This window comes from Erinaceus europaeus, chromosome 7 (assembly GCF_950295315.1).
Source record: "Erinaceus europaeus chromosome 7, mEriEur2.1, whole genome shotgun sequence".
Lineage (NCBI taxonomy): Eukaryota > Metazoa > Chordata > Mammalia > Eulipotyphla > Erinaceidae > Erinaceus > Erinaceus europaeus.
The window spans coordinates 123,758,663-123,830,751 of NC_080168.1; the positions used below are offsets into that span (position 1 = coordinate 123,758,663).

Sequence of the window (72,089 nt, forward strand, 5' to 3'; positions counted from 1 at the left end):
GGTTGTAAGGAAAACCAACATCATTTTCTTTCCAGTTTACTCCAGATGGATCTCGTCACAGCGATCCATTTTCAAAGCTCCTTGAGCTGGGTAGGGTGTGTTCAAAAAAACGTCTGTCTGCTCCATTGCTGATGAGAGCCCTACTTCTAGGCATGGCTTCTATCTATTGGAAACCAAGAACCATTGCAAGAGGCATTCAATGGCGTGTATTGCGAACTCATTTCTCTGTTATCACGGGCTTGTTATTATTATTCCCTGGACATATAAGCAATTAGTCTTTCCCTCTATTTCTAGCACACAGATGCTTTGGACTGTAAGTTGGAAGGAACTCAAGAGCGGAAAGTAAACCAACGTGCATTGAGCGCCTTGGGCGTGTTTTATCAAAGACAACCCTTCCCACATCCACCCCATCCCCATTTGGGACTAAGCAATAGACATGAGTCAAATTCCTAGGCCATGGCAGACTTATTATTTTTTTTATTGTTGTAGTTATTATTGTTGTTGTTATTGATGTCCTTTTTTTGTTGGATAGGACAGAGAGAAATAGAGAGAGGAAGGGAGACAGAGAGGGAGAGAGAAAGATAGACACCTGCAGACCTGCTTCACCGCCTGGCCTGTGAAGTGACTCTCCTACAGGTGGGGAGCCGGGGGCTTGAACCAGGATCCTTACACCGGTCCTTGTCCTTTGTGCCAAATACGCTTAACCCACTGAGCTATCACCCGACTCCCCACAGACTTATTTTTTTCAGGGGTTGATGTTCAATATCTAGTCAGTACTGTTGGTCTTGGTTAAAACTACACAGTCTGGACAAGATCTATATCACCTGTTACAATTTAAAATAGACGAGTCATACAGGTTGGATACTTTTACCAGAATTTTAAAAAGTTGTTTCCAGGGTTATCATTGTTGTTGCCACACCTATATGACAAACTGACTGCTCCTGGCAGCCATTTTTTCCCCCTTTCTCTTGTTGATGGAGACAGAGAGAAACTGAAAGGGAAAGAGATGATAGAGACAGAGAGAGACACCTGCAGCCCTGTTTTCACTACTAGTGAAGCTTCCCTGCTGCATGTCAAGACTGGGGGCTTGAACCCTGGTCCTTGTGAGCTATAATGCATGCACTGAACCTGCTACACCAGCACCTCGTCCTGAGCTTTCATATTCCTAAGAGAAACATTAATGTTGTTTTTGTTGTTATGAGTGCCATCACTGTTAATATTTTATAATCATTCTGGGGCTTCAACACTCCAGTCTGACTTTCTGATAGGAAGAAAGAATCAGCAACAGAGAGAGAGAAGGAGGGAGGGAGAGAGAAAGAGAGAGAGAGAGAGATTGGGAGATAAAGGGAGGAAGAGAATTAGGGAGAGAGAAGGAGAGAGAGGAAAGGAGAGAGAGAGAGAGATTGGGAGGGAGAGAATGAGGGAGAGAGAGAAAGAGAGAGAGAGGGAGGGAGAGAGAAAGAGAGACCGACCCCTGTACCAAAGCTTTCCCTAATTCTTTGCTGGGTAGGGGCTCTCTGGTTCACAGAGCAAAGAAGCAGGCTGCTAAGTAAGCTATTTTGCCGGCCCACAAGAAAAAATCTGATTTATTTATCACAGGTCATAATTTTATCAAGTAAGAGCATAGAAAGCAGAAATGATATGTAGTGAGGGTGGAAAAGACTGGACTTGGTAATGCTTTAGACCCCTGAAATCAATATAATGTTATAAACCAATGTAGCTTTAATTAAAAAATATATTGGAAGTTGAATAAAAAAAGATATAGAAAGGGTTAGTAAGTGGTATAATCTAAGCCATTGAAACAATAGAGGAACTGATTTTTTTAACATTTATTTATTTATTTTCCCTTTTGTTGCCCTTGTAGTTTTTTATTGTTGGTGTAGTCATTATTGTTGGTATTGATGTCATTGTTGTTAGATAGGCTAGAGAAAAATGGAGAGAGGAGGGGAAGACAGAGAAGGGGAGAGAAAGATAGACAACTACAGACCTGCTTCACCACTTGTGAAGTGACTCTCCTACAGGAGGGGAGCCAGGAGCTCAAACTGGGATCCTTAAGATGGTCCTTGTGCTTTGTGCCAAGTGTGCTTAACCCGCCGTGCTACCATCCGACTTTGAGGAACTAATTTTTATCTACACAACGAAGCAGCTCATCTCTTCCTAAAGATGTCAGCATGTCATTTTCTGTCTGGAGTGTCATTCTTTGTGTCACTCCATTGTCCTTAGAATTGTTGTTGTTGTTCTTCTTTTTTTTTTTTTAATGCTTATTTTCTGGATATAGAGAGCAAGAAATTGAGAGGAATGGAGATATGGAGAGGGTGAGAGACAGAGAGACACCTGCAGACCTGCTTCACCGCTCATGAAGCTTTCTCCCTGCAGGTGGAGACAGGGGGCTTGAACCTGGGTCCCTGTGCATTGTAACATGTGTGCTCAACCAGGGGTGCCACCAGCCAGCCCCAAATTCTTTCTTGACAAGTTTTACAGTTAAAGACATTTATATACATTTCCCATATTTGAGAGCTACTCTTTTCCCTGATCCATCTGTCTAGTCTTATTTCCAACTCTGATACCATCTGCCCAGCCAATACCTTTGGTCCACCATGCTGCATGTTAGCTATTGGGCTCAGGCCAAAATTGTTAAAAAAAAAAATTGTTCCCCTTGGAATAGATGTAAAGTAGACCTACTAGATTTTTCCAAAATGCATTCTGGGTTTTTAAGTCTCATCTGCAAAGCTTGCCTTTGTGTGAAATTAAGATGGCTAGTGTCTGCTTTCATGGTCTCAAATATTCAATTCATAAAGTGGAGACTGGATTTCTTTTCTGAAACTATTGTGATTATTAAAAGAGATAAATTGTTGGTTGGTTGTCACCAAGGCTTCACCAATCTAGGATGACTTTTTCAGTTATATAGACAGAGACAAAGAGGAAGAGAGAGAGAGAGAGAGAGAGAGAGAGAGAGAGAGAGAGAGAGAGAGAAGAGAGAGAGAGAGCAGAGAGAGGAGAAAGAGAGAACCACACTGAAGTATCCTTTAGTGCCGTGGACGTCAAGGCTTGAACCTGTGTTGTGTACATGGCAAAGTAGTATAGTATGGGAGTGAATTCTTTCACCAGCCTTTAATGAGAGTTTTGGGTAAAATGATAAATAGTTTTTAATAATCTATCCGGGTTGGTTGTATGAATTGGAGTCTTTATATTATAGTGTTTTTCCTTTTAAATATTTATTGTCATGGCAGAGGCTTTCTATGGTCCTTGGTGGAAGTTAAACAAGAAGTGGAGTGGAGGGGAGGAGGAGAAAGAAATGAGGAAAGAGAAGTCAGTACCTGAACTCATATTCAAGACAGATAATCAAACCTTAAGACTTTGTCCACCCTCTCCACTTGAAATGGAAAAGTGAGAGAGGGTGTCTTTATCTTGAGTTAACTATGCCCAGCCTCTCAGGGAGGGAGGTGTTGGTCTCATGCTGCTGGAATTTGAGTAATCAGTTCTTGGACTGATTACTGCAGACAGTGGATGGAATTGCTGGAGAAACAAAGAATGCATTTTCCTCGTCCGGTAGAAGAAATACGTGGACTTTGGCAGACCGACTGCCTGATACTTTAGCTCTGAAGAGAAAATTAGGTAGAGTTTGGGTGGAGTGGGGAACCCAGCAGTTCAGATATCTAGAGTGGTTATGAATGGGCCCCAAGTGTATCTCCAGTTGCTTTTTCAAGGTTTGAGTGAAATCTGAACCCATTCACTACTTAATTTTGGAGGAGGATAACGAGAGGGCTGGAGATAAGGGGAAATTCAGAATCACTGCCTAGTTTGAAACTGAGAAGATTTCAAAAAGCCGTATCTGCTGCTAAAGAGAGAGAGAGAGAGAGAGAGAGAGAGAGAGGAGAGAGAGAGAGAGAAGAGAAACAATTGCTCTAGAGTTACTTGCTGACATCTCTTAGGCTTACTATTATTGTTTTTTTCAATGGTATTTTCTGTTTAGATTAATAACCCACATAGGGATTGACCCATTTGTCCTCTCTCCCCTCCTGCCTTCCCCCTACCCCTTTATGCTTCCCCCACTCTGCTGCAGTAGACTGGTTGGTTCAAGTCTCACCCCGTGCTCTCTCTTTTTGTCTCTGAAATCCAACCTATGAGTGAGGTCATCTTTTATATGTTCTCCCATTTTTTTTTTTTTTTGGCCACCATGTGGAACCTGGCATATATACAGCTACACCGTGTCCTGTGGCCATTTTTTTTCTTCCTCCTAAATGTTACAAAGAGGAGCAGAGGGACACCTTTGTTCCACCACTGACAAAACATGTCCCTGTAGGTGTGGACCGTCCTTGTGGCTTCTCTCAGGGTACTCAGGTGGGGAAGGTTACAACAGATGAAGGGAGTGGTCCAGGGACACATAACAAAAGGAAGTAAGAAACTGTGCTCTTGGGGGCCAGGCCATGGCATACCTGGTTGAGCGCACATGTCACAGTGCACAAAGGCCCTTGTGTCCTTGTGCCCTACAGGGGGCAGCTTCATGAGTGTTGAAGCAGTGGTACAGGTGTCCCTTTCTCTTTCCCTTTTAGTTAGGTAATTAATAATAGGATATTGACAGAGATTAGGAAGGGGAGGGGACAAAAATGAGTGAGAGAGACAGTAAGACACCTGCAGTCCTGCTTCACAATTTGTGAAGTTTTCCATCTGCAGGTGGAGAGCAGGGGCTTGAACCTGCATCCTTGCACACTGTAATGTGTGTGCTTAACCAGGTGTGCCACCACCTGATGCCCTTCTCTCTTTCCTTTCCTCTCTATGTTCTCCTTCTTTCTTGATTTAACTCTTATCCGATACGTAATGAATAAGTAAGTAAAAATTTTTTTTAAAAGAAACTGTATTCTTGTAACTTGTCTTGCAAATCATTATTTCCCCAATAAAGTGACTTTTAAAAGGAAAGAATACTAACAATAATAATAAATGGAAAGCTGTGTGAGGCTTGGCTAAGGAGGAGGAGCCATTTCAGATGGCTCTCTTGCAAAAATAGGGGGAACAAATCACTTGACAACACAACAAAATACAACCTGGATTTCATCAGAAACTCACAAAATTTCTGACACCAAGTCGCAAATGCTATTATGATGCCATCTTGACTTCCCCAGACAGATGACCTCACCAGTATGTCCTGGAACCTCACCTTCCCAGACTCTGCCCGACTAAGGAAAGATACAAACAAGCTGGGAGTCAGGATCCGCCTGCCAACGCCCATGCCCAACAGAGAAGCCATTACAGAAGCCAGACCTCCCACCTTCTGCATCCCATCAAGAATTCTGGTCCATACTCCCAGAGAGGGTGATAAATGTTGAGGGAAGATGACTAGAGGGCTCTAAATTTGAATTCCATCAGGACCCAGGGAGAGAAAAAGAAAGAAAGGAAAAACATTCGAAAGTAGTAAGTATAGGTGTGACTTAGAAAGGAAGAGAATACAGGACCATAGGAAAAATGGGCAAATGTAGATACATAAGTGTTGGTATGCATGAGACCCCTTCTGTTTCATTTGGTTTAAATCCCCCCTGCTTAACACTATTCTATTTACATAACCACTTCATTCTATTTACATAACCACTGTTAACAAGTTCCACCCTCCCTCCAGGGCATTGTGGTTCAGTGATAGGATTCTCTCCTGCTCTGCCCCTTCTTTGTCACACTCTGATTTTCACCAGTCACTTTTCTCTCCACCCTCTCTATGTCACATCCTGTTTCCACCCTACTTGGCAAGTATATATAAAGACAGCATTGTGAGTTTTAGAGTACTTTACCTTGAGTTTAGCTTAGCTCGTCTTAGATTGTGCTGCGTCCTGCATGAATAAAGAGATACTGCCTACAGCTCAACTATGAGTCCCTGGTCATCTGTTACCCGCCCATGAAGCCAGCCCGGCGAAAACAACATAACCCATCGAAAACAACACATAAGGAGATACATAAATAGATGCATGTATATATATAGATACATACATATGGAGTTATAGAAATAATAGTCAAACTGAATCTGTGACCTTGGGAGAACCACTGAAGTTTACAATGGAGGCAATGTGAACACGGAACTCTGGTGGTTGGAACAGTGTTGAATTGTATCCCTGGTGGTCCGGGAAGTGGCGCAGTGATAAAGCTTTGGGCTCTCAAGCAGGAGGTCCCAAGTTCAATCCCTGGCAGCACAAGTGCCAGAGTGATGTCTGGTTCTTTCTCTCTCCTCCTATCTTTCTCATAAATAATAAAAATAAATTCACTTAAAAAAGAAATAATTGTATCCCTGTTATCTTGTAATATATATATATATTATATATATTATATATTGTAATATATAATATATTATAATATATATTCACTAATAAAAGTTATATAATATAATGGTTATGAAAAACTTTCTTGCCTGAAGCACTGAGGTCCCAGGTTCAATCATCCACACCACAATACAGCAGAGCTGAGCAGTGTTCTGGTCTCTCTCTCTCTCTCTACCATTGAAATGGAATCAATAAAATATTTTTTAAAAGAAAGAATAGGGTAAATAGGTTTTGTTTTGGGTTTTTAGTTTGTTTGCTTGAAGGGAAACAAACAGCTAGAAATAGCTGAGACAAGTATAACCTTGACAAGAGCTAAAATAGCCAGGAAAATGGTCTTTAGTGGGGCAGGAGGGATGGTTTTCAAGATTACAGTCTTTGAAAAACTCTCCTCCATGACTGTTGAAAATTCCTATCTGGAAAAGAATTTTATCAGGTGCATCACTTTCTGGAACTGTATTCATTTATTTGTATCCATGATAGTCTTTCTTTGAAAATCTTGGATGTCTGCTTACCAGGCAGGCTTTCTCACGGAATAGTCTGAATGATAATGTTTAAACCATGGTCAAAGTTTCAGTGAATGCCCTTCAGTTCCCTGTTATTTTAATTTGAAGAAATTCCTTTTTTCAAGCAGACTTGGTTAAAAACTTGGGTAACTTTTTTCACATTTTCAAGGCTAAGGCATTTAAATACTAATCTTTGTACATCCTAATTACCATGAAGTCATGGTTATTCTTGTTTCCATCTTAGACAAATAAACGTCATTATTTTCTTGGACTAATAGAAGCCTAGTGAACCCAGCATTAAGAAAATTGTGCTCACAGTTTAAGGTCATTAAACTTTGAAGTGAATTTTTGTAATAGAATTTTTCTGGGACAAGGCCAAGGAAATAAGGTGAAATTTGGAAAATATGAATCTAGCCAATCATGAAACAAAATGACATGTTTCCAGCAACAAAATATTCAGGCCTCATAAAAATCTTCCAGATTTCTGTCTATCTGCTTAGTGAAGATATTTAACCACAGAAATTAGCTTTTTTTTTTTTTTTTTTTAGGAATTACCCAGTGTAATCAGCAAAAGAAAGGAGATTTACCTCTTTGTTTCTCTCTCTTTCTGTCTCCTTCCTCTCCCCTCCACTCCTCTCCCCTCCCCTCCTCTCCCCTCCTCTCCCCTCCCCTCCCCTCCTCTCCCCTCCCCTCCCCTCCCCTCCCCTCCTCTCCCCTCCTCTCCTCTCTTCTCCTCTCCCCTCTTCTCCCTTCCTTTCCCCTCCCCTCCCCTCTCCTCCCCTCCCTTCTCCTCTTCTCTCCCTTCCCCTCCCCTCCCCTCCCCTCCCCTCTCCTCCCCTCCCCTCCCCTCCCCCTCCTCTCTTCCCTTCTCCTCCCCTCCCCTCCCCTCTCCTCCCCTCCCCTCCCCTCTCCTCCCCTCTCCTCCCCTCTCCTCTCCTCCCCCCCTCCTCTCTTCCCCTCTCCTCTCCTCTCCTCTCCTCTCCTCCCCTCTCCTCCCCTCCCCTCCCCTCCCCTCCCCTCCCCTCTCGTCCCCTCCCTTCTCCTCCCCTCCCCTCCCCTCTCCTCCCCTCCCCTCCCCTCTCCTCTCCTCTCCTCTCCTCTCCTCCCCTCCCCTCCCCTCTCCTCCCCCTCTCCTCTCCTCTCCTCTCCTCCCCTCTCCTCTCCTCTCCTCCCCTCCCCTCTCCTCTCCTCTCCTCCCCTCCCCTCTCCTCCCCTCCCCTCTCCTGTCTTCCCCTCTCCTCTCCTCCCCTCCCCTCTCCTCTCCTCCCCTCTCCCTCTCCCAGGGTTATCACTGAGGCTTGGTGCCTGCACTAGGAATCCACTGCTCCTGGAGGCAATTTTTTCCATTTTGTTGCCTTTATATTGTTGTTGTTATTGTTATTGTTGTCATTGCTGCTGTTGTTATTGGATAGGACAGAGAGAAATCAAAGGAGGGGAAGACGGAGAGGGGAGAGAAAGATAGATGTCTGCAGACCTGCTTAGTCACTTGTGAAGAGACCCTCCCACCCCCGGGATGCAGGTGGAGAGCTGGGGGCTCCAACAGGATCCTTGTGCGAGTCAGTCCTTGTGCTTGGAGCCATGTGCACTGAACACGCTGTGCTACTTACTACCTGGCCCCCAAGAAATGTTCTCTTTAGTGATCCCATCTCTCTACAGCAATCCTGAGGACCATGTGGATATAAGAGTAAGAACCTACATGACATTCAAAGTAGAATAGAAAACTGGACAATCTCTGTAGGTGTTTCTGTCTTTACTTTTTTCTTAAATGAATTAGAATGAATGCAAGGCTTAGCCCAGGCCCTATACCATCACTGCATTGTCTCCTTGCCTCCATCTTCCCTTCCTCCCCCTCTTCTTTCTCCTTTCCTTTCTTTCAGAGAGAGGGAGCAGGAGAGACAGAAAGAGGAGAGGCATCCCAGCATTGTTCCAACATCCATGATAATATTAATATCTATACTAGTTGGGATTTCAAAGAGCAAGCATATCTTCACCAGTTCAAAAGAACAAAACAAAACAACAGCCCAAGTTGCAGTAATCTCACAAGATCAAGAACAAGGGCCTTTATAAGGATTTATTCAACCATATCTCTTTCTGGACTTGGGGTGCTTTACCTCTCAAGGTCAGATTTTTCAGAGACAAAGAGGGAGACAAAGAGCAGAAAAGCACTGATGCTTTCTTCCCTCAGTGTAGTGGCGGTGGTGGTGGCCATGGGTGCTGTCTGGAATGTGGGCCAGAGGTGTGACAAAGCAGTTACACTCCCAGGCGAATTGTCTTACCAGTCTTTTATGTGATATTTTATCACTTCAGTCCTTGTTCAGTCATTTGAATAAAATCATTAATAAGCTCCCTAGATGATAATTACTTAACTAATATTTGTTTAGTTTACGCCAGGAAGAATTGGTATCAAAAACACTAATATCAAAAAAAAGTTTTATGTATTTGTTTATTGGATACAGACAGAAATTGTAAGGAGAGAGAGAGAGAGAGAGAGAGAGGGAAAGAGAGGGAGAGATACGTAGCCCTGCTTTACCACTCCTGAAGTTTTCCCTATAGGTGGGGCAGTGACTTGAACCTGGTCCTTGTGCATTGTGTACCATGTAGACTGGCCCCAGGAAAACTTTTTAACAACAACAAAATGACTGATAGGAACAAAGCTCATCTCTGCTTTGAAATAGCATTGCCATAGTAGCAGACAGTTTAAATGCCTCCATTTTAGTTTTGGCTTTGTGAGAATCCATGGTGGATAGTGACAAAGATTTATTGAACACAGAGGCGAGAGAGCTTCATGAAGTCTAAAGTGTCACCCACAGAGAAAGTGTCTCATTTATTATTCAATACATATGTTATGTATTGAAACCCTTCTATTAACATGAATTCTTCTGGGTATTAAACAGATAAAAAGGATCAGATTTCTTTGTTTTTGTGGAATTTGGTTTTAAATATGGGGATTTAAATAACATATCTATATAAACGTGTTACAGAATAAAATTTGAAGTTCTAAAAGTGGCAATAACAGAACTTAAAGTAGGGTGAGCTTGTTTGATGGGGTAAACAGTGATGGTTCCTCTAAGCAGATGAATTCCAGAGCAGAGCCAATGAGAAAGTAATATATGTGGGGCGAAAAGAGATAACATAATGGTTATGCATAAAGCCTTTCATGCCAGAGACTCTGAAGCCCCAAGTTCAATCCCCTGCACCATGATAAGCCAGAGCTGAGCAGTGCTCTGTTAAAAATTAACTTAAATGAAATTGAAATAATAATGTGCAGGCTTTCATTCTGAATCCCATGAGAGCACTACTGCATTAACCCAGAAGAGAGATGGTGGTGGTTTGGACTCACAGTGGCAAACTGTCAGATTTGTGATATATATTGCAGCTTTAGCCAAAATGTCTTTTTAAATTTATTTTAAATTACCTTATTTATTTATTGGATAGAGACAGCCAGAAATCGAGATAGAGAGAGAGAGAATGGGGAGATAGGAAGAGAGAGAGAAATGCCTGCAGCACTGCTTCACCATTCCCAAAGCTTTCCCCTTACAGGTTGGGATTGAGGGCTCAAATCCTGGTCCTTGTGCATTGTAACATGGACACGTAACCAGATGTGCCCCTACCCAGCCCCCTGCCAAAAATATCTTGATGGATTAGATGTCAGGAGCTAGAGTAATGTCCGTAGATCTAATATCCCAAGTTTTATTTTCATTTATTTATTTTTTTCCACCACTCCTGTCACCGAAAGTCCATGTCCCCATCCCTACCCCCATAGATAACCACCACAGTTTTCCCACAGTCTTGGAAACAGGTCGACATTATTTTTCCACATTTGTATATTCAATTGTCTATGATCCGCACAGGAGTGAAACCTTTCTGTAATTGTCCTTTACCTCCTGACTTACTTCACTGAACATCATCTTCCAACATGCCAAGTTTTAAAGGAGAAAATATTTTGGTAAAAATAGATTTATGGAGCGGGGTGGTGGCACACTTGGTTGACAGCTTATGTGCTTATGTTACAGTGCTCAAGGACCTAGGTTCGAGACCCTGGTCTCCACCTGCATTTGGGGGAAGCTTCATGAGTGGTGAAGCGGGGCTGCAGGTCTCTCTCTCTCTCTTTGTCTCTCTCTCTCTCTTTGTCTCTCTCTCATTTCTCCCCCCTCTCAATTTCTGGCTGTCTCTACCCAATACATAAGTATTTAAAGAAGTAGATTCATTTGAGAGTAGCAGATGATCCTTACAAATTCAACAAAAATGTTCTGTGTGTAGATAAAGCCAAAAGCAGACAACATATTTTTCAAGGAAAAAAAAAAGGGGGCTTAATACTGACCAAGATCTGACTCATTCTTCCCTACCACAGTCTGATTCCAGTAACTCTATTCAATAGTCACATCCTCAGAACTTAGGATGAAGTCCTGTGTTTTGTAAGGACTGGCAAGAACTAACTTACAGGCGCACATGTAGACACCCTGAGCCCCACCTAATGTCAAGGAAACTTTCTGAGTCAGAACATGCACTCTGACACCCAGATCTGGTCTCCAATGAAGGTTACGATGTGAAAATACTGTTGAATTTACATCCTAATTTCTTCCCCTGCTGAGTGGAGCCTGCGTATTTATGATCCGAGTTAAAAGAAAACAGAATGTGTTGTAGCACAGGATGAATAATAAAATGAAAATACAGACTCTTAGGACAAAGAAGTGTCTTCCCTAAAGGGTTTCCGCATCATTCAGTCAAAACTCTAACTTTTGGTAGGTTGTTTACTATTTACAAGCGAGAGAGAACAGAATATCACACAATTTTGGTAACGCTTATTGCTTATTTTTTTCCTTTTTTCTTTTGGTGCTAGAGATTGGACTGAAGCCACCATGCACGCAAAGCCAGTGTTCTGTCTCTGAGCTATGTCCCTGACTCCAGAAGTTTATCATTGATTCATTCATTCACTCAACTTTCCATTCCTTTTTTCCTTCCTTCCTTCCTTCCTTCCTTCCTTCCTTCCTTCCTTCCTTCCCTCCTTTCTTTCTTTCTTTTTTTGCCTCCAGGGTTATCACTGGGGCTTAGCGTGGGCACTACAAATCCACGGTTCCTGGTGGCCATTTTTTTTTTCCATTTTATTGGATAGGGCAGAGAGAAACTGAGGGGGGAGTGATAGAAAGGGAGAGAGAATGACAGACATCTGCAGACCTGTTTCACCCTTTTGGAGTGACTCTCCTACAGGTGGGGAGCCGGGGCTCAAACCAGGATCCTTGCACGAGTCCTTGCGTTTAGTACTATGGGCTCTTAACCAGATGTGTCACTGCCCTGCTCCTCATTCATTCCGTACTAAAACACTGCTCAGTTTTGGCTTGTCTTGGTGCTTGGGATTGAACTTGGGATTTTTGGTGCCTCGGGCATGAAATATTTTTTGCATATCCATGATGCTATCTCCCCAACTCTAAAGGTTTGCTTTTCTTTGAAAGCTGTAGCAGATGCTATCACTTGACATCATGTCCTAAAACATGCCTTTATCCGCTTGCTGCTTGAATTCCCTAGGAATCCACTTTGTGAGCAGAAGAATTGACTAGTCTTGTTTACTGCCAACCCCCTAACGCCTACACCATTCCTAAGATACAAGAAATGAATAAATATATTTTAATTAATGAAAAAGTTAAAGGTGGTAGCCCAACAGACAGAGTTGTTGATTCTAGCTCAAAGCACTGCTCAATCATTTTGAATTTTGTGATAGGTGATTCCCTTCTTATGATAAAGATTATTCCCCAAATCTAAGGAGATTCAGAAAATTTTGTGTCAATGGGACAGAGAGATTTAAAATGAGTTTTGAATGTTGATAGGTGCTCTTTGTATAAGGGGCAGAGAACATTCTAGTAAGAAAGGACAGATTTTCTATAGACACGAGAGGAAAAAATAGATGTAAACTGCTAAGGAAGATAGAAATGTGGGCTGATTAAAAAGTATCCCTGGTGGAACTGCAAAGATTAACTTGAAGACACAGCTCTAGAGGTGAGCAAAGACGGACCCTCAAAAGATCTTTGCTCTCCTGGGCTGTCTTGCTTTCGTTCCACTCAGAAGACTAGACCATAGTGAGTACTTTATCTGTACCCACTAAGTAGTTTTAAACAGGTTCAATGACAAGCCACCAGATGTATATATTAGAAAACTTTCCGGGGGCCAGGGGGTGGTGCATCTGGCTAAGTGCACACACTACAGTGTGCAAGGACCAGGGTTCAAGTCCGTAGTCCCCACCTACAGGGGGAAAAGCTTCACAAGTGGTGAAATAGAGCTGCAGGTGTCTCTCTGTCTCTTTCCCTCTCTGTCTTTCCCTCCTGCCTCAATTTTTCTGTCTCTATCCAATCACAAATGAAATTGGAAAACAACAACAAAAAACAACGTTTCCCTGGGAACTCTGTGGGTGATGAAGTTGCCCTAAAATGAGATTGTAAATATCGAGATAAGGTGCTGGGTAGTGACACATGAGCAGAGCACAGGCATTACCGTGCACAAGGAACCAAGTTTAAATTCCAGCCCCTGGACTGCAAGGTGGAAGTTTCACAGATAGTGCAGCAATGCTGCAGATATCTCTCTGTCTCTCTCTCTCTCTAACCCCTTTCCTTCCCTATTTCTTTCTATCCTATCAAGTAAATTAGAGGGGAGGCCTGAGACCACCAGGAGAGAGCAGAGTAGTCATAGTGCAGGCACCAAGCTGGAAGATAACCCTGATGGTAATACAAATAATATTAATAATAATAACAATGAGAATTAAGTTTAAAAACTAAAACAGTCTCTAGTGGTGGAGTACCCAGTGGAGTGCACACGTTACAGTGCACAAGGACTCAGATTCAAGCCCCTGGTCCATACCTATAGGAAGGAAGTCCCCAGAGCAGTGAAACAATGCCGCCACTCTCTTCCTCTCTCTCCTTGTCTCCCCTTCTCTCTCAAGTCCTCTCTGTGTCTGTTAAATAAATCAAATAAAAATATTTATATCAAAAAGAAAGCTAGATGAGAACTGAACAAGCCTTGAAATAAAAACATTGACAATGAGAACAGAGACGGCTTCATTTGAGGCACAACCCAGTGGAAAGATAGTATTATGAAAATGTGGAATACGTGCTTTTTGTTATTCAAGACAGAGACAGAACCAGAGAGGCAGAGATCAAGAGTGAAAGAGACAACAACACTGAAGTCTCCGTCAATGAAATGGGGAGCCAGGCTTGAACCTGGGCCAAGCACTTGGCAAAGCAACAAACTGAGATATTTTGCCTTTCCAGAAGTTCGTATATTTTTGCCTTTTTATAGAAATTAAACCATATGCTTTTTTACGAGTATTATTTATTTATTTATTTTATTTTTGATCGAGACAGAGAGAAATCAAGAGGGAGGGGAGAGACAGAAAGGTAGAGAAAGAGAGAAACACTCACAGCCCTGCTTCACCACCACTCATGAAGCTTCCCCCTGTAGGTGAACCCTGGTCCTTGAAGATTGTAATGTGTTGCTCAACCAGATTTGCCTCCACCCTGGCCCATAAGGCATACATTAATGGGACGATAGCCTTCGGGGTAGCCAACATGCAGGAGGGGAGCTGCCACATTGTAGAAATGGAATCTGGAATTGTCAAGGACATACTGCTTTACTTGGAACTGCTCGCATTTCATTTTGTTTAAGTTTCTGCCTGTCACCTACATGGATTCTAGTTCAATTACATATAACTTAGTAGGAAACAAAAAACATCGATTGCATGCCTGAGTGAGATATATATATATATATATATATATATATATATATATATATATATATATATGACGTTCCTTTATTTCAGTACTTATGACATGTCGATTTTAATTTTCATAACATTGTTATTTCACAAATGTATTTTAAATTCTGGAAGCAAAGTTCTTTTAGAATTCAGCTTAAATCAAAGGAGTATTTTCCCTTCACTTGTGCGCAGTATGTTAAACAAGTATTTATGATGGTCATAAAATCTAACCAACAAAAAAATCTCTGGCCATCATTATGATACAATTATAGCCACAGGGAAAAAATACTGGAACCCCAAACTTCAGAGATCATAAGGGAGTGGCAGGGGGTGGGGATGGGACACACAGTTCTTTGTGAAATCAACCATTAGAAGTCTCCAGTGTTCTGAAAACAGCTATTACCCCCCTTGGAGAGCTTTTAACTAAGAAATCTACATTCGCCTTACTCATTTAGTGAACTGTCCTCTGTGGTTTTTGTACTTATTAGGGCATGATGGTTTTTCACAAACCTCAAACCTGAGTAGAGTACATCATAACTCTCCTGCAACATAAAGGCATGGCCCCTTCCCTTCCCTTCCCTTCCCTTCCCTTCCCTTCCCTTCCCTTCCCTTCCCTTCCCTTCCCTTCCCTTCCCTTCCCTTCCCTCCCCTCCCCTCCCCTCCCCTCCCCTCCCCTCCCCTCCCCTCCCCTCCCCTCCCCTCCCCTCCCCTCCCCTCCCCTCCCCTCCCCTCCCTTCCTTCCCTCCCCTCCCCTCCCCTCCCCTCCCCTCCCCTTCCCTTCCCTTCCCTTCCCTTCCATTCCCTTCCCTTCCCTCCTTCCCTCCTTTCCCTTTATCTCTCCCCTCCCCTTCCATTTTCCTGTCTCCTTTTCTCTTTTCTGCTTCCTCCCCCTCCCCCTTCCTTTTCCCATTTCTTTCTCTTCCCTCCACCTCTCACCTCTTTTTAAAAAATATTTATTATATTCATTTATTGCAAAAGACAGCCAGAAATTGAGAAGGAAGGAAGTGATAGAGAAATAGACAGAGAGACACCTGCAGCCCTGCTTCACCATTCCCAAAGCTTACCTCAGCAGATGGGGACCAGGGGCTTGAACCCTGGTCTCTGTGTGCATTGTAATGAGTGTGCTAACCCGGTGAGTTACCACCCAGTCCCTTCACCCTTCACTCTCTCATTTCTCTCTCTCTCTCTTTTTTTTTTTTACTAAAGCAACGTTCAGCCATGGTTTATGATGGTACTGAGGCTTGAACTTTAACCATTGGAGCCTCAGGTGTCAGATACTGCACAGCCATTATGCAATCCCCCCCCACTTTTCAGATGGAGCTGTGGAGAATAAAGAGGGGGCTTTTTCTTTTCTTGAGGTGGTTTGTTTCACCCCACCTCACCCCCAATGCAGGTCTACACGTAGGTTTACCGAGCTCCACTTTTAGGAAAGAAAAGAACAATCCCCGTGCATCCTTACTTGAATTCATTCTTGGGATTGTTTATCTAGAAAGGGGCAAAGATCAGGACCTTCATTAGTGAAACAGTCAAAGAAACTCTTTGCTTTAAAAATCGTTTCTGTTGTGGACCATTTTCCAGAAGTTCCTTCTTGAAATTGTAATCAAAAGGGAACCCTCTTCCTTGACAGAAGCTTTGGTACTGAGGTCTTTTTCACTCTCTCTTTCTACATATATATATATGTTAAAAAAATGGGAGTTGGGCATTAGTGCAGCGAGTTAAGCACACATGGTGCAAAGTGCAGTTGACCAGCTTAGGGATACAGGTTGGAGCCCCTGGCTCCCCACCTGCAGGGAAGTTGCTCACAGGTGGTGAAGCAGGTCTGCAGGTGTCTATCTTTCTCTCCCTCTCTCTGTCTTCCCCTCCTCTCTCCATTTCTCTCTGTCCTGTCCAACAACAAGGATATCAATAACAAGAACAATAATAACTACAACAACAATAAAAAAACCCAAGGGCAACAAAAGGGAAAATCAGTTAAAAAAGCAGTAATAATACTGTTTATCATGACATATCGAAGACAGCCCCATCTTCTAGGGCAAAGCTGGCCAAGATACTGTCTTGATGGGGTACACAGTAGGGAGGCGCTGTCGGGAAAGGAAGGGTGGGCAGGCAAAAAGATATCAATAACGTAACCTTTGTGTTTCTTAGATGATACACATGTCTGGTGCTTTCTTCATGGAACTGGGCTTTGTTTCTCTTACATATAGATAAAGATTGGGCTTTCCAGAACATAAGCGAGTCAAATACTGGGAAACTGGCATTGTCTCTCAGATTTCTAGAATACAAATGTCCATCTCCTCTCTATTCTGTTTTGCTGGAGACAAGGGCACTTCTGCTCTTTAATTGTTGGAGATTTCAAGCTCATCACAGTGTCTTCTTAAGACTTTCTTTTCAAAAATGTGTGCCATTGACTATTAGAACAAGAATCTCCATGGATATTCTTTGAAACTATGGCATTCGTATCCTAAGGAACCAAACACACCCATCCAAAAAAAAAAAAAAAAAAAATCTGTGTAGACCTATGTTCATAGCAGCACAATTTGTAATAGCCAAAACCTGGGAACAATCCAACAACAGATGAGTGGCTGAGAAAGTTGTGGTTTATATACACAATGGGATGCTACTCATCTATTAAAAATGGTGAACTCACCTTCTTCACCCCATCTTGGATGGTGCTTGAAGGAATCATGTTATGTGTGATGAGCAAGAAAGAGAAGATTAATATGGGATGATCTCACTTGCAGAAGTTGAAAAACAAGATACGAAGTGTAAACACAAAGCAGGACTTGGTGTATTGCACCAAAGTAAAAGACTGTGGTGGGGAGGAAGGTTCAGGTCCTAGAACATGATGGCAGAGGAGGATTTAGAGGGTGTTGAATTGATATGTGGAAAACAGAAGTTTTACACATGTACCAACTACTGCATATTATTGTCGACTGTAAACTATTAATCAGCCAATAAAAATAAATAAGACAAACAAAATGAAAGAAAGGAAGGAAGTAAAGGAAGGGAGAAAGAAAGAAAGAAAGAAAGAAAGAGAAAAAGAAAGAAAGAAAGAAAGAAAGAAAGAAAGAAAGAAAGAAAGAAAGAAAGAAAGAAAGAAAGAAAGGAGGAAAGAAAGAAAGAAGTATCTAGAACCAGGCAGTGGCACATCCAGTTAAGTGCACACATTACACTGTGCAGGGAAGCAGGTTCTACACCCCCAGTCCCCACCTGCAGGGGGAAAGCTTCACAAGTGGTGAAGCAGGGCTGCAGGTATCTTTCTGTCTCTTTCTCTATCTCCCCCACCCCTCTCAATTTATCTCTGTCTCTAGCCATTAATAAATAAAATAGACTTTTAAAAATCAAAAAATGTGTGTGGTATCCTATGCTACACAAAGCACAGCTCGGCCATTGTATCTGGTCACTGGCATTTATAAAAGCATCCAGCATGCTGACTATAAGCAGAAAATTTGAAAGATTAGTTCCCCTAACAGTGGCTCCCAAGAGCTAGTACGATGAGTGAAGGGACAGGCAGGAACTTTCTCTTTTCTAGACTTGCCCTGCAGAATGGGGATTGACCTCTAAAAGGGGGAGCTATCTCTGGACAGGATCTGACTAAACGTCTCCAAGATAGTCACTTTATGTTTCATCTGGTTCTTTCCAGCCTACCTTAACTACAAAGGGCTGTGCTCTTGGAACGTTGAGTTGTCACGTTTAGACCTTAAGATTCTGTATGACTTTAGCTAGAGACCAAGCAAAGTTGTTTAAAGGTGTAGCCTGGTTAACAGGTAACAGGTGAACATTGTAACACCTGTTACAATGCTCAAAGAGCCGGTTCAAGTCCCCAGTCCCCACCTACAGGGGAAAGACTTCACAAGTGGAGTTCTGCAGGTATGTATGTATGTATGTATGTATGTATCTATCTATCTATCTATCTATCTATCTATCTATCTGTCTCCCTCTACTTCTCAATTTCTGGGTATCTCTATCCAATAAATAAATAAATAGATTTTTTTTTTACATTCTAAACAAGATGGCCTGAGATTTCTGTCACAGCTCATGAACCTTCATTTAGCAAACATAAGGAAATAAAATGTACACGGGAAAACTTCAGGAATAGACCCCTTGGTGCATCTGCAACTCAGGCATCATTAATGATGGGACTTTGGTGATAGACCAGTGCATCATAGGATGAGTTCATGAGAAATGTTCTGGGAAAACATTGTGTTGCAGATATTTATTTCCTTTATTTTAGACACATGTGAAACTGTGCACTCACACGGGGTAAATGCATTTTAATGCAATTTTATTTATTTTTAATACTTCATTTTCACAAGGGAGAGAAACAGAGAGATGATGGAAGGGAGAGAGGTGGGGGGGCTAGTGCACTGCTCAGCTCTGTCTTAAGGTGGTGCTGGGGATTGAAACTGGGGCTTCAGAGCCTCAGGCATGACAAGTCTTCTGCCTAGCCATTAGGCTCTCTCCCCCCACACCCTGTAGTAAATGTATTTTTGACGACACAATACTTGACTCCAGACATATTTTTTATCAGTAATGATATAAAATAGAAGTTAAGTTTTCTAAATGATACGGCCTACTCTTTCCTATTGTTCAAAATCACAAATGTCCATGGTATAACAAACTGAGAGCGGTTATTACTGGACTAGGATTCCTAACCTGCCATTCCCAAGGTATTAACTCCAGGATACACTGATGCTGTCCTTTGACATTCAGAAGGTTTTTACATGAACTCAAAGTTTTCAACCCTGGTGTTTACCTGTCATTTAGGTAGAATCAGCAAGCAGTGACAGCTGAGATCTTAGACCAGCTTTTTTTTTTTTTTTTTTCTTCCATGGTTATTGCCAGGGCTCGGTGCTTGCACCATGGATCCACTGCTCCTGGAGGCCATTTTTTCCCTTTTGTTACCCTGGTTGTTTTTACCATTGTTGTCATTATTATCGTTGTTATTGATGCCGTTGTTGATGGATAGGACAGAGAGAAATGGAGAGAGGAAGGGACGACAGAGAGGAAGATAAAAAGACAGACACCTGCAGACCTGCTTTACCGCCTGTGAAGTGACTCCCCTGCAGGTGGCGGGGGGGGGGGGGTCTTGAACTGGGATCCTTAAGCAGGTCCTTGCACTTTGCGTCACGTGCGTTTAACCCACTGCGCTACCGTCTGACCCCCAGAACAGCTTTTTATTTAAGATAAAAGATATATATATATATTTGATAGAGACAGAAATTGGGAGGGAAGGGAAGATAGAATGATGGAAAAGGACAGAGCAAAAGAGACCCCTGTAGCTCTGCTTGAGCATTCTTGAAGCTTCTCTTCTGCAGGTGGGGAAGTAGTTTCTTTACCAGACTGTCACTGTAGATGAATCAGTGATGCCAGCTCGAATTGGAGTCAAGACAAATATCCCAGGGAGACGTGAGATTTAAATACATATTGTAAGGGACTAAGGAAACAGCATAATGCTTATGCAAAAAAACAAAAACACAAAAAAACTCATGCTGGAGGCTCAGAGATCCCAGATTCAGTTTCTAGTACCAACCTATTCCAGAGCTGAGCAGTGCTCTAGTCTTTCTCTCCATGTCTTTCTCTCTATAGCTCTCTCTTATTAAAACAAAATAGAACATATATATATATATACATATATATATTTAAATACACATTGAAAGAAGGATTTGACATATGCATATGGAGATACTACACTGAAACTTCTATGATAATCATTACTGTATTGCACAGGTTTGATTTTTTTCCTAAGAATTCCAATATTATATACATTTTCCCCACTTTATTGGGATAGGGGCAGGATTTATGGTTTACAATATAGCCATTGACACATAGGCATAACTCTCATCTCAGAATAGGTGTCTGTAAGACACATCTCTTCCCCAGTTTAGGCCTTTTGTCAGCATCATACAGCAGGGCGCAGGGCCCCTCCACCTGCCAGACACCACACCCAGTCCAAGTTTCACCTTATGTTTCCCCTCAATGTTCTTGCCTCCCAGACTTTACCTAGGAGCCTGGTCCTGTGGAATTTACCCTTCTTTTTCTGTCTTATTTTATATATTTCCTATCATGAGATAATGAATGTCACACACAATCAAGCACAGGGTTGTTTGCCATTTGCTGTTTTTATTTTGCTATTAGCTTGTTAATCCTAACATGCAAATAATCAAAAAGAAACATACATATGACTTAGAGTGGAAATTATTCTAGCAAAGGAACGTTTTACTGGGTCCCCTATGTAAACTCTTAATACCAAACAACTGCTTTGAAGACATATGGCTTCATACCTGTTGTCTTTGTCATTCAAAAAATCATCATTTTCAAAATTTGCCACAAACTTTTCAGCTGTCCAATCTGGTTGAAGACAGAAGGTCTCCTAGCATTTTTTGTTTGTTTTCTTTCTAACATTTTAAGTTGGGGTTTAGAAATTTAAAACTCCGTTGATTTCCATGGTGCCTACAAAAAAGCTTTACACATCACTTAATAGGAGGAGATGGTAGAAAAGCTGAAACTTATAAATGATGCATGATGTTTGCTGTGTGTGTGTGTGTGTGTGTGTGTGTGTGCACTTGTGATGAAATAGGCCTGCTTTTCATCTTTTATTATTATTTCTTTTTCGTGAAATGTTTACAAAACATTTTCCCTCCAAAGTTAAAATTCATGGAAGTAATAAGCACCAAGGAGAAATGAATACTATTGAGAACTCTTACATCAAAAACCATAACCACAAAGTGTTGCTCCCAGACACACCTCTCTGCGGACCAAATTTGTGGATCTCAGTTAATGGCAATTTCAATGGCCATACGTAGACAGTCGTACATGTCAGCTGGCACGCTGCTTTGAGTCAGGCGGTTGCCGTCCAAGCGCAAATGCTTGATCTTGGAGTAGGATAATGGGCCTAGGATCTTACAGAAGCTCCTTACATCAAACTCTGGAAACGAAAGGATGGGAAACATTTTAATCTTTTTGTCTTAGTATACATGCCTGAAATAACCATGGGGTGGGGCAGACCTTTCAATACGTGATATCTTTAGTATAACTTTTTACCCCATTAAAAAAAAAAAAGTAACTTATTTTAACGTGTTTTGTTGATTACTTGATATGAGAGTTATTATTATTATTTTTCTTGGAGTAGCCAGACCTCCTGTATTTGTAATTTCACTACTCTTGGTGAAGTTCTTGGTTCAGATAAAGACAGGCAGAGGGAGGGGACAGAGATAAAGAAATAGAGACAGAGAGAATCACAACACAGGGACTTGCACTGGGGCTAGTACCAGTCTTATGTTTGTGCCAGGACTTAAACCCAGTCATCTTCACTGCTGGGTGAGATTGACACTGGCTTATCGTTAGTGCTTTGTCTTCAGACTACTAAAGCAATGTATCAGGCCACCAAACCAGAGGCTTGGTCCCAGATCCTTGTGCATTATGCCACCACCTGGCCCTTACTTTTTCTTCCCTTCTCTTCCCTTCCCTTCCCTTCCCTTCCCTTCCCTTCCCTTCCCTTCCCTTCCCTTCCCTTCCCTTCCCTTCCCTTCCCTTCCCTCCCCTCCCCTCCCCTCCCCTCCCCTCCCCTCCCCTCCCCTCCCCTCCCCTTCCCTTCCCTTCTCTTCCCCTTCTTTCCCCTCCCCTTCCCTCTCCTTTCCTTTCTTTTCCCTTCCCTTCCCTTCACTCCCAGAACACTGTTCAGGTCAAGCTTATGATGTTATTGGGAGTCAGGCTGTAGCACAGTGGGTTAAATGCACGTGGCACAAAGCGCAAGGACTGGAGAAAGGATCCCAGTTCGAATCCCCAGCTCCCCACCTGCAGGGGAGTTGCTTCCCAGGCGGTGAAGCAGGTCTGCAGGTGTCTGTCTTTCTCTCCCCCTCTCCGTCTCCCCCTCCTCTCAATTTCTCTCTGTCCTATCCAATAACAATGACATCAATAATAACTACAACAAGAAAACAAGGGCAACAAAAGGGAATAAATAAATATTTGAAAAATAAATAAATATTTGATAAATAAATACATACATACACGTGTCCTTCATGATGTTACCAGGGATGATGACTCAGGCATGAAAGGATTTTTCATGGCCATGATGCTATCTTCCCATCTTTGTTATTATCTTTCTACCCCTGCCATTTGCCTGATGAACAACTTTATAACATTTCATCTTATATCCTTGTTAGAAATAATATCTACATTATATGCTGTTATAGGAAGTTTGTGTTATTTAAGCTATATACAATAATTTCTAGGACATAATATATACTTAATAATGATTAGTGTCCTTTTAATCTCTCTATTAAAACTGCCTTATATTAAGATGGACTGGAATTAAACTAGTCTTTAAAGATACAGGAGGTCAGGCAGTGGTGGACCTGATTGGGCACACACATGTGAAAGGACCCAAGTTCAAGCCCCTGCTCCCCACTTGTCGGGAGGGAAACTTGACAAGCAATGAAGCAGGTCTGCAGGTATCTCGCTCCCTCTCTATTTCCACATTCTCTCTCAACTTCTCTCAGTTCCATCAAATTAAAAGAACCAAAAAAAAAAAAAAAAAGTGAGGAGAGAGAAAAATGCAAAGCAGACAAAAAAAAAAAAAAAAACACCAAGGAATAATTTTAGCTATATACATCCTGATACTGGAAAACTTTAAGGCTCGCTCTCTCTATCTCTCTCTCCGTCTGTGTGTGTGTCTCTGTCTCTCTTCCTCTCTCAGGGTTATTGCTGGGCCTCTGTGCCAGTTGCTAGCACTACAAACCCATTACTCCTAACAACCATTTATCACTTTCTTTCCCCTCATTTTATTTGATAAGACAGTGAGATTGAGAGGAGAGTGGGCTATGGAGGAGAGAATGTTACACACCTGCAGACCTGCGTTACCTCTTGTAAAGTATCCCCCTGCAGGTGGGGCTGGAACCCGGATCCTTGCCCTTACAGTATTGTCACATAGTCAATTTTCCTCTGGAAGGTCAACTTTATAATGTGAGATAAACAAACATTCCAGATACAAAGTATAACATGTGACATTTCAGAGCTGACTTGTCACAATGACCTTCTTCCTGAGAACACTCCCAGTTGTAGCGGGAGCAACATACAACTGATACAGAAGCCCAAAGGCTCCTATGAATATGACATACAGTGGTTCTGGGGCCACAAGGATCTGGGTTCAGGCCCCTGGTCCAAACCTGTAGGGGGAAAGCTTCATAAGTGGTAAAACAGGGCTTTTGGTGTTTCTTTGTCTCTCTCTTCCCCTCTCCATCCACCCCTCAGAATTTCTCTCTGCCTCTATCCAATACTACATAAATAAAAATAAAACTTTAAAAGGACAGATATTTTCTAATACCAACATCAATCGATGTCTATATCCACTATAACGTGGAAACCAGACTTTCTTTTTAATTTTTTTAAATTATCTTTAATTTGTTTATTGGATAGAGACAGCCAGAAATTGAGAGGGGGCAGGGAGATAGAGAGGGAGAAAGAGAGACACCTGCAACACTGCTCCACTGATTGCAAAACTTTCCCCTCTGCAGGTTGGGTCTAGGGGCTTGAACCTGGGTCCTTGTGCTTTGTAACATGTGCAGTCAAACAGGTCTACCACCACCTGGCCCCGGGAACCAGACTTCCATATTATTAATGTGCTCGATTCAGTAGATCATCTTGCAGATCTGATTACTTCATATTTGAATCAGTTTTTTCTTCACATTTGATTTTCCACTTACAATTTTTATTTATGACTCATAGGCTTTTTCTTGACCAAACTCTGTTCAAAAATGTGGGGAGGGGCTGGGCAGGGGTACACCCCATGCCCACACCTTTAGAGGACCATGTTCAAACTCCTAGCCCCTATTTGCAGAGGGGAAGCTTCACAAGCTATAAAATAGTGTCTCAGGTATCTCTCTATCTCATTCAGTCTCCCCCCTCATTCATTTTCTCTCTTCCCTATCAAATAGAAGAAAGGGGGTGAGAGATAAAATAAAATGGATTCTGGGAGTGGTGGTTTTGTTGTATGGGCACCAAGCTCCAACACTGACCCCCCCCCATGGCATCATTATCACAAAATAAAAATAAGAGGAGGGGTAGTAGTGATTGTCAATTGCCTATCTGCAACTGCTATTTAAACAAAAAAATTGCCCCAGGAGACAGGAGGGAAGAAACAAGTCTATTAACTGTCCAGGTGGATCAAGACAAGCCCCCATTCAGAAAGCAGCAAACTCATGAAGCAGTGGGCCACATCCAAGAAAAGGGGATCTGTTTCTGTTAGATATTGCTTCACACTGCCATATTCCTCTCCCCTGTAATCTTCCTCATAGTCCTCATAAGATCACTGAAGATCATACACACCATAACACATATGACAGAGACAAGTAAGCATGCCATGTCAGCTGCTCAAGGAATGTGGAGGAAGCTTTGAAACTTTGTAGCTGTGTCTCTTCTGGTCTTGTCTCCCAATTCTGTCAATCATAGATGCAGGACACAAATATAAACCATGCAGGTTTATAACATCCATACCAAGAGATAGCACAAGATGGCTGATTAGTCTAGAATGGTGAACTTGAAGAAATTGGGACTGAAATGCTAAAATCTCTCTCTTAAAAAAAATAGATGTATTTATTAATAAGCGAGCATTGAATTCATGGCGTCATGCTTGAGAGTCTAGCACCTTACCTAGCCATTGTGCTACCTCCTAGGTACTTCATGTTATAATCTTAATGTTTTCTTATCTGGACAAAGAAAGATCAGATCTTAGGTATATACCTGAGTTACATTTTTTCTTTTATTTTGTTGACATGTTCATTATTTAAAATAAAAATGGAGCCAAAGGTAGTATTTGTATTGTACACCCTGGGGATTAAAAAAAAAAAACAAACTCTCTGGAAATAGGGCCCACAAAGTGGCTCACTTGTATAGTGTGCAGCTTTGCCCTGTGTGACCCAGGCTTGATTCTGACCCCCAGTACAATGTAGTCTCTTTTCACCTTCTCCCTCTCTGTGTCTATAAAAAGAAGAGATAAAGAAAGAAGAAAGACAATGGAAAAGAGACATGAAAGGAAGGAAGGAAGGGAGAGAGGGATGAAGGAAAGAGGTGGAGAGGAAAGGGAGAGAAGGAAGAATATAAAGTAGGGTGGAAGGGAAGGGAAGGCAGGAAAGGAGGGAGCAAGAAAGGGGAAAAAAAAAAGCAAGCAAGCAATAGAGAGCAAGAGTGAGCTGTGGGAATATAATCAAATACAGACACAGTTTCCTACTTACTTTCAATCTCATTGACCTCCAGATAATAGTTTTCAAGGTTTTCATTGACCGTGGGTACACTCTTCAGCTTATTGTAGGAGAGATCCAGCTCCAGCAGAGATGATATATTGAAAGAATTCCCTTGTATTCCACCATCTGCCAGCTCGTTGTGAGATAAGCGAAGGTACTGCAGTCCATTGAAACGCTTGAAATACTCTTCTGGGATGCTGCTGATCTTATTGTTGTCTAAATAGAGAGTGAGAAGAGAGGCTGGGAGGCCAGAAGGAAGCTTGCTTATTTGGTTGAAGCTCAAGTCTAAGTACTCCAGTGACTTCAGACCTTTAAACGCCGAGGAAACATCCTCCTCTTTGAGCTGGTTGTGTTGAAGATTGACGAAGGTCAAGTTGACCAGCCCATCAAAGGAGCCCAGCTTCCTGATCTTGTTATGTGTCAACTGCAGGTCCTGCAGAGACTTGGGGAGGGGCCCCACTGACTCTGTCAGATTGTTGTGGTTTATGTGTAGTTTCTTCAGCTGCTTGAGTTTCGAAAAGACTCTCCCTTTGATCTTGGAGTTCTCCAGGAGATTGTAGTCTAGGATGAGCCACTGCAGATCGGTGACGTTTTCAAAGGCCTTCTCGTCAATATGGTCAATCTGGTTGTTGCGAAGGTAAAGGTACTTGATCCCAGCAGGTATCATGGGCAAGCTTTTGAGTTTCAGCTCGTCACAGTACATAGCGGTCGGATAGCTTTGAGGGCAGTTACATTCTGGTGCGCAGTTGGGGGATGAGTAACCATAAATGGCCAGAGGAGAATCGTAGTCATAGTACTGGCCACTGGCACCACTGATGAATGCCAGCAGGAGAGCAAACACACCTGGCTGCATTTTTGGCAAGTATCTCAGAATCCTAAATAAAGTGGAAACATTCATGGTGAGAGGAGAAACTTGGTTTGTGCTGTGAAACACCTTATTAAACAGATAGCTGATTGTACAGCGCGATGTGTTCAATGTTTACGTTTCTTTACTGATTTTATTTTATTTTTGTTTCCTGCTAGCTTTTTTTTTTTTTTTTTACCAGAGCACTGCTCACTTCTGGCTAATGGCAGTCCTGGGGATTGAACCAGGGACCTTGGAATCTCAGGTTTGAATGTATTTTTTTAAAAAATATTTTTATTTATTTATTAATGAGAAAGAAAGGAGGAGAGAGAGATAGAACCAGACATCACTCTGGTACATGTGCTGCTGGGGATTGAACTCGGGACCTCCTGCTTGAGAATCCAATGCTTTATCCATTGTGCCACCTCCTGGACCACTGGATGTATTTTTGCATAACCATTATGCTCTCCAGTCAATCTTTTCTTTCTTTCTGATTTTTTTAAGAGCTCCAATATTTCCCATCTGTTGTTTACATTAGTGACTTGTAGTTTTAATTTTTCCTTTCTTTTTTTTTAGTGATTTAATGATGATTCACAAGGGTGTAAGTTAACAGGGGTACAATTCCATACAATTCCCACCACCGAAGTTCCGTATCCCATCCTGTCCATTGGAAGCTTCCTTATTTTTATCCATCTAGGAGTATGGACCAAAGTTATTTTTTATTAAAAAATAATAATTTTATTAGAGGATGGTTTATAGTACATCGTGTTACTGCCCAGCCCCTCTGCTTTCTTCTAATTATTTCTTTTTTAAATTTATTTATAAAATGGAAACATTGACAAGACCATAGGTTAAGAGGTGTACATTTTTTTATGGGATGCAGAAGTGGAAGGTCTGGCTTCTGTAATAATTGCTTCTCTGCTAGGTATGGACATTGGCAGGTGGATCCAGACCCCCATCCTATTTCTGTCTGTCCCTAGGGCTCTAGGGAGGTGGAGTTCCAGGACATACTGGTGAGGTTGTCTACCCAGGGAAGTCAAGATGGCATCATTCCCTCATGTTTGGGAATAACTCTCTGCCCTGATCCAGCTTTCTAGGCCTATTCTCAACTCTGACACCATCTTTCCAGACAATACTTTCAGCCCCACCTGCATGTTAGCTATCAGGCTCAGGAAAAAATTACTAACGTCACAGGGCCCTTGCAATATATCTATATCTGCTCTAGTCTTACTTGTAGGTCCCTGATTATTAAACAAATTGTCCTGCTTTATACTTTTTCTTTTTATCGGTCACTGGTTTAAGTGCAGTTATGACACATAGGTACAACCCCTCCCTTCCCCATAATAGACACTAGCTCCTCATGCCTCCCTCGCCATCATAGGCCAGGGCCGCAGTGTTGCTTTCTGCCATACCTCCCCCTCCTTCCCCAGAGTCCTCTGCTTTGGTACAACACACCACAAACAGTCCAAAGTTTCACCTTGTGTTTTCAAACCTGACTGTCCTTCAGTTCTTGTTTTTCCCTGACTTAAAGTTCATCTGTGAGTGAGATCATTTGGTACTGGTACTTCATAGTGATGTGAGGATAAAAGTTTGGAGTTGTAAAGTGTAGTGTGGAGCATGTTTCAGATTAAGACTTCATCCAAATGCGCCCCCTTCTGGGAGTCAGACTGAACTGCTACAGTCAGCCTCTGAAGTTCTTCAGCAACTAAATGCCTTTCTGCAGGAAGTTTCTGGGTGGTGATCCTTTCCCTCCATTTTAGAACACTGAGCCTCCTTTACAATGAAAGGGAATGAAGGGTAAGGGCAGTTATAAATTGAATCTGTTCCCCGGCCATTTCACAATCATTAAAATATTTCACTAAGAAGTTCTTTTCTGGGAAGAAGGGCAAATCTGTGGTGATTCTTGCATAAAGAAAAGTGAGTGTATACATTCCTTTAAAAACATCTGGCTGTTGCTGGTTTTTAGAAGAAGAAGATTGTGTGTGTGTGTGTGTGTGTGTGTGTGTGCCTGTGTATGCATTTTGAACTATTTGTTTGACATTCCAATCATACATCCTAACCATTGCAGGACTGTCCTTAAAATCTTAAATTAATATTTTGTATTCCTGGGATGGATCTTTGCACAACACTCCCACCTTCCATCCACCCAGTGTTTATTAAATAGGGAAGTGTCATGTCACAAATCATAAAATATTTAAATTTAGGAAGGATCCAACTGGTAGAAAAATATGTTCTAAGTGTTTGTTCAATCAAAGATGCTCCTTGCCTACAAAATCTCTACCTTGTAAACCCCCAAGTCCAAGAAGGTCTGGTTGATTTTACCTAAAGGTTAGTGCTTACACGGAACGAAAGTTGAGTAGAGGTGCCTATTGGGGAATGTCTTATTTCATGGTGGTGTTAGAAACTGCAGAAGAAAGGGGAGCATGAAGACTGAAAATTGAGAAGGATTTCTAACTGTGCTCTAATATGATCATCATCCAAGAATGAGGCTCAATAATGTACTTGCCACTTGCTTGAGGAAAAAATTACTGAGCAGGAAATCATTGTGAAGTAAGAGCTTCCTTCCAATAGACAGGGTAAAATATCTTTTTCTTGCAAAATAATGGTGCAGACTTTTGAATGTAGGCAGTTTGGGGTGAGTTTCTGAGTACCGGTCACTTAAGCTTTTTTTTTTTTCACTTTCACTTGGGTAAGTGAATAAGTTACTTTCTTGTAGCAGATGAAACACTGAAAAATGTTTTAGAAGTGAGGGTTGACACAGTATAGCATACAGCTAGATCCTCAGCATATTAATGCCTTAGATTGTGATGGGGTCACTTAATTTATTTGAAAGAACTTAGCCATGAAGACAATTACAGAGTGCTTATTTAATTAATTACAAGACCCTTTAAAAGGCATCATATGTAAATACTATGTAGCATCATCTGTTTAATCTATAAACTTCTACTTTGTTTTATATTGACCTTACACAAAAATAATGGCTCAAATAGGAGTTCTGAGTAATAATAATTATAATAAAAAAAAGCTACCACACTTCTTGATATAGGCTAAACAAGGACCCTGGATTCAGAGAGTTTACAACCAAATAATGATTCCTCTGTGAAGCAAAAGTACATATTTAGTTTTGTCTTAGTCTTTCTAGATCCCTGTGACTATGGAGAAAAAAAAAAAGACTCATTTCCAAAAGCAAGTCATGTTCTTCAGAATGTCTTTAAACATGGTCCTTAAGAAATATGCCCCTCCAAAACCAATCTTTAAAGCTAACAAAATGAATAATCTATGAGTTTCTGTCCTCCAGCATACACTGATAGCAAAATGCTCATAAAGTATAACAGAGTATCACAATATAATTATGAACTGTCTGAAATACTGATTGAAATGCCCTTGCTTTGCTCCAAACCTAGGTTCTCACAATAATATCATATATAACTAACTAGCATAGCAATCTGTTTTAATAGCTACACTATTTCAACAGGGTGCAGTTTGAACATTTTCTCATTTCACTTATTCGACTTATGATAACTCCCTTTGCCAAGCAATACTGTATTAAAAAATTATCTCACACTCATAAATCACAGCAAGCAGATGAAACCAAGTCTAAAAGTAAATGTTCAAAACTGTGGATTTTTCTGTGGACTAGCAACTGGCAAAGTTGTTCTGGACATTTTTTTTTTCCTTTTCTTTCTTTCTGTTCTTGTTACCATAAACACTGTCCCAAACGGTCAGCATCCCCAGTGCTAGCTACAGTGAAAACAGTACTTACCTTGCTGTCTTGACACAGTTCTCGTTAATTCTTAAAGCAGATGTTCTGTGGACAAGACTCCACCAATATATGCTGTAAACTCTGTCAGGACGAAACTGGCTGCCAGATTTTTGGTGATACAAGAGCTGAAGGGGGGGGGGGGGGGGAGACCCAGCCCAGTCACGCCAGTCTCTGAATAGAGTTATGTCACTCTAGAGATCTTGTGGTGTGGCATGTGAAGACGCTGTTTTCTAACCAAGTGCAGGTGGACATGGGACGCAGAAACAGCCCCATCCACCCCCGTGCAATAGGCTGAAGATAACGCGCTCAGATAATTCACATACCACAGCTTTGAACCAAGGCTTGAAACAACAGCTAGAAATGGGGCTTCTACGGTGAAGACAGTGGTTGCAAAGCACTTTACAGTGAATTGTGATTCCTTTAGCCAACTAGCATGCTCATTCATCTCAAGGTCTTGCACACCAATTGTGCAAATAATTTTGGGGAAATACTAATGAAGAAACAGGCCAATTGGATCTCTCCTCCTCCCTTGACCCCCACCCTCATATCCCATGGCTCTGGGAGTCTGTGGTATTTGATTTGAAATGACTTAATTTTAGGTCTTAAATGTAAACTTAGTCTTAGCTTCTAAACATGAAAGAAGTAACAGCAAGCATGTTCTGATGCAGATGGTAAGTAATAGGGTCTCTAGTCCAGCGTCGTATGTTAAAGGGACTCATTTCATACTGTTCAGGTCTGGAACCAATCAGCACAGACCTGCCTGTTTCTTATTTTGTGGACTGAGTTTAGGAATTCACTCAAACCCTCACTGGAGGATTGTATTCTGTAGCTTAGTGCCAAAAACCATAAACCAACATGAAAATATGTATACCCAAATGATCACAAGGCAATAATCTTTCATTCTCTCACTACAGGTTGGCAATAGGCAGTGTACGATCTGCCAAAGGCCTTATCTAACTAGGACTTTCATTTGAGGAACTGTTCTATTGTCAGGCCCTCCTTCATGCCTATAGGAGACAAAAATCCACTCAATGTCTTATCTATTACATTGCATGACTCTAGGAACTATATTTCCTGGGTAATTCTCCACCAAGGGTTTCATTTCGTCAGGATTATAAGAACTTTTAGAAGGACATATGTATACATTGCTCCATTGTAAGAGTTCCTGTAAAATGATGAATTCATATTTTAGTTTTAAAGTTCATGGGATGATTTAAGGAGTAAATAAGTACCATTCTTCATCATGACTAATTCATGTCATTGAAAATACACAAGAATAATGCCTGGTACTTCTTTTAGAATTGACAAAAAAAAAAAAACAGCCAAAGATAATATGAATTAAAGTAGCTCATGAAAGTGCATGGTGGTTCATAAGCACATTATTTTGTTATTTTAAGTAAAATTTTATAGAGAGGCTTCATTTTTATAATAAAATAATAAAATAGCAGCAGAATAAGGAAGATAACAGACTATTACATATAATTAGATTACTTATTTAATGCAACAAGATTTTAAGTAACTCTCAGCTCTGAGTCTGAGTGTGTTGAGTTCTATAACCTTTTCAATTGTTTATTTATTATTATTTTCTTTCTTTATTTGCTACAGACAGCCAGAAATCAAAATGGAAGGGGGAGATAGAGAGGAAGAGAGACACTTACAGCACTGGTTCATCACTTTCAAAGCTTTCTCCCTGCAGGTGGGGCTGGGGGCTGGAACCCTGGTCCTTATGTATTGTAATATGTGCACTCACCCAGGTGAACCACTGCCCAACCCCTATAGTCTTAAACATTGTTAGAAAAAATTCCAATTATCTTCTATATATTTTTTCTTTATGAGATGGACATACTGTGGTAACTGTAATTGATTTTGAATGCATTATATAACTCTTAGCTCATTTTGAAATTGATATTGTCAACACACACTTAAAAAAAAATCTTAAAAAGTGGGGGTTGGGTGGTGGCGTGTGGGACTATGTGTAAGCTTGGTAGAGCTTAGGGAAAACTCCCCCCATCCCTGGATGGAGGTCTGGAAAAGACACCCTCTTGTTAGCCTCTCTCACAGAGATGAGCAAAGGGGAAAAACAGTCTCTCAGATTCAGTTCTCCCTTATCAGACTCTCAAGCCCACAGAGATCTCACTGCTTCTCCCCACTAACTGCAGGCCACATGGCTGCCTGTTTTAAGGTTCACTCAAAGTTCACACAGTCACCCAGAGTTCACACAATCACCTCATTTTTAGAACACACTCCATCATACACCTCAAACCCCAGACAAGAGAAACTCCAAACTCTATTTCCTTATGGCTTTTGATATCTATCAAGCCTTGTTTATCTTCTCTCTATCTCACCCTGCTGGTTTAACCCCTATGTTTCTCTCAAATACCTTTGGACAATTAAGTTGCTTGCATCATGGAGAATAATTGTCTTGACTTTTATGTATTGCATCAATTCTTATCGTACCAGCCCCCTACCATCGGGGCAAGCTGACCTTTAAGAAACCTGTAATTTCTGATGTATTTGAAAAATGTTCTTTGTCTGAGACCCTATTTAAACCCAAGCCTACCTTTCAATAAATGAGAGTGTTCCAATTTTCCCTGGTGTCTCTTGCCTATATCATTGAGTCTCTTGAACTAGCGAGGGAGAACCAGTAAGCTTACCTTTGTGACTGAGAGTTACCCTGTGTAAGTGCCAGCAGTGGCGCACCTGGCTGAGTGCACATGTTATGATGTGCAAGGACCTGGGTTCAAGCCCCCAGTTCCCACCTGCAGGGGGAAAGCTTTGCAAGTGGTGAAGCAGAGCTGTGGGTGTCTCTCTGAATCCCTCCCTCTCTACTCCCCCCCCCATTCTTCTCAATTTCGGGCTGCTTCTATCCAATAAGTAGATATAATAAAAAATAAAAAAGTAAAAATAAAAGAAAAAATTAAAAAGCAGTGTCTGGGAAATGTGGCTTGTTGGTAGGACAGAAGACTCACATGTTTGAAGTCCTGGCTTCAATCCCTAGCACCATATATGTCAAAATACTATTCTTGTCTCTTCTTACTCTTTCTCATACACAATAAATCAATAGATAGGCAAATAAATACCATCAGTTCTATCAAACTGGTAACTGCATATCTTGAGGTCCATTTATTGGGTACATTAGAAAGAAATAAACCAAACATGTATTTTTAATTTTGTTATCTTCATCTTTTTGATAGAGAGAGCCAGAAATAGAGAGGGTAGGGGGAGATAGGGAGAGACAATGAGAGACAGCTGCAGCTCTGCTTCACAGCGCATGAAGCTTCCCTGATGCAGGTGGGGACTGGGGGTTCAAACTTGGGAACTTGGTTCCTTTTGCATTGTAACAAGTGCAGTCAACCAGGTGAACCACCATCCAACCCCTGAAAGACATGTCTGTAGGACACTTTATTCTGTTCTTTATTTTCAGGATTTGACAGTGATCAAACTTTTTTCATTTTAAAGTCTAGTAAGTGGGAGTCGGCCAGTAGCACTGCAGTTAAGTGCAGGCAGCACAAAACACAAGGGCCGGCTCAAGAATCCCAGTTCAATCCCCCAGCTCTCCACCTGCAGGGAAGTCGCTTCACAGGCAGTGAAGCAGGTCTGCAGGTGTCTAATCTCTCTCTCCCCTCTCCGTCTTCCCCTCCTCTCTCCATTTCTCTCTGTCCTATCCAACAACAATGACCTCGATAACAACAACAATAATAACTACAACAATAAAACAAGGGCAATAAAAGGAAATACATAAATATTTCTTTAAAAAAGAAAGATTACTAAAAAAAAATAATAAAAATCTTTTTAAAAAGCGTTAAGAAAGTAACTATGCTACCGTAGAAGTTTTAGTGTCTTCATGTTTAAACTGGAAGGGGAGCTTGCAGGAAAACAGACCATCTGTGTGATGCCATCAGAGTTGGGCTTTGCAGCCTTGGTGATTAATGGCCAAAAATGCCTTCTGACTTAGAGCTGTGATGAGCTGTTTTTCAAATAGCCATAGGACTGCAGAGTTGAACTGAATCTCAGAGAACATTTAATTGATGAGTGCTATTAAGCACATTCTTTAAATTTTAGTTCTGGTTCTTCTTGTCATGTAAAGAGCTAAAACTCATATGCTACCAGCACCCTATTATATAGATGATCTTACAATGTTGTTAGCTTTTCTTTGATGTATGGAAGGTCTTTTAAATCATGACATGTGTCCATGTAGTGAATCATCTGAAAGCTAGAACGTGATGTAGTACAGAGCCTGACTCTTCTTTCCTTCTCCCATATGGAAGAGACATTTTATTGCAAAGCTATGAGCTAGCTAGCTAGCCCTCTCACCTCTCACCCCCACCTTTTTATTTATTTATTTATTATTTTTTTTGGTATATGATAAAGTATTAGTATCTGTTAAGCTAAGAGGTGTATAGCTTTGCTTTATCTTTCCATTGCTTATTTCCAAAGTAATATTTTGATTTTTCTATGAAAGTACAAATCATTTTCATATAACAGGAATATAATGAATTATTATCCCTGCGTGTATATATGTCGGTAAAAAATTGGGTATCATTTTTTTTTTCCACTCCAGATTGCTGTAGTATTCAAGAGGCTCAAACCATAGGTGGAAGAAAAGCTAATAACCATGCAGTTACACTACTGTGAGGCAACTCTGACAGAGGACAGAGCAAGAGAATAGGCTTCTCAGAGAACACCAACACCGAAAACTAATCCTGGTCGTTAGATGAAACATTTCCTTTAAGAGGTGGAAATCAAGATGGAGCTTTACAGTAATAGATGAACTGTGGTTATCCAAGGGGAGAATATTCACACAAGACTAGACAGAGGGAAACATTTTTAAAGGTGCTACCACTTTGGGAACTTTGTTGGCTTTCTGTGTCTGACCTATAGATCTCTACCCCGTTTTAAAATGAGTTCTCATTTTGATAAAACAGAAAGAGAAGGATGAGTATGGGATGATCCCGCTCATAGACAGAAGTTGGGAAATAATAAAACACAAAACAGAACTTGGACCGGATCTTATGTATTGCACCAAAGTTAAAGGGGGTGGGGGTGGGGGTTCAGGTCCTGGAACATAAAGGCGGAAGAGGACCTGGGGGGTGGTGAGAACTGTTACACATGCACCAACTGCTGTATTTTACTGTTGACTGTAAACCATTAGTCCCCCCAATAAAGGGGGAAAATGAGTTCTCATTTCTCTGCAAGGTCAGAGCACATTATTTTTCAAGGAGGTAAACTATTCAAAGGCCTTATTGTAAATGACACAGAAGATTAAACGTGATTTCGGCTTAGTCTGTTTACAAATGCACACTTTCCTAGGAGTCTAGTAGATATATCTTATCAAACTATAAAATTCTGAAAGCCTAAATAATCTTAAAGTGTGTTCTCTAGCTTCAAAGCCATGTGGCATACTTTTAAAAATGACATAATGTTGACTCATTAAAAAGTAGGTTTCATTAAAAACACACTGGCTTATAAGTATTCATTATTCTAGTGCTGAAAGTCTAGGTCCTGAAATGTAATATGTAGCTTATATTCCAAATACCCTTCCTCTATTACATCTGCAACAAAATGACTGACCTGTAAGATTAAGCAGATTGGACACTTCCAGATGATACGTATTTTCCAGGGTTGCATGATTTCCCTAAGCTTCACAAGGGCATTTCATTAAATAGCCCTAGGGTTTTAAAATACATGCTGCATTTGACATTCATAAACCACAGAGATGGCTTTATGATAATTATTTCAGTATTGAAAAATGAGTGTAATTCTAAAGTTCCTTTTGGCAGAATACACACACACACACACACACACACACACACATATACACACACACTCAAACTAGGTATTCACCTTTTTGGTAACAGTATATTTTGTACAAAGTCTATAAGAATTGGGAGAACCCAGGAGAATACTTTAGCTGTTTGAATGTCAATAAAAAAATAAATTATATATATATAAACATATATATATATATATTTTTTTTTTGGATACTCACCCCAAGCTATTATATTCTGGCCCCTACTGAGTTTCCTCCTTTGCTCATCAATGAAATTACCTCAATGTCTATAAAAGTCTCGCTATGGGTTGTAGAAGGTGGGAGGTCTGGCTTCTGTAATTGTTTCCCAGCTGAACATGGGCATTGACTGGTCAGTCCATACTCCCAGTCTGCCTCTGTGTTTCCCTAGTAGGGTGGCCGGCATCCTGATGGGTCCATGCTCCCAGAGGGATAGAGAATGGGAAAGCTAGTGGGGAGGGGACGGCATATAGAGATTGGGTGGCTGGAATTGTGTGGAGTTGTACCCCCCATCCTATGATTTTGTTAATGTCTCCTTGCTTAAATAAATTTTTTTAAAAAGCTGATAAGTTAGAAAACTATTACCTTAACACCAATAAAAGGAGATTTATCTTAAAAAAAAAAAAAAGTCTCGCTATGGTTTCCAGTAAGAAAATGGGGTAGATACATTCTTGTAACATGGCAATAATTTGTTGATTTATTTATTTTTTTAAATTTTAAGTCATTATTTTTCCAGGTGCTTTATTTAAAATTTGCCGTAACGCAAATTTTAAAAGATGTCAATGAATTCCAATGCTGGCTCTTAATGTAAACCATTCAAGAACTTTTAGAATATATAAATTTCCAATAAATTTCCTAAAGGTACTGATTAAATAAGTGTGAAACTTAGGAATCTACACTTGAAACAATCGTTGAAAGAGACTATGATAATCATGGAGATATAGTTAAGTGTGCTGAGAAGTGGCACACTGGATAAAGCATTAGACTCTCAAGCTTGAGGTCCTGAGTTCATTCCCTAGCAGCACATGTACCAGAGTGATATCTGGTTCTTTGTCTGCTCTTATCTTTCTCATTAATAAATAAAAAGATTAAAGAGAGCGAGTGAGATAGTTCCTTTTTTTTTTTTTTTTTTTTTTTTTGCCACCAGGATTATGACTGAGACCATTCCTAGTGGTTATTTCCCCCTCCCTCCCTTTCCTTCCTTCCATGACTCAAACTAGTTATTCACCTTTTGGGTAACAGTGTCTTTTGTACAAAGTCTCTATTTAAGAATTGGGAGTTCACTTTCTAACAAAGTCCCATAACCTAGATATACACCAGTTTCTGTGAGAGAGACCTTATGTTCACATGTACCCATAAACTACTGCAAAATATATACCTGAAAGCAGAAGTACACTAGAGTTTGCAGTGAGTACCTCCCTAACACTTCCTCTCCACTATTCCAAGCTTGGGATCCATGATTGCTCAACAAATTGTTTGGCTTCGTATGTTAACTCTCTTTTCAATCACCAGGTTCCAGATGCCACCAGGATGCTGGCCAGGCTTCCCTGGATTGAAGACCCCACCAATGTGTCCTGGAAGCTCAGCTTCCCCAGAGACACACCCTACTAGGGAAAGAGAGAGGCAGACTGGGGTTATGGACTGACCAGTCAACGCCCATGTTCAGTGGGGAAGCAATTACAGAAGCCAGACCTTCTACCTTCTGCAACCCTCAACGACCCTGGGCCCATGCTCCCAGAGGGATAGAGAATGGGAAAGCTATCAGGGGAGGGGGTGGGATATGGACACTGGGTGGTGGGAATTGTGTGGAATTGTACCCCTCCTACCTTATGTTTTTGTTCATTAATCCTTTCTTAAATAAAAAATTAAAAAAAAAAAAGAATTGGGAGAACCCAGGAGAGTACTTTAGCTGTTAGAATGTCAATAAAAAAAAAAAAAATCAAAACTTAAAAATAAAACTACTTATGGAATGGGGGAAAATAGTTCACTTGGATAGTATGTTGCTTTGTTAGGTACTTGGTCCAGGATCTGAGCCTGGCCCACAATGTACTGAAGAAGTTTATGCTCTAATTTCTCTCTCTCTCTCTTCCTCCAGGGTTATCACTGGGGCTTTGGGGGACCATTTTTTCTCATTTTATTAAATAGGACAGAGAAAAATTGAGAGAGAAGGGGAAGGTAGAAAGAGGTAGACACCAGCAGGTGTACTTCATTGCTTGTGAAGCAACCTCCCTGCAGGTGGGGAGGCAGGGGCTTGAACCTGGGTCTTTGCATAGGTTCTTGTGCTTTGTACTATTTGTGCTTAGCCATATGTCCCACTGCCTGTCCTCCCCTACTTTCTCTATGTCACTGTCTCTCTCTTTGTCTCCCTTCTTTGCCTCTATCAAAATTAAATTAAAATATCTGCTATAGAGCCTTGGTAATTTAGAGTCATTCTTCAAATACATACTGTCTTGAGTGTCTTTTCCTTCCATTTCTTATATTGTGGAAACCTTGGAATTTTAATAGTGTTTCTATTCTGACTTAATTTGCGGCCCCCCTCCCCACACGCACGTTTGAACTACTTTCAAGAAAAGGTGGTATTTAGAATGGAGGAAGAGCTATTTAGAGTTCAAAGAAATCACATCTTGATTATACTTAAGGGCTACAAACCTTACCTCTTTTTTTTCCCCAAGTACTATCAACAAAATGTTCATTATAGAAGCATTCCTTAGGCCATAGTGGATATAAGCAGGGGGTATATAAAGGTTAATAAAAATTGAAGCAGTGCAATGGAGAGTGGTGTGCCCTTCCTTTACTTTCTTATTCTGCTGGATCCTCCTCTGTGTGGACAATATATGGACTGAATATGTGTGCATACACCACAGATAAATATACCTTGTGTTAATCTTTGATGATAGATACAGAGAAGACAGAGGCAGAGAGAGAGGGTAGAAGACACCCCAGCTTCCTTCAACATTGGCTTCCGTCCAACCTGAGTCTCTTACCAGGCAAAGGAGCTCACTATCCAGATGTCTTATTTGGCCAGCCCAACACATGACTTTAAATATATTCATGGTGGGGAGTCTGATGGTAACGCAGCAGGTTTAGCGCAGGTGGCACAAAGCACAAGGACCAGCATAAGGATCCAGCTCTCCACCTGCAGGGCATGTCACTTCACAAGTGGTGAAGCAGATCTGCAGGTGTCTTTCTCTCCCCCTCTCTGTCTTCCCCTCCTTTCTACATTTCTCTCTGTCCTATTCGGCAACAACAATATCAATAACTACAATAATAATAACCACAACAATGATAAAAACAACAAGGGCTACAAAATAGTAAAATGAATAAATAAATGAAATGAAATAGAACAAAAAAAAAGAAAATATATTCATGGTGATGATTATAGAACAAAGGTTGATGTTTGCATTAATTAACCACAGAAATCATCAAAGGCAAAATGGCTATGTCCTTGGAAGCAGTCTGGCGATGGAGAATGGCAAGGTTTCAAAAATGGTACAGATCTGGGAGCCCGGCAGTGGCGCTTCTGGTTAAGCACAGATATTCCCATGCACAAGGACCCAGGGTCAAGCCCCCACTCCCCATTCAAAGGGGGATTGCTTTCTGAGTGGTGAAGTAGGTCTGCAGGTGTCGCTCATTCTCTCTCACCTCTCTATCTCCGTCCTATCTCAATTTCTCTCTATCCTGTTAAATACAAAATAGAAATAAAAAAAAAATTGGAAAACATGGCCTCCAGGAGCAGTGAATTCGTGGTGCAGGCACCATGCCCACTGACAACCCTGGAGGCAAAAAATAAACACCTTCTGCAGCCCATAATGATCCTGGGTCCATACTCCCAGAGGGATAAAGAATAGGGAAGCTCAGAAGTACACTAGAGTTTGCAGTGAGCACCTCCCTAACACTTCCTCTCCACTATTCTAAGCTTTGGGTCCATGATTGCTCAAGAATTTGTTTGGCTTCGTATGTTAACTCTATTTTCAATCACCAGGTTACAGATGCCATCAGGATGCTGGCCAGGCTTCCCTGGATTGAAGACCCCACCAATGTGTCCTGGAAGCTCAGCTTCCCCAGAGACACACCCTACTAGGGAAAGAGAGAGGCAGACTGGGAGTATGGACCGACCAGTCAACACCCATGTTCAGCGGGGAAGCAATTACAGAAGCCAGACCTTCTACCTTCTGCAACCCTCAACGACCCTGGGTCCATGCTCCTAGAGGGATAGAGAATGGGAAAGCTATCAGGGGAGGGGGTGGGATATGGAGATTGGGTGGTGGGAATTGTGTGGAGTTGTACCCCTCCTACCCTATGATTTTGTTAATTAATCCTTTCTTAAATAAAAAAAATAAAAATAAAAAAAAAGAATAGGGAAGCTATTAAGGGAGGGGATAGGATACGGAGTTCTCGTGGTGGGAATTGTGTGGAAATGTACCCCTCTTATCCTATGGTCTTGAGAATATTTCTATTTTATAAATAAAAATTAAAAATGGTACAGATCCTGCAAATACTCATGGGTAGAAGGACAATATGAATCATAGGATTCATTATTTATTAAATTACATTACCCAAGGCAATGGCATAACTGTTTTTTTTTTCCCAATCTATTTAGATACTCACCCTTTTATCTTACTGAATCTTTAAATTATTTTTCTTTCACTTGATGGGACAGAGAGAAATTGAGAGGGGAGTTGGAGGAAGTGAAAAAGATAGATATCTGCAGTCCTGCTTCACAAGGTATGAAACTCCCACTCTGCAGGTAGATAGGTAGCGAGTGGGTGCTTGAACCTGGGTTCTTGGACATGACAACATGCAAGCTCATCTAGGTATGCCACCTCCCAGTGCCTAGTGCATTTCATTTCATTTCATTTCATTTCATTTCATTTCATTTCATTTCATTTCATTTCATTTCATTTCATTTCATTTCATTTCATTTTTATTGTATCACCCTGCAGTACCAAAGGGGCCTGTGACTCACTGAGGGGTTCCACTATGAGTCAGGGTTATGGTGATCACAGAAATAAACACAGCCTGGCAGACAGTTCTGCCTCCTTCTGGTTGCCCAGTCTAGGGTACAGACTGCATCCCTTCTGGGAAGAACAGCCCACCTAGCCACAAGCAAACCCCTCCCTGTTTTATAAGTTTCTCCAAAACCTATTCCCAGAAAAGACATTACCCAGATAGAAAATACAGTCATTATCATTTTATTTTCCCTGGCTTTGAAGAGAAATAGTCAGTTCATAATTTGGCTGTGTGAGAGCTGAATTATCCTAATAAACGCCCCATCATGGCACCTTCCTGCACTCCATAATGGTACTGGTTCCATACTTCCAGAGGGAGAAAAAATAAGAAAGCCTGTCTACAGCCCTACCACCCTGAACACGCCCAGTCTCCTCTGATCTCAGAAGAACAGGAAAGCCTCCAATGGACGGAATGTACATACCTCTTTTTGGTTGGGTGTTATGGAGTCCTTGTGGTATAACCCCAGGAGAGGAATTACTGGATCATATGGAAGGTCCATGTCTAGCCTTGTGAGAGTTCTCCAGACTGCTCTCCACAGAAGCTGGATCAATTTACATTCCCACCAGCAATGCAAAAGGATTGCTCTGTCCCCACAGCCTCTCCAACATTTGTTGCTACTGTCCTTTTTGATGTATGCCATTCTTAACAGGAGTGAGGTGGTATCTCAATGTTGTCTTAATTTGCATTTCTCTGACAATCAGTGACCTGGAGCAGTTTTTCATATGTTTGTTAGCCTTTTGGATCTCCTCTGAAGAGACTGTTTTGTTCATATCCTCTGCCCATTTTTGGATGGGGTCATTTGCTTTTTTTGTTGCTAAGTTTACTGAGCTCTTTGTATATTTTGGTGATTAGTTTCTTGTCTGATGTCTGGCATGTGAAGATCTTCTCCCATTCTGTGAGGGGTCTCTTTGTTAGTTTAATAGTTTCTTTGGATGTGCAGAAGCATTTCAATTTGATGTAGTCCCATTGGTTTGTTTCTGCTTTAGTCTTCCTTGCAATTGGGTTTGTTTCATCAAAGATGTCCTTGAGGTTTAGGTGGGAAAGTGTTTTACCAATGTTTTCCTCTAAGTATTTGATTGTTTCTGGTCTGACATCCAGGTCCTTGATCCATTTGGAGTTGATTTTTGTTTCTGGTGAGATAAAGTGGTTCAGTTTCATTCTTCTGCATGTTTCAACCCAGTTTTCCCAGCACCATTTATTGAAGAGAGCCTCCTTCTTCCATTTAATACTCTAGGCCCCCTTATCAAAGATTAGATGTCCATAAGTGTGGGAATTTATTTCTGGACTTTCATTTCTGTTCCACTGGTCTGTGTGCCTATTTTTGTTCCAGTACCATGCAGTTTGGATGATGATGGCTTTATAATATAGTGTAAGGTCTGGGAGTGTAATGCCTCCATTTCTGTTTATTTTCCTCAAGATGGTTTTGGCAATTCTAGGTGTTTTCAGGTTCCAGATAAATGATTGTAGTTTTTGTTCTATTCACTTAAGGAAGCTTGGTGGAACTTTGATGGGTATTGCATTAAATTTGTATATGGCTCTGGGGAGAATATTCATTTTGATAATATTTATTCTTCCAATCCATGAGCATGGGATGTTTTTCGATTTCTTGGTATCAGTTTCTATTTCCTTGAGTAGCGACTCATAGTTTTCAGTATACAAGTCTTTCACTTCTTTGATCAACTTTGTTCCTAGGTATTTTATTGATTTTGCTGAAACAGTAAATGGGAGTCATTTCTGGATGTCTTCTTCTTCAGATTTAGTGTTTGCATAAAGAAATGCCACTGATTTTTGTACATTGATTTTGTAGCCTGACACCTTGCTTTATTGCCTAATAACTTCCAGTAGTTTTCTGTTGGATTCTTTAGGTTTTTCTAGGTATACTATCATATCATCTGCAAATAGTGAGAGCTTGACTTCTTCCCTTCCAATCTGTATTCCTTTGATTTCTTTCACTTGCCTGATTGCTATGGCAATACTATGTTGAAGAGTAATGGTGACAGAGGACAGCCCTGTTAAGTCCCTGATCTGAGGGGGAATGCTTTCAGTTTCTGTCCATTGTGTATGATGTTGGCTGTAGGTTTGCTATATATGTATTCCACTATCTTGAGGAATTTCCCACCTATTCCCATTTTTTGTAGAGTTTTGAGCATGAATCGGTGTTGAATTTTGTCAAAGGCTTTCTCTGCATCTATTGAGATAATCATGTGGTTTTTGGCTTTGCTTTTATTGATGTGGTGAATGACATTGATTGACTTATGGATGTTGAACCAGCCTTGCATTCCTGGGATGAATCCCACTTGGTCGTGATGAACAATTTTTTTTTTTTTTTGATATGCTGCTGTATCTGGTTGGCCAAGATCTTGTTTAATATTTCGGCATCTATGTTCAACAGAGATATTGGTCTGTAGTTTTCCTTTTTTGTTGTGTCCCTATCAGCTTTTGGTATCAGGGTTATGTTGGCTTCATAGAAGGTGGGAGTATTCCTGTTTCTTCAGTCTTATGGAAAAGCTTAAGAAGTATGGGTACTAACTGTTTCCTGAAAGTTTTGTAAAATTCGTTTGTGATGCCATCTGGTCCAGGACTTTTGTTGTTGGGGAGGTTCTTAATAACGGTTTCAATTTCTTTGTCTGTGATTGGTGCATTTAGATTTTGTAGTTCTTCTTGGTTCAGTTTTGGAAGGGCATATGTTTCTAGGAATTGTTCCATTTCTTCCAGATTCTCTAGCTTGGTGGCATATAGTTTTTTATAGAAGTTTCGCAGGATTCTCTGGATTTCTGTGGTGTCAGTTGTGATGTCTCCTCCATCGTTTACAATTCTATTAATTTGAGTCTTCTCTCTTTTTTGTTTGGTGAGTCTGGCTAGGGGTTTCTGAATTTTGTTTAATCTTTCAAAGAACCAACATTTGGCTTCACTGATCTTTTGTATGGTTCTTTTATTTTCGATGTTGTTTATTTCTGCTCTAATTTTAGTGATTTCTGTCCTTCTGGTTGTTTTAGGGTTCCTTTGTTCCTCTTCCTCTAAGTCCTTGAGGTGTGCAGTAAGGTCGTTCATTTGAGCTTTTTCTTGGTGTTTAATATGTGATTGTATGGCTATAAGTTTCCCTCTCAATACTGCTTTAGCTGTGTCCCAAATATTTTGATAGTTTGTGTCTTCATTTTAATTTGTTCCCAGGAACATTTGAATTTCTTGCTTGAGTGACTCTGTGATCCAGTGGTTCTTAAGGAGTATGTTGTTTAGTTTCCAAAGTCTGTGACTTTTAATAATTTTCTGTTTGTTGTTAAATGTTAGTTTTACTCCACTGTGGTCTGAGAAGATAATTGGGATGATTTCAATGTTCTTGAATTTATTGATGCTGTCTTTGTAGCCTAACATATGGTCTATCCTTGAATATGTGTTATGTGGATTTGAAAAGAATGTGTATTCCAGTTTTGGGGGGTGAAGGACTCTGAAAATGTCCAAGAGGTCTAGTCTGTCAATCTCTTCATTTAATTCTATTGTTTCTTTGTTGATTCTCTGCTTTGTTGATCTGTTTAAGTGTGAGAGTGGGGTGTTAAAATCTCCCATTATTATTGTATTACTATTGATGTATTTTTGAAGTTCTTTCAGTAGGTGTTTGATGTATTTAGATGGTCCCTCATTGGGTGAATAGATGTTAATAATTGTTAAGTCTTCTTGGCTGATTGATCCTCTAATCATTATGTAATGTCCTTGCCTATCTTTTATTACTTTATTTAATTTAAAATCTATTGTGTCTGAGATGAGAATGGTTGTTCCTGCCATTTTTTGTGGTCCATTAGCCTGTACGATAGTTTTCCATCCTTTCACTTCAAGTCTGTGTTTATCTTGTTGTGTCAGATGGGATTCTCGCAAGCAGCATATGGTTGGGTTATGTTTTCTGATCCATTCCCCCACTCAGTGCCTTTTTATGGGTGAGTTTAAGCCATTGACATTTATTGATATTATGGATTTAATGTATTGTAGTGCCATTGTTCACCAAATTTTTATTTGCTCTGAAGAAAAAGAAAAAGGAAAAAAGGGATAGAAAGAATAGACAATTATGAAAATCTACTATCCATTGTACATTCTAGGGGTAGCAAGAGGAGAAAGGGAATTAGAGCAGAGATACACACATAGTCCAGTCTGAGTCAGATTTCTTCCCCAAAATAATTCACAAATGAATATCAGTGAATTCAGAAAGCCAAAGGAGAAGGAAGAAAGGAAGACAAGATAAAAAGAAAGAGAAACAAGAGAGAGAAAAGAAAAAAGATAAGAAAAAGAGCTGTCATAAAAGAGTGCTGAAAGAAAAGTTTTTTAATTGATTAATTTATTTTTATTTTATTTTATTTTTTTAATTAGCTAGGAGGAGGGAGAAGGGGAGAGTCGATAGAGGAGGTAGGAGTAGTGAAACAAGTTCCTCTCGCAATGGATAAAATGCCCAGTCCCCTAGCAATGAAGATACCCTAAGAGTTAATTCTGGTCAACCTAAAGGGGGGGGGGAATAGATACACCTTTATATAATATTAGTAATAAAATAGAGCAGGGTAAAAAACCTGTTCCAGACTGCCTCAAGCCTCTTGAGCAGAGGCAGCTGACTGTTAAGAAAGTAAAACAAACAAACAAACAAAAAAAGACGGAAAAAAAGACCTTAGGAATAGCCAAGAATAGCAAGAATAGACAAGAATAGCAAGAATAGACAGTTATGCAAATCTACTACCCACTGTATATTCTAGGGGTAGCTAGAGGATAAAGGGAAGTAGAGCAGAGATACATGTAGAGAGAGTTCACTCTGAGTCAGATGTCTTCCCCAAAATAGTTCCCTAACGTGTATCAGTGAATTCAGTAAGCCAAAGGAGGAAGAAAGGATGACAAGAATGAGAAAAAGAAGAAAAAAAAAGAGAGAAAAGAAAAAAGATAAGAAAAAGAACAGTAAAAAAAGATCATTTAAAGGAAAGTTTTTTATTGATTGATTGATTGATTATTATTATTTAGTTAGCTAGGTGGGGGAGAGAGTGGCTAGGGTGGTAGGAAGAGTGAAACAAGTTACTTTAGCAGTGGATAAGACACTCAGTACCCTAGCAATGGAAAATACACTAAGAGTTAATCCTGGTCAACCTGAAGGAGAGGGGGAAAGGGATACGTGTTTATCTAGTATTGATAATAAAATAGAACGGAGTAAAAAACCTGTCCTGTCTTCAGCTTGGATGGCTCCAGATTGCCTCAGACCCCCTGAGCAGAGGCAGCTGACTGTTGAGAAAATAGAGAAAAAAAAAACCCTCTTGCGGTCTTTCCCTGTCTGAGTAAGGCTCTGCTTGGTGGAATATTTGAAGCTGGAATTGGTTACTTAGAAAGAAGAAAGGCCAAGGGTTTCAGAAAGGAATAGAGTTGGAGTTGGAATGGCACCCCCTGGTGGGACAGGAATCTTGGTAAAGAAAGAAGCTCAGCAGGGGAGCCTGCTAGGAGCAGATCTCTGGCCCCCAGGGACTGGTTATGGGGGGGAGGTGGTCAGGGGTGCACTTCGGGAATAATAATTAAAAACATTTTTTTTCCTTTCTTTTTACTCTGTTTTCTAACCCAAATTGAATTATAGTCACCTCCTTTGTGTCACTGCTAGGACCTCTTATTAACTGTCCTGCTAAAGACAAAAAATCCTACCATTTCCAGTAGATGCTGTCGGAGCTCAAGCCGCTAGCAGCTTCTCAGCCCACCATCTTCCAGAATCCCCCCCAACTGCATTTTTTAAAAGATGTTCAAGGTCCGATTTCTAGGAGTTGTGAATATATTACAGAGCACAACGCTGAACAGTAAGGTAACTGATAGATTAAAGGCCATACTTTAAAATTGGGAGATTGGGGGTCAGTTGGTGGTGCACACTGTTGAATGCATTCATTGCCATGTACATGGACCATGGTTTCAGCTCCTGCATCCCACCCAGCTCCTTTACAAGCCCTGCTGTGAAGCAGTGCTGCAGGACTCTCTCTTTCTCTCTCCCTCTCTAGCTCCCCCTCCCTCTGCAATTTTCTTCTGTCCTGTCAAACCATGGAAAGATGAAAAATGGCTTCTGGAAGTCACAGAGTCAACATGTAGGCACTGAGCCCCAGTGATAAGATAACCCTGGTGGTAATTACAATACATTAATTAATTAAGAGAAATTGTCCTGGACTGCCTGGGTGGGCCTTGTATAAACATGGAATCCTTAAGACTAGAAGAGGGTAGGGGCTGGGTAGTGGCGCACCTGGTTGAGTGCACATGTTACAATGTGCAAGGATTTGGGTTCAAGCCCTTGGTCCCCACCTGCAGGGGGAAAGCTTCGCGAGTGGTGAAGCAGGGCTGCAGGTGTCTCTCTGTCTCTCTCCCTCTCTATCACCTCCTTCCCTCTGGATTTCTGGCTGTCTCTATCCAAATAAATAAATAGATAAAAATTATTAAAAAATAACAAATACTAACAAAATTGCCATTAAAAAGTTCACATTTCCTAGTATCTAGTTGTGATGGAAGAAACAGAGATGGAAAACCAATTCTAATTGACTTTCTACATCTGAAAATTAGTGTTCGGCAGACATAAAAGGATAAAGACATTGTGGGTAGTCAGCTTCCGGACCATCGATGCTCATGCTTGATCAACAGGTACAAGCTGATGTCTCAAGGGGTCTCACCATCTTCTCTCTTCAAATACGCTTTATTTGTGGGCTGCACTTATCTCTGCCTCCATTGGGTTCCTCTACTTCATACTGGATTTCCTCCAGTAGACTCATATTTTTTTCCCATTTTTTCTTCTTTCTCCCCCCCCCACTTTTTTTGTTTGTTGTTGTTGAGAAAGAAAGGCAAAGGCATCATCGTCAGGAAACAACGGGAAATAAACTAGTATTTATTATTATTACACTTGATCTTAATCAGAAGACCAAGAAGCGATATATATATATATATATATATATATATATATATGTATATATAATTATTAATTTATACTTCTTTAAAAAATTAATTAGGGGTCAGCTGATAGCACAGCGGGGTAAGTGCACATGGCACTAAGTGCAATTGACCATCATAAGGATCCCAATTTGAGCCCCTGGCTCCCCACCAGTATGATGGTTGCTTCACAAGTGGTGAAACAGGTCTGCAGGTGTCTGTTTTTCTTCCTCTCTGTCTCCCCTCCCCTCTCAATTTCTCTCTGTCCTATCCAAAAACAACAACAGCAATAACAACAACAATAATAACAACAACGTAAATAACAAGGGCAACAAAAGGGAAAAAATGGCCTCTAAGAGCAGTGGATTTGTGGTACAGGCACTGAGCCCCAGTAATAACCCTGGAGGCGAAAACAAACAAAAATTATCTTTATTTATTGAATAGAAACAGCCAAAAATTGATAGGGTAGTGGGGCGGGGTGGGGGGATGGAGAAGGAAAGACACAGAGACACCTGCAGTCCTGTTTCACCACTCACCAAGCTTTCCCCGGGGGTGCAGGTGGGAGGGTCGCAACCTCGAACCTGGGTCCTTGCACACCTAGACATGTGCGCTCAACCGGGTGCACCACCAACCGGCCCCAGCTCTAATATTTTAAAAAGGGATTCCATAATTAGTTCAGGACACCACCAAAAGGAAATAGGTCCTGGGCTCAGCAATCCTCAGTGGATTATCTCAGGGGTGTGAAGAAATGTTCCACTTCATTTATCAACGGAGAAACGCAAATCACTACTGCACTGAGATTCCACTTCACATACCTGAGCCTGGCTTCCACCTGCAAAACAGGCTACTGCAGGCATGGGTGACTGTTGCGAAGAAAGCAGGGCTATATTACAGTGCTGGTGGGAATGCAAACTGGGCCAGCCCCTCTGGAAGATGGTATGGAGAATCCTTACACCAACTGAAAAGGATCCAGTAGATAGCCCCTCAAGTATATTCCCAAATGACCAAGCAAATACATATCCAAACGGACAGATGCACCCTTATATTCAGAACTGCATTATTCACAGTAGCCAAAGGCTGGAAGCAGCCTCAATGCCACGGACTGATGACTGGTTAAAGAAGTTACGGGATATGTACACCATGGACTACTATTCTGCAGTCCTCCAGCAACTGCTTGAGTACCTCAGATGTTTTACCAGCTTGTTTAATTATTTTACATTTGTGTCTTAGAAGAGTCCTCTCTCAGAAGGGACAGCTAAGAAATCCTACCCTGTGGTTTTGTTAATTTATCCTTTCTTAAATAAAAATAAATTAAAAAAAAAGAAAAAAAAATAAATCCAGTTCAGTATATATATATTGAGGGGGCTGGGTAGTGGTGCACCTGGTTGAGAGCACATGTCACAATGCAAAAGGACCCTCTCTTCCTCTCTCCCTCACTCCCTCTCTCCCCCTATCTATCTCCCTCTCCTCAATTTCTCTCTGTCTTCTCTAATAAAATGGAAAAATGGCCTCCAGAATCAGTGGATTCAGAATGCTGACGCCAAGCCCCAGGGATAACCCTGATGGGGGAAAGGCTTTATTGATCAGTGAAAGTAAAGGGAAGACCATCACTGCTCTGGGATATTTGGTGGCACTAATTCTGAGCTGTCAGTTTACCATTTTTATTTTTTTCCAATTTTTGACAGAAAATTTCTCAGCTCTGACTTATTGGTAGTTGTGAGAACTAAACCATGAACTTCCTGTCTGTTAGTTTTATATGTTTCTGCTACACTATCTTCTGGGGCCAATCCCAGTATCTAAGTATCAAAATATGAGACAATTTATCATCAAGTCCATTAATTTTCCCTAAGGCTATATAATAGTAGAAAGTTGAAAGAAATCTTAAAAAATATAACTGGTGGGGTATACAAATTAACATGCACAAGGACCCTGGTTCAAGCCCCAACTTCCCACATTGCAGAGGGGAACCTTCTTGGAATTTGCATGTGTGAGGATGCAAGTTTGATTCCTGACACTTCTTATGTCTGAGGGATATTCTAGTCTCTCTTTCTCTCTCTCTTTCTCTCTCTCAAAATAATAATAATCATGCTTTGAAAAACTCTTTGAAGAGTTTAATTTTTTTCTTCTTAATTGCCACCAGCGTTATTGCTGGGATTTGGTGCTGGCACTACAAATCCACTGAAGCATCCGTGAAATGCAAAGGTTCATCATTTTGATTTGCAATGAGATAAAAATATACACTTGCACTGACATGCTCCTTTAATACAGAAGCAAAATCAAGTGAAATCATTGATTAATGATTTCCTTGACCTAGAGATTCCATTTTGCTTTAATACCATATGTCTGCACAACTTGAAGAAAAATGATTTGTTTCAGTAAGAGATGACTCCTAGGGGGTGGATGATAGGGCAGCAGGTTAAGCACACATGGTGCAAAGTGCAAGGACCAGTATAAGGATCCCAGTTCCAGCCTCCGGCTGACCACCGGCAGGGGGGTCGCTTCACAGGAGGTGAAGCAGGTCTGCAGATGTCTGTCTTTCTCCCTCTCTGTCTTTCCCATCTCTCTCCATTTCTCTCTGTCATATCCAACAACAATGGCATCAATGACAATAATAATAACTACAACAATAAAACCACAAGGGCAACAAGAGTGAAAATAAATAAATAAATAAGAGATGACTCCTAATTTCTGCCAAAAAAAAAAAAAGTCCTAAGTTCAAATGTGAGGGTCATTCTTTTACACCACTTTTTTTTTTCTTCGTTAAGAAGCTTAATGGTTTTCACTGGACAGTAAAATACAGTATTTGGTACATGTGTAACACTTCTCAGTTTTCCACGTAATAGTTCAACCCCTCTAGGTCCTCCTCTGCCATCATGTTCCACGACCTGAACCCTCCTCACCACCCCCAGAGTCTTTCAATTTGGTGCAATACATCACTTCCAGTCCAAGTTCTGTTTTGTGTTTTCTTATTTTTCAACTTCTTTTGAAAAGTTATTATTAGTGATTCAAAAATGATTGACAGGATTGTGAGATAAGAGGGGTACAATTTATATAGCTCCCACCACCAAAGTGCCATACCCCATCCCTTCCACTGGAAGCTTTTCTATTCTTTATCCCTCTGGGAGTATGGACCAGAGATCTTTATGGGGTGCAGAAGGTTGGAGGTCTTATTTTGTAATTGCTTCTCCACTGGACATGGGCATTGACAGGCCAATCCATACCCCCAGTCTTTCTATCTTTCCCTAGCAGGGCAGGGCTCTGGGGAGGTGAGGTTCTAGGACACAGTGCTGAGGTTGTCTGCCCAGGGAAGTCAGGCTGGCATCATGGCTGTACTTTTAAACTTCTGTCTATGAGTGAGATCATCTCATATTCATCCTTTTCCTTCTGATTTATTTCACTTAACATCATGCCACCTTTTGTAACTGTGATCTAATTCTACTACTTGTGTGTTCTTAGTATAACCAGAAGTAAAGAACTTGTCCATAAAGCTCATTTGGGCATTTTGGATAAAATATTGAAATATTATTAAATAAATAATTAATTAATTATCATTATTTATTTATTTATTCCCTTTTGTTGCCCTTGTTGTTTTTTATTGTTGTATGTCACGTCCACCCTTGCCTGCAAGGATCACGCAACGCCGAGTTCTTCTTCAAGCAGTTTATTCGGGAACCTTGAACAGCAAAAGCCCCACTATATCCTAACCTCCAACTTATATACTCATGGGTCAGCCAATCCCAAGGGCACACGTGGCAGCTGCTCATAGGCACACGATCGTGGAAGCAAGCGCGCTCTCAGTCTCAGACCATTTATGGAGTTGTTTACTTCTCCCTGTGGTCTGGAGGGTAGAGGAGGCTGGTGCCATCTGGGGGCGTGGCACATGGCTCTCCACAGTTCCCCCTTTTTGTTTTAACAACACAGCAGGTGAGTGTAGAGGTCCAATCCCAGAAAGGAGGGGATATTGTCATAGTCCTCGCCTAAGCAATCAAGCTTCACCAGTGCTAGACCCATCCCATGCCGTTTTGTTCTGGGGCAGGAGATAAGGAAATTATGGGGTTAGGGAGCGGCACAACCTGCATGCATTGTACATGCACTCCTTGAGACGGCATTACGCCCTCAAGTGCAGTGCTTTGCCTCGCACCCTGAGCGTTTCATATCAGGCTCTTAAGGCCGCCAGCCAAGCCTGGGGGGAGTGGTCATCCTCGATTGCTGTGAAGGCCTGTGCAATCAGCGCGACTTCACGCCTCTGTGTGATCCTAATTTTGCAAATACACCACAGGCCCATCAGGGAGGCGAGAACCAAGAGCGCAGTTAAGCATCCCAAGCCCGCCCACTCTTTCAAACTGTCCATTGCTTGATTGATCCAGGAGGTCAACCCTGCCGCCATGGAAGCATCCACCCGCATTGAGTTGACTGCCACGATGGCGCTTCACAGTTGTCGCATCAGGGTATCGAAACTCCCAGACCAGTTTCCTAAGAGCCCGGCATCATGCCGTATCGGCATCGGCCTTGGAAACATGGACAGGATTCCCCAGCGAGGCTCTGTCATCACCGGCATAACCACCGCAGTCTTCAGGAGCATCTGGTGTATTCTTTGGTGGTGGGGCATCTTGGACCTTTCTCACCAGTCGTTCGGGTACCCACACCGGATCTGGTTTGTCCTGTGGAAAAACACAAACAGAGCCTCATGCCCATGTCAGCACAGGATCAGGCCCATGCCATGTGCCTTTTAATATGTCCTTCCATTTTACCATGCCTCTCTGTGGGCCATGGGGCATATGATGTCTTTCCACCGCAGAGTGGCCATTAATATCCAAATTTAAAAAATTAAGTGTAAATAAGGCTAGGGATAGTCTTTCCTTAGGGGTGCGGCCGTGGCCTATTCCCCCTATTTGTTTTAACAGACATTCCTTGAGGGTGCGATGAGCATGTTCCACAATGCCTTGACCCTGAGGATTATAGGGCAGGCCATGGGTTAAGCGGACTCCCATTTGCTGGCAGAAGGAGACAAAAGACCGAGCAGTGTAGGCAGGGCCATTGTCTGTTTTCAAAATTTGAGGCATACCCCATGCAGCCCATGCCTCTAGGCAATGGGTGATCACATTGCGAGCCTTTTCGCCACTCAATGGGGTGGCCATGATAACACCAGAGCAGGTGTCTACAGAGACATGTAGATACTTAAGCGTGCCAAATTCAGAAAAGTGCGTGACATCCATTTGCCATAGGACGCCAGGGCGTAAGCCCCGAGGGTTAATTCCAACGCTTGGTGGATGCTGGAAAGTCACACACTGAGGGCAACCCAGAACCACCTGACGAGCGTCCGCATGGGGCAAATTAAATTTTTTCTGTAGGGTTTTAGCATTTACATGAAAAAGTTCATGAAAACGTCTGGCCCGTTCCATTGCTGGAGCCATCAAGAGGACATCCTGTCTTGCCAATTTATCTACAATGTTATTACCCTCGCTCAGGGGGCCAGGCAATCCAGTGTGTGCTCGAATGTGTTGAATATAAAAGCGCTGTGTGCGGTGCCAAATCAGATCTTGTAGTTCTTTTAACAGCACGCACACCGTGCTAGATCTTTTTATAGGTCCAGCGGCCTCTAGAACCTTGACTGCATTAACCACATAAGCAGAGTCAGATATCAAATTAAAGGGAAAATGGCATCTCTTAAAAATTTCAATCACAATTTGCAACTCCACTATTTGAGGAGAGCCTGGTTGGAAATGACACCTAACTGGTTCTTGGTGTTATATTACATAAGCTCCACATCCTGTCTTAGAGCCATCTGTGAAAATGTTAGGCGCTGAAGACAGAGGCCTCACTGCAGTAATCTTAGGGAAAAATCACGGGGTGCTCCTTAAAGAAGCTCACGAGAGGATGTTTGGGATAGTGATTATCAATTTCTCCGGGATAGCCGCATCTCAAGATGGCCCACTCATCCAAAGCTCCACACAGGGTCTGTACCTGGTAGCTAGAATAAGGGACCACTAATGTGGTTGGTAAGATGCCAAAAAACTGTATATATTGCTGAATCCCAGTCAGGGCCAGATCTGCCACTGCTGAAGGATAATATTGTATGGATTTAGCAGGAGAAATTCTTGAATGAATCCAAAGCAATGGACCCTCTTGCCACAGCAGCCCCGTGGGCTGTGACAAGGTAGCTAAAATGCATAAAGTCAGGGGCTTGTTGGCATCCCAATGTTTCAAGAAGGCTCCCTGAAGGGATCTTTCGACCTTCTCTAGGACCAGCCTAGCCTCTGGCGTCAATACTCTTGGGGAGTTCAGGGCGGAATCCCCTATCAAGACATCATACAGGGGTTTCAGCTCATGATTTGGAAGCTTCAAGTAATTCCTCACCCAATTAATATTCCCTAACAGTTTTTGAAAGTCATTCAGAGTACGTAAGCCATCCTTCCTCAATTCCAGCTTCTGGGGCACTACCTCCATAGGTTTAATGCATGCTCCTAAGTAGTTTACCACCTCACCTCTCTGCACCTTTTCAGGGGCAATATACAGCCCTTTTCCTCTTAAAATCTGAACTAATTCCTCATACGCTTGATCAAGTAAGGTTTCAGTTTTTTCAACAAGTAGAATATCATCCATATAATGAATACATTTTAAGGTAGGATATTTCTTCCTGAGGGGAGCAATCGTCTCAATAACAAACAGCTGGCACATGGTTGGACTATTCGCCATACCCTGGGGCAGCACAACCCATTCGAATCTCTGGTCGGGTTCTTCATGATTGCAGGATGGTATGGTAAAGGCGAATCTTTCCGTGTCCCTCTCACTTAATGGGATAGAGAAAAAACAATCCTTGATATCTATGACTATCATGGGCCATCTCTCAGGCAGGGCCGTTAGCAATGGAAGCCCCCGCTGTACTGGCCCCATGATCTGCATTTGGTGGTTGATTGCCCGCAGATCATGTAACAGTCTCCATTTTCCTAACCTTTTCTTAATCACAAATATAGGAGTATTCCAGGGGGACAAAGATGGTTTGATATGTTTCAAGGCAAGTTGCCCTGCAACCAGCTCTCTGGTCGCGGCTAATTTTTCAGAGGAAAGAGTCCACTGAGGAACCCACACTGGATCCTCTGTTTTCCAAGAGATGGGAATACCTGTGTCCGCAGTGGCCCCTAGGAAAAACCCAGACCTGATCTTCCTGAGTGCGGTCGAGCCGCAACAGGGGACTTGCGTCCCTGTAGGTGCTTCCCCAGGCCAAAGCCAGGGACACAACCCATTCTTTTCATCTGAGTTTGAGCTGCCATGACTCCATTCATTACTTAATTTAAAATCTATCTCTTTAAGCAAGTCCCTCCCCCATAACGAGATGGGTAGCTCCAAAACATACGGCTGCATCAAGCCACAATGGCCTTCCTTATCTTTCCATTTTAGCTGTCTAGCACTCATGTCTGGAGTCCTTGCATAACCCAGGCCTTGCAGGGTTTGAGAGGAAGTTTGCACAGGCCATCCTGTTGGCCAGTCTTTGGCAGCCACAATACTTCTGTCAGCCCCAGTATCAAGAAGCCCCTGAATGTTTTTTCCTTCAACTTCTAATACCATCAATGGTCTTTGTTCTAAATCCAGAGATAGGAATGTCAAGTCTGTGCCGGAGGAGCCAAAACCTCGACCCCCCCCCCCCCCTTCAACTGTCTTAGCCGTGAAGCGATCATGTAGGCTGGGTAAGATAAGCAATTGGGCGATCTTGTCTCCCGGGGAAATGGCTACAATTCCCTGGGGGGAGGACACCATAATCTTAACAACCCCGGTGAAGTCGGAGTCTATAACCCCACGGTGAATAAGAAGTCCTCGCAATGCTGAAGAGGATCTGCCCAAAAGTAAGCCTACTGTGCCTGGCTCGAGGGGTCCTGTAAAGTCGGTTGTTACAAGCTGGACCCCCATCTGAGAAGTTAAGACGAGTCGGGAGGTGGAACAGAGGTCCAATCCTGCTGAGCCCGCAGTGGCTCTCCGTGGTTCCCTGGAGGGCGAAGGCTGGGCCACCTTTCCTGACTGATCTCTCTGTCCCGACTCTCTACTGCCCCATATATTTGTGGGCCCTGGGGACGGGGGCCCCTCTGGCCATTTTTTGGACAGGCTCCTCCATATCCCTGACTCAGGGGTTGTCCGTTAATGTCCTTAACGGAGCGGCATTCATTAGCCCAATGGTTCCCCTTTTTACATCTAGGGCAGAGGCCGGGCTGTCTCATTCTAGCACTTCCTCCTGTTCTGCCTTTCTCAGAGCACTGCTTCTTAATATGTCCCATCTTGCCACATTTGAAACAAGCCCCAGTGTTACTGCTTTTCCTTCCTGCAAGCTGGACAACCACAGCGGCAAGTCCCGCATTAGTCAAAGGGCCTCCAATCTCTCTGCAAACTTTCAACCACCACTCAATTCCTTTGCCCTTATGTGGTGTGATAGCCGCTCTGCATTCTTTGGTACATTGCTCATATACTAGCTGTTTAATAAGAGACATAGCTGTGTCTGGGTCCCCAAAGATTCTGCCTGCCGCCTCAACTATGCGGGCCACAAAATCTGAAAAAGGCTCCGTGGGTCCCTGCAGAATTTTTGTTAAGTTGCCGCTAACTTGTCCCCTATTTGGAAGGGCCTTCTATGCTCTTATGGCGCAGAGATTCACCTGCTCATATACTTGTAGAGGGTACCCAGTCTGCTGGCCTACAAACCTGCCTAGTCCTAGGAGCATGTCTCGGTCCCAGGCAGGTTGACTTGCGCGTGCATTAACGGCCGCTTGCTCGGTTGCAAAATCAATCCAGAATGCTCTCCAATCTAGATATTGTCCTGGGCTGAGACAAGCACGAACCAAGCCTTGCCAATCAGCCGGTGTCATGCAAAGCCTATTGAGAGATTCCACTTGAGCAAGAGTGAAGGATGCACTAACCCCATAAGCCTTCACAGATTCTGCCAGGGACTTAACTACTTTGAAATCCAAGGGCTCCTCATACCGGTTCCCTTGGAGATCTTGAAACACCGGATAGACAAGTTGCATCTCCATCCTAACCCGGGCCCATAGCCCCGGGCAAAAGGAACGGCTTGGCCCTCCAGTCCCCAAGGGTTGGACGGTTGTCACGCCCTCCGGATAAGGGGGCGGAGCCAAGGGCAAGGTTGAGGCATAGCCCCCTCCCAGTTCTCCGTCCTCCAGTTTTTTTGGTGCCTTATCCCTCTCTTTCCTTTTCCTTCTTTCTCTTAAAGTAGCCTCTTCCAGTCTCTCCACTAAGGCCTGCACGTCCTCCCCCTCCTCCTCCTCTGATTCCGAGGAGGAGGGGAGTGTTTCCAGCTCCTCTAGATCAGGGTATAAAGATTTCCCTTTCTCTCCTCCTTTCTTACTTTCCGCTTTCTCAGAGCGTTCCTCCTGTAGCATTTCCAAGGCTTTCTGCCCTTTTTCAATGGCCTTGCAGCACTTCTGATCCTCAAGGCAACTGCACACTAATTTCCATACGGGCCTTACTCCTGCCTTCAGGTCATCCTGCTCCCAAGCAAAGTCTAGGTCCTTTCCTAACTTCTCCCAGCAAGAGACAGTCAAGCTCCCTGAGGCTGCGAACCAGGGGGCGACTATGTCACACTCACTCAAAAATCTTTCAAGTGTGGACTTCTTGATTTTTAATTTCTTGGATAGAAGTAGCTCCTGCAGAGCCAAAAAAATTGGATGGGACTGGGAAGTCCCCATGATAACTTCCTCCCAAAAATTATGTGGCTGCTAGCCCACTTTGTACTCCCCGTTCGCTACCCGGGGGGGACTTTTACTTTCCGTTCGCTAAACCCACGAACGTACTCCCGCTCGTCCTTTATCTACAGAGACGAGCCCTGCTAGCCGCCTCACCGCGGGCCTTATTGTCCCACTTTACCCTGGGAACTTACCAGTGCACTGCCCCGACTGCCGAAGTTCTGAACCCCGTTTCGGATGATGTCCCCGTATGGGCCACCACTTGTCACATCCACCCTTGCCTGCAAGGATCACGCAACGCCAAGTTCTTCTTCAAGCAGTTTATTCGGGAACCTTGAACAGCAAAAGCCCCGCTATATCCTAACCTCCAACTTATATACTCATGGGTCAGCCAATCCCAAGGGCACACGTGGCAGCTGCTCATAGGCACACGATCGCGGAAGCAAGCAAGCTCTCAGTCTCAGACCATTTATGGAGTTGTTTACTTCTCCCTGTGGTCTGGAGGGTAGAGGAGGCTGGCACCATCTTGGGGTGCGGCACATGGCTCTCCACAGTTGTATTTATTAATGTTGTTGTTATTGATGTCGTCTTTGTTGGATAGGACAGAGAGAAATGGAGAGAGAAGGGTTAGACAGAGAGGGGGAGAGAAAGAAAGACACCTGCAGACCTGCTTCATGGCTTGTGAAACGACTCCCCTGCAGGTGGGGAGCCCAGGGCTCTAACCGGGATCCTTAGGAAGGTCCTTATGCTTAGCACCATGTGCGCTTAACCCGCTGCACTACTGCCCGACTCCCAACTTATTTTTTAATACTTGGGTTGTCATTATAGTTTAGAAAATGAAATCATATTTCCCATTTGAAATCTAAGGAAAGGTAAATTTAAAAAACTAAAATGATAATACCCTACAAATTTCATTTCACTTCATATAATCTGCTAAAAAATGTATTTTTTCTGGTACATCTCTATTTTTAAGTTCATATTTAGTTTGAAGATAAAGTTTTTTTTTAGGAGTGATTTTTTTTGTTTGTTTTTTGGAGTCCAAAACACTCCTTGCATAGTAATGTGTTTGCTATACTGGCTGGATTACATAGTAACAGTAGCTTATTTGCTTCTGTTGCCTACTTTCATGTTTTTTAAAATAGAAATTGCATATGTGTAAGGGTTGCAGAAAAATGATTTAATACACAGACACACAAACACACACAGAGAGAGAGAGAGAATGAGAGAGAGAGAGAGAGAGAGAGAAAGAAAGAGAAATTTTGTTACCATCAGCCTAGGTAACATCTTCTTCCCTGCTTGCCATTACTCTTGAATGTGTGACCATGTTCCCCAAGTCTGTTATCTCTGCACAGGTCAAGTAGTTCAGACCAGCACTTTCCTGATCACTAGAGATGACCATATCATGCACATTTTTTCTTTATTTTCTTCTGTGAAAATTCCTAGAGTTTGGATGTCTGTTGAGTCTTAAAAAACTTTCAAAAGTTTTTTTTTTTTTTAATGTGTGTTGTTTCTGTGCCTCATGTGGGTGTCATTTAATAATGGTTTAGGGGAACTTATCTTTTTCATTCAAAGAGAAGCAGAAAGGGGAAGAGAGAGAGAAGAGAGAGAGAGACCACAGCAATAGAGACTTTTTCAGTGCCACAATGCTTTCCTTGTGGTGCTGGGATTTGGGCCTGGGCCATGGGCATAAGCCACATGCACTGGCCTGTGGACTGACACTCTCTCTCTCTCTCTGACTTGGATTTTATTATTATCTTTTTCATTCCTTTTTTATTTGCTCGCCACTAAGATTATTGTTGAGCATGTGCATGAGTACATCACTCCCAGCAGCCACTTTTTTCCCTTTTTTTCATTCTTTATCTTGTCTCCCCTCCCCTCTCCCTTCCCCTCCCCTCCCCTGCCATCTCCCCTCCCCTCCCCTCTTCTTTCTCCTCTCCTCTCCCCTCTCCTCCCCTCAGCTCCGCTCTTCTCCTCTCCTCGCCTGGTAGCTGGCAGGATACCATGCACTGTGACCTGGATTTCAGTTCCCAGTTCCCACTTGCAGGAGTGAAGCTACTTTTAAAAAATATTTTATTTTTATTTTATTTTTGAAAGAAATGCAGAGAGAGAGAGAGATAAACACCAGAGCACCCCTCAGCTCTGGCTTATGGTGGTGCAGGGGATTGAACCTGGGACGTTGGAGCCTCAGGCATGCGAGCCTCTTTTCATAACCACTATGCTATCTCCCCCAGCCCTTGAAGATACTTTTGAGTGTTAGAATAGCACTTCAGTTGTCTCTGCTTTCTGTCTCTCATCATATATATATATGAATGCCAGGAGTTTTGATGTCACCAAGACCCTGCCCTTTTTGGAGGGGGGAGATGTTTATGTTTATTTTTTTCATTTTTACTTGTTATTAATATTGGATTACAATATTGTAAGATCACAGTATATAGTTCCACACTCACCACTGAAGTTGGCATTCCTCACACCTCGCAAAAATGACCACCATGTTTCTCACAAGTCTTAGAAATAGTTTGCTTGCTTCTGTATCTTTTCTTTTTGTTTCTTTCAAGTTAATGTGTATCAGATCTCTGGATTCCACATATGAGCGAATACATCTGGTCTTTCATCTCTTTACTAATTTTGCTGCACTTAAGCATAATCACCTTCAGTTCTACCCACGTTATCCCAGAAGACACAATACCATCTTTTCTGATTGCAGAGTAGTATTCCATGGACTATACATCCCATCACTTCTTTAGCCAGTCATCTGTTGATGGACATTTAGGTTGCTTCTTCTCTGGCTATTGTGAATAATGCAGTTCGTTCTGAGCACAGGGGTACATATGTCCCTTCTAATTAGTGCCTGAGTGCCCCCTGGATAAATTCCTAAGAGTAGTATCGTTGGATCATAAGGTACTTCCATTTTTATTTGATTAAGGACTCCATACAGCCTTCCAAAGGGACTGTACCAACTGTATTCCCACCAACCATGTAGAGTTCTTTTTCTCCACAATCTCTCTAACACTTGTCGTTTCCTGGTTTGTTGATGCAAGCCATTTTCTCAGGTGTGAGATGGTATCTCAGCGTAATTTTAACTTACATTGCTCTAATTATAAGAAGTGCAGCATTTCTTTAATAATACAATGTTTGCATTTGTATATATATATATAATGATAAATACAATAGTTTGTACATGCATAATATTTCCCAGTTTTCCACATAATAATACAATCTCCACTAGGTCATCTGCCATCATGTTCCAGGATCTGAACCCTCCTCCCCACCCACTCCAGAGATTGTACTTTGGTGCAATACACCAACTCCAGTTCAAGTTCTGCTTAGTGCTTTCTCTTCTGATCTTTTTTTTCAACGTCTGCCTATGGGTGAGGTCATTCATCCTTCTGTTTCTGACTTATTTCACTTTACATGATTTCTTCAAACTTCATCCAAGATGGGCTGAAAATAGTTAAATCACCATTTCTTAATAGCTGAGTAGTATTTCATTGTGCATCTAGACTCCAACTTGCTAAGCTACTCATCTGTTGTCGGACACCTGGGTTGTTTCCAGGTTTTGGCTATTACAAATTGTGCTTTTATGAACATAGATATACACAGATCTCTTTGGATGGGTGTGTTTAGTTCCTTAGGATATATCCCCAGGAGAAGAATTTCAGGGTCCTAGGGTAGGTCCACTTCTAGCCTTCTGAGAGTTCTCCAGACTGCTGTTGGAGCATGTGTCTGTGGGCCATGTGTCTGTGGGCCATGTGCATCTCCTCTTTAGAAAACTGTTTACTATTTGTCCCAATTTTGATTGGGTTACTTTTACTTCTTTTGTAGATCTGTAGCAATTCTGTCTAGATGGTAATTATCAGTTCTTGTCAGCTGTGTAGTGTGCAGGTATCTTCTCCCATTTATTGGGTTGCATTGTGCATTTTGCTTTCACTGTGTAGAAAGTTTTTTATTTTATTTTACTTTTAATTAATTAATTTATTTAAAAAAGGAGGCATTAACAAAACCATAGGATACAAGGGGTACAACTCCACACCATTCCCATTCCCACCGCCAGATCTCCATATCCCATCCCCTCCCCTGATAGTTTTCCTATTCTTTATCCCTCTGGGAGTATGGACCCAAGGTCATTGTGGGTTGCAGAAGGTGGAAGGTCTGGCTTCTGTAATTGCTTCCCCACTGAACATGGGCGTTGACTGGTTGATCCATTCTCCCAGTCTGCCTCTCTCTTTCCCAAGTAGGGTGGGTCTCTGGAGAAGCAGAGCTCCAGGACACATCGGTGGGGTCGTCTGTCCAGAGAAGTCTGGTCGGCATCATGCTAGCATCTGGAATCTGGTGGCTGAAAAGAGAGTTAACATACAAAGTCAAACAAATTGTTGAGCAATCATGGACCCAAAGGCTGGAATACTGCAGATGAAGTGTTGTGGGGTACTCACTGCAGACTATTGTGTACTTTTGCTTTCAGGTATATATTTTGCCCTAGTTTATGGATACTTGTGAACATATGCTCTCTCTCATGGGACCTGGTCTATATCTAGGTTTTGGGATTTTGTTAGGAAGTAAACCTCCTGGAACTGAATTAGAAAATACTATGAAAGGAAAGGCCACACCTGAGTAATGAGGGTGAAGGGTTGACATTCTATGCCTGACCTCTGGACACAATCTGAAGTGAAGCATGCTGAGTTGGTACTTGTTGATTAGGTTGGGATCTGTGGATGCAATATTATTTGTTATGAATTGAGAGCATCATGCAGGAAAGTGCGCCCGACCCTAAGGTTCCAGGACTGGGGGGAAATACAGGCTTTACAGTGGAAATGTGAGGTTCCTGCTGTCTTAGGGTACAATGGATAGTTATTGTTATCATCACATTATTTGGTAATTGGGTTAACTTTGAAAAGTCCCGTTGTTAGGGTTTGCTGTATAATACTCAAAATCTTGTATATAGCTGTGCCACCAGTTGCTTCTGTTCTCCCTGGTCTAGGCTTTGGAGAGAGTCAACATATCAAAGACTCAGCCTATGTTTTAAAAAGATTCAGTCTGTGCTTTAAAAAGTTTGAGACATACAATCAATTTTTCCCCGTCATATTAATTAGTGATTTTTATGACTACAAATTAATAGGAGTCTATATAAACACCATTCCCACCACCAAAAGACTGTGTCCCATCCCACCCACCCCCCACTACCCCCTCCACCTCCCCGGGAAGCTGAATGTCCACCCTCACCCTCACCCCAGGGTTTTTACTTTGGTGACCTACTCCAGTTTTTTTTTTTTTTTAGTTTGATGTTTTCATTGCCGTCCATAGCCATGGGGTTGGTTCCTAAATACATTTCTGTCATAAGGACCCTATGAAGTTCCATTATTTTCTTCTACAGATGTTGGAGTTCCTGGTCTAATATCCAAATTTTGATCCATTTTGAATTGATTTTGCTGTAAGGTGGTCAGTGGTGGGCCACTTTTTCACTTTTCTAAGACTGTCCAGTTTTCCAACTGCCCTCTGTTGAAGAGGCCTTCTTCATCCCACTGGATTGTTTTGGCCCCTTTGTCATATGTTAAGCGGTAATGTATCTGTGGATTCATTTCCAGACTCTTGATCCTGCTCCACTGATCCAAGTTTCCATTTTTTATTCCAATGCCACACTGCTTTAATTACTATTGCTTTGTAGTATAAACTTAAGTTGTGGGGTGTGACAGCACCATATGTTTTATTTTTTTTTCTCAGAAGTGCTTTGGCTATTTATGGTGTGTGTGTGTGTGTGTGTGTGTGTGTGTGTGTGTGTGTGTGTGGTTACACACAAATCTTTGGACCAGTTGTTTAATTCCTTTGAAAAAATACCATTGAGATCTTGATAGAGACTGCACTGAAATCACAGACTGTTTTTGGTACAATGGTCATTTTAATAATGTTTCTTCTTCCAGTTCAGGAGCAAGGAATATTTTTCCATTTCTGTATGCCCTTCTCTATGTCTTTTAAGGGTTCTCTATAGTTTTTGTTGTAAAGGTTCTTCACCTCCCTCATGAGATTCACCCCAAGATATTTTATCTTTGGGCTTGAGAGTAAATGGAATTGAGTCTTTCATTTCCTTCTCCTCTGACAACAAACCCTTTTTGTGATAGTGGGTGAGATATAAGGAAAAGGTGAGATAGTTACCTACAGCACTGCTCAATTGCTCCTGGAGGTTTCCCCCCTCTGCAAATGAGGACCGAGAACTTGAACCTGGGTCTGAATGCATTAGCTCATTTCTTTACTCTATGATAAGCAGTGGTGGGCCACCACTCAGCCCATTCTCAAGACTCTTAAGAGACCATCATTCCCACTCACCGCACCACTATACTTAAATGCCCCACATCTACTACTGTCACATTGATGAACGGAATCTTGACATATTGGGTTTGGCTTTGTGGTGAGAGATGTGTCAATCTAAGACAGGGTTCAAATTGCAGTAGTGATAATGAGGAATAAGTGATGGTGTAGGAGGGATGAATAAAAGACTGGGGTGGAAATACAGTGCTGCTAAGAACTCAGCACTTTGTTTCTACCTGATTCATCCACATCAGTGTCTGACCACATGCGGCGGGTTCACTGAATCTATGAAAACCTTCCTGAATTATTTACTTTGTAGCTCTTATTCCTGGAATAAAGTCAGATTGCACTGTTGGCTGTGAGACAGCAAAGGCATTTTTATGTCAATCAAATGGTGTGGTGGAGACAGAAACACACCAGGGTGAAACCAACATACTACCAGGCACAAAGACACAATTTCAAGCCCCCACTGCCCACCCGCAGGAGGGAGGGATGTTTTATGAGTTGTGAAGCAGGCCTTCAGGTTGTCTCTCTTTCTCCCTACCCTCCCTCTGCCTCTCAATGTCTCTCTGTCCTATTGAATACAATAGAAAGGAAAAAATATATATGGTTGCTGGGAGCAATGAATGCATCTTGCTGGCATTGAGCTCCAGTGATAACCCTAGTGGTGATTATAAAAGTATATATTTCAAAGCAATGCAACATTGGTGTTGCTATCATTATTCTTGATAATGAACTGATGGATATCCAACTTATCTGTGGTGATCATATCATAGCATGTACAACACTTATGTCTTGTGGTCAATGAATAATTTTATTGGAATTCTTAGATAGGCCTTATGTTATATGCCAATTATGTTTTTCTAATATTATTGTTACGACTAGGGTTATTGTTGGGACTCAGTACCTGTATGATAAATATATTGGTCGTGGTGGTCATTTTTCCTGCTTTTTCCTTTTACTTGATAAAACAGAGAGAATTGGGAAGCAGAATAAGACAGAGAGAGAGAAAGAGAAACACTTACAGAACTGCTTTCATGCTTATGAAGTTTTCTCCCTGCAAGAGGAGGACTAGAGTTTAAAGCCAGGTCCTTGTTCATGGTAATGTCTGTGCTCAGCCCAACTAAATGGGTTACCACCTGACCCCATGCCAATGATGTTTTAGTAAAAATTAAAAATGAAATCTTTGCATGCCAACAAAAAAAGAAAACTTCAAAGAAATTCACTATTTGTAAGACCCTAAAAGACCTAAAATCAAAAAGTTGTAGTAACTTACAAAAAGAGCGACTCTGTTGTTACCAACTTTAAAGTTGTTTCCAACTTTAACAAACTAGAAAGGAAAAGGCATTCTTTGTAGATAGACATTTCAAAAGTAGACACTAGCTAGCTGGAATAATAGACTCTGTGGCTGTAATAGGAATGTTTAACTTTGGGCTAAGTTGAATAACTCTCTCAAGTAATTGATATTTTCTGCATTCACTTTTTTTTTCTTTTAGAAATGTATTAACTCTAATTCCCTGATAAGTAATTTTGCTTCTAACATATTTATGAATAAGAATCGATGAAGCTAAGAAATCATGTTCCAGAAAGCAAGCCATCCATCATCCAGATGGTGTGTGAAATATCTTAATCCAAATATCAGCCCTCGGAAACATCTGGTCTCCTAAGCTTTGTTTATCATTTCTCTAGACCTCAGTAAAAGCTGGTCCTGTGACTTCTAGGTGGCCTGCTATTTTATATAGAATTCCAGATGTTTTCCCTAAAGTCAAGGACAGTCACAGGAAATTAATTGAACATTATAATTTTTAATCAAGGTCAGGTACACAAAACTTTGGACTTTCATTTCCTCTCAGAATCTTCTAATTTATTATATTAGTGTGTATAAGTATAATGAAATCACATCTCTCACATACCAAAGTTTTAGACTAGAGGAAAAAATATGTATAGATTTATATTCTCCAGTTCTAACCTGCCCTAGCTTTTATCAAAATAGAAATCTTTCATAAATGTGTGGATTAAAGGAAGAATAGAGCAAATTGGTGAACTTTTCTCAGATGAGGACCTTAGAGTCCAGGTGCAGGATGGGGGGGGGGGGGAGACCCAAGTTGGGGGTGAGGGTTTTGCAGATACCTACTATGTGCAGGTGAGAAATTGTTCCTATGTGTAAACCACTGTACAGTGAACCATTAAGCCCCAACAAAATGATGAAATAAGTGTCTGTGGGAGAGCAGGGGAGCAAAAATGAAGAAAGAGAGGGGGGTGCCCTTTGAAAACACAGAACTGGTTTTGTGGGGGGAAGTAGGGGAAATAAATGATTTCAATAATACTTTATATAGGTTTTCACATATCAATGCCAACTCCAAAGTTCAGATGGAGTCTTTATAAAGTAGCCATCTAATCTATACTTAGGATAGAATTGTCTACATGGAGGGGGGCAGGGCCCCCCCCGCCCCCCCGCTTGGTGAGCCACGAAGCAGGTCTGCAGCTGTCTGTCTCCTCTCGCCCTCTCTGTCTTCCCCTCCTCTCTTGAATTCTCTCTGCCCTATCCAACCACAACAACAGCAACAATGGAGAAAGGATGACCACCAGGTGCTGTGGATTGGTAGTGTAGGCACCCAGCCCCCAGCTAGAACCCTGGAAGCAAACATTGTTTCCACTAAGAAATTTATGGAATACTGGCCTCGGTTTTGGCATTCCAATGCATTTGCAGGATGTTCCAGTGAAAAGTGCTGGTACAGGGCTGGAGGCCCACTGAGACCCCCTGCAGTCACAGATACCCACAGTTTTCATGGCAGAGGAGTGTTTATTCATAACTGTCAAACCACCGGCAACTTATCAACCCACATGCAAGACAGACACCAAACTGTACTTTTGTTTATGTGAGCTCATAAGGGGAACAGAAACTGGATTCTCTTTCTACATTTGTTTTTTAAACTCATAAGAGGGAAACACAGGGCTTTTTGAAGAAAATAAAATCCTTTCGTCTCTCAGGAGACTTTTCTTTCTCCGTGTTGTTCAAGCAAGGATCATTATGGAAATGCTGACAGCATCTTAGCAAAGGCATCCAGAGGGAAACAAATAATAGGGTTTATTTATCTTGGAAACCACAAGAACATTGCAAAGAGCCAGAACTGGTCCTGCGGAATGTGTGGCTAACGTGTACAGACTGATTGCTTCCTTTGAATAGAGTCAGTTTTGCTCTGGAAAAACAAAACAAAAAAAAAAAAGAAAGAAAGAAAGAAAGAAAGAAAGAAAGAAAGAAAGAAAGAAAGAAAGAAAGAAAGAAAGAAAGAAAGAAAGAAAGAAAGAAAAGGACCATATATATTCTGACATGGCCTAAATTCATACCCAACCCTCTCCCCTGAGCCCTAAATGTCTGTTTTCAAAACCTCCTTGATATTTCTGCAGGGATGTGAAAATGAACAGACCCCCAACGCCCCTCCTTTTTTTAAATTTCTACTCCCTTCATCCTTTTTCATCTCAGTGAATGATGATTTCATCTTCCCAGTGGTTCAGACCCAGATTTTGGAGTCTCTGCTGTCCCCACCCTTTTTATTTCTCACCCTACATTCTCTCTCTCCACTGACTTCATCTCCTACATCTGCATGAGACTTCCTCAACATGAGCTGTTACTATGCAGATCTTAAACCATCATCTTAAAAAATTTTTTTTCTGTTATTATCTTTATTTATTTATTAGATAGAGACAGCCAAAACTTGAGAGGGAAAGGGGAGATAGAGTAGGAGAAAGAATAGAGAGACAACTGCAGACCTACTTCATCACTTGACCCCTGCAGGTAAGGACTAGGGATCTGAACCCAGGTCCTTGCACATTGTGACATGTGCACTCAGCCAGGTGCGCCACCACCTGGCCCCCATCATCTTCTCTCACTTGGGTCTCAATAATGGCATCCTGACTGTCTCCCAGGCCTATCTCCCGCTCTATTATCTGTGCCAACAGAGGGGTTCTTTCCTTTTCTAGATACGTAAGAGAAATCATCCCTCCATAGGGCCAGGCAGTGGCACACCTGGTTAGGCGCACGCATCACAGTACACAAGAACCCAGGTTCAAGCCCCTAATCCCCACCTGCTGGAGGAAAAAGCTTCATGAGTGGTGAGGATTGCAGTTGTCTCTCTGTCTCTTCCCCTCTCTGTCTCTCCCTCCACTGTCATTTTTTTTTTCTCTGTCTCTATCCAATAATAAATAAATAAAACTTAAAAAAGAAACCATCCTTCCTTGGACAACCCTTTCATCTCTAGTGGAAAAGCTGTTCCTTAAAATTGACTGTGAGCAGGGAGACAGCATAATGTTTGTGCAAAACACTTTCAGGTTTGAGACCCTGAAGTTCCAGGTTCAGTCCTTTACACCACCATAAGCCAGAGCTGAGAAGAGCTCTGACAACAATGAAAGTAATTAACTATATTTTTTAAAGTGCCCTACAAGTTCAGCAAGATTCAGGTTCCTGTACAATTTCTGACTACATGCTATGGTCTCAGCTTCCCTTCCCTTCCCTTCCCTTCCCTTCCCTTCCCTTCCCTTCCCTTCCCTTCCCTTCCCTTCCCTTCCCTCCCCTCCCCTCCCCTCCCCTCCCCTCCCCTCCCCTCCCCTCCCCTCCCCTTCTGTTTCTTTCCCTTCCCCTCCATTTTTTCCCTTCCTTTCCCTCCTTTTCCCTCCTTTTCCCTCCTTTTCCCTCCTTTTCCCTCCTTTTCCCTCCTTTTCCCTTCTTTTCCCTTTCCTTCCCTTTCCTTCCCTTCCCTTCCCTTCCCTTCCCTTTCTTTCCCTCCCTTTCCCTTTCTGTCCTTTCCCTTCTTTCCATTTTCCCTTCCTTTCTCTTCCCTTTCTTTCCCTTCCTTTCTCTCATTTTCTCTTCCCTTCCCTTCCCTTCCCTTCCCTTCCCTTCCCTTCCCTTCCCTTCCCTTCCCTTCCTTTCCCTTCCCTTTCTTTCCCTCCCTTTCCCTTTCTGTCCTTTCCCTTCTTTCCATTTTCCCTTCCTTTCTCTTCCCTTTCTTTCCCTTCCTTTCTCTCATTTTCTCTTCCCTTCCCTTCCCTTCCCTTCCCTTCCCTTCCCTTCCCTTCCCTTTCTTTCCCTCCCTTTCCCTTTCTGTCCTTTCCCTTCTTTCCATTTTCCCTTCCTTTCTCTACCCTTTCTTTCCCTTCCTTTCTCTCATTTTCTCTTCCCTTCCCTTCCCTTCCCTTCCCTTCCCTTCCCTTCCCTTCCCTTCCCTTCCCTTCCCTTCCCTGCCCTGCCCTGCCCTGCCCTGCCCTGCCCTGCCCTGCCCTGCCCTGCCCTTCCCTTCCCTTCCCTTCCCTTCCCTTCCCTTCCCTTCCCTTCCCTTCCCTTCCCTTCCCTTCCCTTCCCTTCCCTTCCCTTCCCTTCCCTTCCCTTCCTTTCCCTCCCCTCTTTCCTTCCCTCCCTTCTTCCCTTCTCTCCCCTCCCCTCCTCTTCCCTTCTCTTCTCTTCTCTTCTCTTCTCTTCTCTTCTCTTCTCTTCTCTTCTCTTCTCTTCTCTTCTCTCTCCCTCCCTCCATCCCTCCCTCCAGAGTTCTCACTGGGGCTCAGTGCCTGCTGGCTTTACAAATCCATACCCCTGGTGGCCATTTTTTCCATTTTATTGGGGCCACTCCCACCCCCCGCCCCCTTGGCTTCCTTCCTTTTAGCCTTTGTATCTTGACAATAATGCAACTTTATCTGAAGGTCTGTCTCTGACAATGCTATATAGAACATTATTTTTAAAATATATTTATTTATTTATTTTCCCTTTTGTTGCCCTTTTTATTGTTGTCGTTATTGATGTTGCCATTGTTGGATAGGACAGAGAGAAATGGAAAGAGGAGAAAGATGGAGAGGGGGAGAGAAAGACAGACACCTGCAGACCTGCTTCACCACCTGAGAAGGGATTCTTCCCCTGCAGGTGGGGAGCCAGAGGCTCCAACCAGAATCCTTACTTCGATCCTTGCACTTTGAGCCACCTGCACTTAACCCACTACGCTACTGCCCGACTCCCTGACGCTATATTCATTCACTCATACTCTATCCGTTGCACTTACCTTCCTTTTGAAACTGCCTGTAATTTGTCTTGATCTGGGAGGTCTCCTTCCACTGTCTTGTCTGCTACATAACACTTTGTTCTGCAGTTGAGCTTTGTTGCTGGTTGTGTTGTAATCACTAAGACAGTATCATGCACAAAGTAGTCATTGACAGGGGGTCAGGTGGTGGTGCACCTGGCTAAGTACACATAGCACTAAGCACAAGGATCCAGGTTCAAGCCCCTGGCTCCCCATCTGTAGGGGGTGGGTCGCTTCACAAACTGGGAAGCAGGTCTGCAGGTGTCTCTCTTTCTCTCTCTCTCTCTATCTCCCTTGCTCACTTTCTCTCTGTTCTATCCAGTAAAATGGAAAAAATGGTCACCAGGAATAGTGGATTCATAGCGGAAGCACCGAGCCCCAGTGATAATCCTGGAGGGGGGAAAAAAAAAGAGTAGTCATTGGCAAATATATGTTAAATAAATGAAGTCTTACATGCTAGGAAAGGGTCAGACTTGGATACATGGGTTGAATTATTTTCATATTATGAGTTTATTTAAAAAATTGGGTTCTGGGGAGCAGGGCCACAGTGCACCCAGATGAATACTTGCATTACTGTGCGTAAAGACCCCAGATCGAGCCCCTCACTCCCCACCTGCAAGAGAGAAGGTTTATAAAGGAGCAGTGAAGCAGGTTTGCAGGTGTCTCTCTGTCACTCTCCTTCTCCCATCTCTCCTTCCCCTCTCAATTTCTCTCTGTCCTATCAAATAAAAGGAAGAAGAAAAAAAAAGTCTGCCAGGAACTATAACCATGGTGACAAAAATAAATAAATAAAATTTTAAAAGTTCTGTACTTGTCAAAGTGGCTACAAGCATGAACTCAGCCCCAGGGATCCATATTCAAGTAAGCTGGTGGGAGGGGAGCGCTAAAAGTCCTTTGACTGTCCATTACTAACACACTGTTGGAAACCATGCAGCCAGAAGGTCCTTCACATAGTTCTTTTCTGATCATCTTTTTTTTTTTTTTTTTTTCCCTTCAGGGTTATCACTGGGACTCGGTATCAGCACTATGAATTCACTGCTCCCGGAGACTATTTTTTCTTGTCCTTGTTGTTGGATAGGACAGAGAGAATTCAAGAGAGGAAGGGAAAACAGAGGGGGGGATAGACACCTGCAGACCTGCTTCACTGCCTGTGGAGCAAACCCTCTGCAGGTGGGGAGCCTGGGGATCAAACCAGGATTCTCTAGCTGGTCCTTGTGCTTCATACTATGTGTGCTTAACCCTTTGTGCTACTGCCTGACTCCCGGGTCATCTTAATTGTGGGATATAGGATATTTATTTTATTCCAGATAATTATTTAACTCCATCTGAAGGTTGCTTATATATTTCTACATGCTAAGGTTTACATTTGGCTTTGATCTATTTCTTGGCTCTCCTGATTTTTCTTGCTTTTACACAAGCTTACTTGGTAGAGTGAAATGAATATATATAATTTTTCATAGACCTGTGACTCTAAGTACCTGTGACAGATGGTGTGTTATAAAACATAAACAGATATATTGGAAGGATGATTTAGCAGTAAGGATGGAAAAACAAAACAAAACAAAAAACAGGCAGCAAAGTCAAGGCTGAAATGATGGTAGCATTGAGTTAATAACCTATTGATACAAACATTGAGTTAATAACCTATTGATACAAACATTGAGTTAGTAACCTATTGATACAAACATCACTGCCAGAAATCAGGACCTGTTTTTTTTATTTTTTTAAGAAAAACAGAATCTTTAAAATATATATTTGTATGTGTTTCTTATGGATAGAGACAGAGAAATGAGAGGGGAGGGGAAGATAGAGAGGGCGACGTCTGCAGCCCTGCTTCACCACTTTTGAAGCTTTCAGTCTGCAGGTTGGGACCAGGGGCTTGATTCCATGTACAATGCACTTAACCAGCTGTGCACCCTGGGCCCAGAAATCAGAATCTTAAAGGTAGTA

At 41.9% G+C, this 72,089-nt stretch overlaps 1 protein-coding gene across 2 annotated transcripts; it reads right to left on the reverse strand.

Annotated features, from left to right (window-relative positions):
- Positions 1–20,646: 20,646 nt before the first annotated feature.
- On the reverse strand, positions 20,647–30,684 carry LUM (lumican). 2 transcript variants are annotated; one of them, XM_060195516.1, is made up of 4 exons: positions 30,391–30,684; positions 28,193–28,400; positions 25,775–26,658; positions 20,647–21,471 (listed from the first exon to the last, which is right to left on the reverse strand). In XM_060195516.1, exons 2-4 carry the CDS (start codon positions 28,195–28,197, stop codon positions 21,317–21,319), a joined length of 1,044 nt encoding a protein of 347 aa, XP_060051499.1. In that variant the 5' UTR covers positions 28,198–28,400; positions 30,391–30,684; the 3' UTR covers positions 20,647–21,316. The 2 variants fall into 2 exon arrangements, with proteins under 2 accessions (XP_060051499.1, XP_007524306.1); XM_007524244.3 differs by lacking the exon at positions 28,193–28,400 and having other exon boundaries at positions 30,391–30,679.
- Positions 30,685–72,089: the final 41,405 nt, after the last annotated feature.

What these genes read in the sequence shown, in the direction of transcription:
- LUM (XM_060195516.1), bottom strand. An exon ending in GGAGGTCAATGAGATTGAAA is followed by an intron (nt 21,472 to 25,774) that starts GTAAGTAGGAAA and finishes TTTCGTTTCCAG; the next exon opens with AGTTTGATGTAAGGAGCTTC.